At 43.1% G+C, this 72,089-nt stretch overlaps 1 protein-coding gene across 2 annotated transcripts; it reads right to left on the bottom strand.

Annotated features, from left to right (window-relative positions):
• Positions 1-40,566: 40,566 nt before the first annotated feature.
• LOC134416073 (U2 small nuclear ribonucleoprotein B'') lies at positions 40,567-56,980 on the bottom strand. Of its 2 annotated transcripts, none has more exons than XM_063152268.1 (7): positions 56,874-56,980; positions 56,543-56,629; positions 54,639-54,811; positions 52,803-52,943; positions 43,101-43,151; positions 41,481-41,569; positions 40,567-40,964 (listed from the first exon to the last, which is right to left on the bottom strand). In XM_063152268.1, the coding sequence occupies exons 2-7, from the start codon at positions 56,604-56,606 to the stop codon at positions 40,805-40,807; spliced, it is 678 nt and encodes a 225-aa protein (XP_063008338.1). In that variant the 5' UTR covers positions 56,607-56,629; positions 56,874-56,980; the 3' UTR covers positions 40,567-40,804. The 2 variants fall into 2 exon arrangements, with proteins under 2 accessions (XP_063008338.1, XP_063008339.1); XM_063152269.1 differs by having other exon boundaries at positions 56,916-56,972.
• Between the last annotated feature and the right edge of the window lie 15,109 nt (positions 56,981-72,089).

The following is a 72,089-nucleotide window of genomic DNA, read 5'->3' on the forward strand; positions in this document are numbered from 1 at the left end:
TAGAAGAGTGCTCGCTCACTGCCAGGTCTAGTTCTGAGAGACACGGATATCCTGGAGTGAGGCCAGTAGATAGCTACATAAATGAGTAGGGCTTGGAGCATCAGACATGTAAGGAGAGAATAGCAAAAGCTAGAGAAAAGGAGGCTTAGGGGTATCAGTGAGGATATAAAAGCAGGGCAGGACAGAGCATGGTCAGTAAGGAAGGAGCCAGACACTTCTCAGAGTTGCCCAGTGACTGGACAAAGTGACCATAAACTGAAGTCCAGTAAATTCTATATTAAACAGGAAATGGTAAAAAAAAAAATGTTTCATGGCTGACAGAAGTCTAGAAAAGGTTGCTCAGTGGAGCTGTGGAATATCCATCCTTGGAGAGAGACAATACCCAGCTGGACACTGCCATGAAAACCTCTACTCAAATGACCTGGCTTAGAGGGAGGAGGTTGGGCTAAATGGTCTCCTGAGCTGCCTTCCAGCCTCACCTGTTCTGTGTTGCCAGTTGTAATCAGTGAGGAGTTAAAACTCCCATGTTTGACCACCTTCACCTTTCAGGAGCCTTAGCTCCCATGGTGAATGACTATGCCTTTTTCCATCAGTATGTAATGACAAAAAAGCAAAATACTTTCTTTAATGTCCATTCCGCACTCCCACCTTAACAGCCAAATCTGCCTAATAAATATTGCTGGTCTATGATTTTGGGCTTTTCTTTTCCTTCAAGAAAAATAACATTCTTTGTAATGCGTTTTCTCAAAGAAACAGGGCAAAACAGCAATACAGCATGGTCTCACAAGCAGACTGAAAATAGATTTCTATAAAGTAGAGAGTTTCTTAATGGTCCATGTGTAATACCTTATAAAAATAATGAACCAGATAATCTGTATCATGCAAGCACCTTGCACACAACAGTAATTTTCAGTTTTTTATACAGCAGCAATCTAGAGATTGCTGAAAACTTCTGTGGCACTGCTGGGTGGGAAGAACCAGCTCTTCTAGAGCTGCAAAAAAACCAAAAAGTTATACTAATTCCATTTTTCATTCTGCTTTTCCACATGGCTTTTTTTTTCCATTAATCTCTCATTTTATTTCTGCAAAGAGGTAATAGAAAACCTACATTTTTCTTAGATATTAGATAACTTCTGGAGTCTTATTACTGACCATTCTATTGCCCTAAATACATATCCAAGCTAGCAGTCTCACCTGGGCTGCAAAAATCAAGCAAAAAAACATAAACAAAAAAACCCAAAGGGAGGTGTAAGAGAAGAGATTTCTGGAATTCACTAGGACCTTGTTCACCTAAGCTAAAAAAAAGTCAATATGGCACTGTTTTTCATTTCTTCAGGAAAATCCTCCTCAGTTCCTTCCCTTTCTCCTAATTCCTGGGAGAGCTGCCTCCCCCAGACAGGCCCCTCAAACGGATTCCTGCTCGCTTGTTTCTAACATCTGCTAGCTATTTGAAACTGCATCTGTTCATTCTAGTTCATTGGAAAAGGTCTGTTTTTCCAGCATGAAGCAATGCAAGGCAGAGTTACTGTACCTGAGTTAAAGCTTTAATGCACTTAGCTAAGATACGTAAATGGACTGCAGAAAGAACAAAAATAATATATTCTATGACATCTGCTGGCTGCCCTCCTCAGCCAGCTCATGATAAGCAGTCATCACAAACATGTTTACTTTCCTCCTGTCTTCCTGCAAACATTTACCCATTCCGTATTTCTGCTCTATTGCTTTCTGATGGAAAACAATCACCTCTAAGTGAATTGTTGCTCATCAGCGTGCAAAGATATACCTGGAAATCTTTAAATGTTTTATATTCTGATTTTGCATAACCTCCACATGTACCAAAGCTGAAACTTTGCTGGTTTTAGAGACATCAGCTTTAAAAAATGAGCAGATTTTTGAAGAGCTCTTGTTGCATGCTAAGCCATGCAATATTTTGTGCTATTTAAAATATTCTACCGAAAGAAGACTTTAGGAAAATACTTAGAAAGATCATTTACATCATTACTCTTTGGCCATGCTGAAAACAAAAGTGAGCTGACCCTCTCAAAAAATCCAAACTTTAAATATCCAGACAGACTCCACCATACCTGTAAGCCACAAATACACCCAGATACTTAGAGCAATATATTCCATGAAAATGTTCTTAGGAGGAAAAAAACAAGAGTTTAAGTTGTTCCACCTGCCACTGTTAGTGACTTTGTTTGAAATACACTGTCCATCACCCCTTCAAAAGTTTGTGCCAATATACAATTGCAAGTTTCCTCCCTCAGCCTGTAAAATATTTACATTTGATCCCTCTCTGGATTTGACTAATTTGCTGCACTTTAGGTCAGGAATTTTTAAAAGCAAGCCACTCATAGCCCATGTGGAACTTTCTCATTGACACCATACAAATCTAAGTGACATCCAAATGTGAGCTTCGTTCAAGCAAAATGGAAGTGCCAGTGTATTCTGGAGCCACATCACTTTCATAATCCAGACTACATTTGCTCCTCTATTTCATATTAATGTGTTATTCTGCTGTCACATCCCCCAAATTCCACCTTGGCTGCACAAAGCCATGATCAACCCAGTTCTCATTGTGGCAGCAGCAGTTAATGGGTTACTGATATTACTCAAACATATAGATGCAGATTACATTTATCTGCCATATCAATCAACAGGCTTTGTAAGTATAAAGAAAATCTGTCTGGTAAGATGGAATTTATAAAATAAGGGATATATCTCGCACTTTTACTTCCTTTCCAAACCTTCCCACCCACATAAACTCTGATCCAGGAAAAGTCAGCTTTTTTTTTTTCAAAATGAGCTGTTTGTTGCCAAGGTACATATTAATCATTAGCACTTCATTCATGGGTCTATTTACCATCTAAACAGGCAATGGCTTTAAACCATGCCCAAGGGAAATTAGATTTCTAAAAATTAGGATGCATGTGTTAGCATCTAAATTAAGCTGTTAGGTCACAAGAAAAATCTTGGCCAGGGAGAGGATCTGGACCTACCTGAGAGTTTCAGAGAGCATCTGTGTATGTCAGGAAACATGTATCCCTTAACAGGACCACACTGCTGTCAACACTCCACCTAGTAAGGTTTCTTTTGAAGAATGACCTTGCGTCTCTTTAATTATAGCTGTACTATACAATGAGGAAGAAAGGGGAGCACGTATCTCAGAGCTGGCAGTGCAAGTGGAACAGTGCAGTTTTCCTTTATGAAATCCAAGCATGGGCATCACTTTTCCTAAACTAAAAGCCAGGAACACAAGATCAGATTTATTCTTGCATTTCTCTCCGTAACTAAGGGTGAGCTGGGACCAAGTGACAGGAATGTCATTCCAGTTCCACAGCTGCAGCAATGCCTGAAAGCAGAGCTGTTCTTGCTGCCTAGTTCAGTACACCGGTATTCAGCAGATATGTAGGAAAGAGGAAGAGAGGAATATGAGTTGAGGAAAACAGTCTCAGGAGAACTAGTGGCAGAATGAACAATAGGATCAGAGGCTGAACTGAAAAATCTTCCTGTGAGATCAGATGCCCCTGAGAACCCTGAAGCAAAATTTAAAAAGGGAGTTTCCCTGTCAAGAGAAATTAGCATCCTGAGCATTTAATAAAAAACTTTCCTGATTATTGTTTCTTTTGCCCTCACCAAACTGTGAGAATGACCTGTAAAAATCTTAAATAATGTTACTTCTTTTTCCTCATGGCCAGGCTTATCATTCCAACTCTTAGCCTCCACAAATTTATTGTCCTTGATGTGTCTTGGCCTCTGGAACGCTGCAACCTTTGCCAATAAGCCAATAAGAATTACAGAAAAAAGAACGTAGCCTGTTTCTGAAGCAATACATAAGAAGGGAAGATAAGACACTTCATTTGAGGAGCATTTTGGCATTTGCTTTTCTTATAATAGCAACATTTTTTCTCACAGTATCTCCCATCAAACAGTAATAACTCTAACCAAAAACCACAACAAAACACCCTTAAACAAGAAGTCAGGTAGATTCAAAATCCTGCACATTTCATCATCAGAGATAAGTGTGAAAAACCATTGCTGGAGCACAGATTGTTTATGCTGCAACTCAGATATGGATGATTTTGAGATATTTACAGCCACAGCAATATTTGGACTGTAACTCAGTGGGGTAGGATTGTTTTTTACATCTTTACTTCCAATGAAAGTTTCCAGCTGTAGAACTGGAGTTGGTTTCATGGCGGGGAAGGGGTTTATGACTCATTCAATGAAGATAAGGATGACACTAGTTTTCCCTCTTTCTCTCTCATACTTCTTTATCTGCTGCCTCCCTTCATGACTCATTTAACATCAAGTACAGATATAATAAGAAATATAGTTGTGTTTCATATCTGCCTTTAAGGTCATTAGAAAATGGGAAAAATCTGGACTACTAATTAGATTATTTATGTGGTTATACAGAAATTGTGCCCAAATTTCAGTGCTTGCTACATTTGCAATAGTATGACTTGTAAAAACAAGTTCAACTCCAGATTAGGCATAAAAACAGTTGTTGCATAAAACCATGGTTTATTCTTGGAGAAAGCACCAGTATTCTATTCCTTCCATGCTCAGTTTTTCAAAGCTTAATTAGCACTGTTGTCTGTGAGGGAAATGGTAAAAAGCACTATCTTGAATGAAACCTTATTTTTAGGTCTGGTAATGATTGATTTACATTTGTGAACCTTGCCATTTATACTGGCTTGTGGGCCATGCATGAACCTGTCATGAGCCTTCATAGACAGACTTGTCCCTATAGCACCACATAGGAAGATTCAAAAGAGGGGTGTAAGAGTACAAGGGGTCAGAACACACTGTTCCCTTAGGCTGTTTCCTACAGAACTGCTCCTACCCACGTGGAGAGAATGCAGCCCTAACTCATTTAAGGCACTGAGCATGTACCCAACTCCTAGTTTTGCAGCATCTGCTCCTTGTAACACAATGCAGGAGGTCAGCATGACTGAGCAGCAGATCCTTTAAATCCAACCAAGAACAAGAGATACCAAAAGACAACAAGTTAAAAATTACAGAAAATGAAAGGCAGTGGTAGGTATGCCCATAATGCAGTAAAGCAAGCAAAAAAAAAATTACTGTGAAACTTTTAAGCAACCTGTTTCTTTAAACAACCTGTCAGGTTTTGGTCAAACACTAAAAGCCAAGGATGTACCTCTAAACTCCTAATGGAAAAAAAAAAATCAGTCACCTATTTGTTCTCCAAAACAAACTTGAACTTAAATCATGACTGAGGAACTTTCACAATTTGCTTTCTGGGCTGCTATTTCAAGCCAAACTGCATATGCAAAGAAGCAACCCTTTGCCTTCTTTAGCATCTACACTTCCTAGAAAGTTTCATTTCCCACAGGATGTCCCACATCGCTGTAGCTCACAGCAAAGAATGGAAAGTCTCAGCACAAAACCACAGGAACATACAGCCATGCTTTCTTCAATAGTGGGCTATGACAGAAACAAAAATTGTTGCCAGGAAATGGCTCTTCAGGTTGCATTTACTACACTATACACTTCATTTCTCTCTATTATAGAAATATTCTTCAGCCAACCAACCTCTAAGTGTCTTGTTTGCTTGAATCGCTGACAACCAGAGTACTTGCATTAATGTTTACCCTGTTTTTTTTTCATAGCCTAGCCTTTTCACACCATTTCTGCTCTTGCAATTAATCTTGCAAGATTAAATCCGTGAAATTATCAATGACATTTATAACGTTTAAACAAGAAAGAAAAAGTGCCTTGATGCTCTGTGTCTGTTTGTATTTTTGCAGCTTCAATGGAAAATCTAAAACAGGCTTTGTTTGCTAATTACTTTAATTTGCAGCTTGGAGAGAAGAAGGGTTAGCGCCTATCAGATAACCTTTACTCTAAAGATGAAAAGAATCACATGGGAATCAGGGCATCAGGCCCTAGATGAATGGTTTTCCTGCTGTTTATGAATCAGAGAACAGTTCATCCATAAATTCCATTTCCAGAACATAAGGAACGTATGCATGTCCCAGGCTCTACCTGCAAAGGAAAACATTGGCTCACTGTCACTGCCCCTTACTTGCTTTTGAAAAGTAGTTTACTGCAGAAATACCATCAAAATGCAAAGCAAACAATTATTTTCTAGCACCTTCTTCTTTCAGTGACTTGTGCTGCCTGTGTTTCCCATGCTATTTGATTTCTGTATGCTATCATCTAGGAGTCTATGTGGTCTTATTATTCTATTTGGCAGGTGTTATTGATAATAAATATATTATTATGTAATAATATAAATATAAATATAAATATAAATATAAATATAAATATAAATATAAATATAAATATAAATATAAATATAAATATAAATATAAATATAAATATAAATATAAATATAAATATAATATTTTATAGAAATGTATTATTATATTTGGCATATAATGTATGTTATTATTCCTGCTAAACTTGCAAAGCCTCAGGTCTCCAGGCAACTGTTGTTAACCAGTCACATAGTGCCCATACCTGTTTTAGCTAATTAACCCTTTCAATGGAGTGATAAACTAGATTACTAATTGATGCTAAGGCAAGAATAACTGGACTTTACTAATGAATATTAACAAGCTGTCTGCTGCTTGCTTACCAGCCAATGCTATGAGTTTTTTTTCATATTAACATATGTTAATATGTTTCGTATGTTCACAGAGAAAATGCTGAATGTGTTCACTGTAAGTTAATGGGGCACCCTCAATGTCTCTCAAGTCATATGCCAGGTGCTCCAGCCCACCCCAAGGCACAGAGAGAGAGCAGAATGGACAACACTGCTCCTCTACTATGTCCCTCACCCAGGTCACCTAGGTATCTCATTCAGCTCCAGGCTTCATGGTGGGCATTGATAATTTGCGGGCTCTAGATGTGTGCAGAGATCTCAAGTAATGAGGTGCAGCACAAATATCTCTCACTATAAATCAAAGTAAAGAAATAATAAAAACCAATCTAGCAAACTAAGCATGAAGTGAATGCAGAACTGTTCCCTGCTGCAACTTGGAATTTTTTTTCCCACTTTCTTTTAAATCCATAATCCTGAAGTGCAAATATAACCTTGCCAGAGACAGTGAGGGGAGAGGCAGCAGAGTTTAGAGTATGAGGCCCCCTCACACACAACAGGAAGATAGGAATAGTCTAGTACTTTATCGAAAAAAATACCAGTACTTCTGTTTTCAGTACATCAGAGAAGAGAAAATAACTGCATCTCTTTTTTTCATTCCACCTTTTTTAAAGTAGTCAATAGTTTAAATTTAGGATAAGAAGCAAAGAGGGGAAAAAAGGACAAAAATTGAAAGCACGTGCTGCTTTTGGACACAGATGTTATTCCAAGTAAACGCTTTACCTGTGCATCAGATCATGCACTGCCTTCTCAATGCAATACTTGTGTAGCAATTTAAGCTGGCCAGCAGAATACTTCGGTCTGTTACTAGATCTACTGGACTCTTCCCTTCTCTCTGCTTTTCCAGTTCCTGAAAAACCCAATAGAAGGATACTAGCGAGGAACTCAGGTGCCTTACATCTGGTCTCTCTCCCAGCCAGGAACACAAACCCAGGCACTGCCACTCGCTGAGCTGCTGGATAGTTCAGTCTCCTCTGCCACCCAGTGGCTTTGTGCCCATCCTGCAATCTGACCACGGCTTCTCCTCCAGGTAAAACTCGGCAGAGTTAGTAACATATTTTCTCTGGACACAAAAGTCAACTCAGTGGAGTAAAATGACAGCAGAAAGCCAAAACCTCATATTCTTGTATCACAAAAAGCACTTCTGAAGGTTTTCTGATGTTCTTCACCCAAAACAAAGCTTTCCTCCAAACGCATCAAGTGATGAGTTCCACCTCATAATCAATATAAAAATCTAGTTAAAGTCTGAGGGTATAAAAATAGCTTTGAGCATAAGCACCCAGACTCTTCCATATCACTACTGTGTGGTTTTTCAGTAGTGGCAAGCTACAGAAATACTTAACATTTAGGTTTGGTGTTGGTGTTGTCTCAAGGGGTTTTTGTGGTTTGTTTGGCTTTTTGTTGGGTTTGGGTTCTGGGTTTTTTCCATGAGAAATACTGGAAGGTATTGCTTGCATCCAAAAGTTACTTGCAGTCTGTCAGATTCTTGAGCTTTTGGTTTTCTTCCCTACAAGAAAATTGCCAACCAGTAAATAAAGGCAGTACCTTTGTCCCAGGCTTAACTTGTACTGCGTCCTGGCTGTCTGAAGTAAGGCTCTACAGACATATACCGTATCAGTTTTGGTTTTGTTTGATTGTGTTTTAATCTCTTGGACATCTCTCAGATCACCACAGGTCATACCTCTAATATCAGGAAAGTGCCTTTGCAAGTAGAAAAATTACAGCTGTAATTAACCAATTTTTAGCACCACCAGTACCGATGACCCTGATTTACGTAGTTTGTTTGAGAAACATTCCTTGTGGCAGAAAACAGTAATATGACCTGTATTTAATGCATATCTTTTGGGAGCTTTAAACTCGCCATATAAAGATTCCTTTTTAAGTTCCATCCCTTCTATCTCCCCTTCCAAATGAAACCCATCATTCCTGAAATGCTATCGATAAAGCCTTGTATTCTTGACCTTCCACATTATAATTCTGAATGTTTTATGCTAATGAAGTAGCTTCATTCTTACAGATATAAACACACTTTAATAGACCTAGACGGTCCTTGAAAATGGAAGTCAGAAAAAAGGTTCCACTCTAAATTAGCATGTTGCAAATTGTCAATAAGATTAAAATGCATGTGTTGTGCTGAAAATTACCTTACTGCTTCATGAATGAGGAGTCAATCTACCTAAACCTTAAGGATAGCAAAGAGATGGGAGAAACGAAGGCCCAGCAATTTTGTTGAACACAATCTACCCTGGCTCTTAAATCTGCAAGTAACATGAACTGCTACAATGCACAAAGAATGAGGCAGAGCTGGCACATAGAATTGTCTGCCACCATCTAATCCATATGCATATCCCAAGTCAGAAAGAAATTTCACTAGATATTGGTGAATTTTGTAACTATATAAAACAGCTGCTTTTCTACTGCAAAAGCTTTTTTATGACCTTAAAGAAAAAAATGAAGCCATGTCAGGTGCTATACAATTTTTTGTGTCTTCTAAAGTCTGTATTTTCAAGGCAGGTCTACATTCCAGGTATGCAAAGTTACCACCTTGCATTTGCAAACAAATCAAGTTCCAACAGAAGAAACTTAGGTAGCACTAAGTAGTCATAATACACATATAACCTCATGCTCTCCGTGTGTGTAATCTCTATATCCATATTTAGCCGACAAGTTTAGCATACACAATTATTCAAAAATAGTTTCAATTCAGTGTGTGGTCAATTGCTCAATTTTATACAAACATGACACTGTAGTAATGTTCCCATATCTGTGGACACAAAGTGCGAGAGGACTTAATTTCTTTTTCCTATTTTCCATGCATCACCCATTTCTAATTTTAACTACTTTCAGAAGGTACAAGCTATGGGCACTGAATAAAGTCAGCTTGGCTCCAGGAGCAAGAATACTAAAGGCCAAGAATATGGCCCCCCTTGTGCTGATGACACACACTGTTTAGGGGAGTGCTGTTTTAAGAAAACTATTATGTTGAATGTATCCAAGCACCAGAAAATGTCTGATGTTTAACTGATGTTCTCTGGTGTGTTAGAAGCTATAAGAAGACAGCGCCCTTCAGAATAATGACCATAGCTGTTCTGTGTTTCAGAAGTCCTCAGTTTCTTCAGCAAAGGAAGTTTAATACTGTGAGATAAAACCAGCTTAATTGCATCTGTCATTGGGCCAGTATTAAAATGATTTCTGTACTAAGATGAATACATTAGACCCAACCTATTTGTTCAAAGTCTAAATGAAATTAAACAGCTTTTAATTTCTCTTATGGTGAGTACAGATTTGTTTCTGTGAAGATTTTCTTGGCCACTCTAAAACCAGATTAGTGGGTAAGAGAAGCATTTTTGCAATAGAGCCCATTCCTTGATGAGGTCACTTTGTCATGGTAAGCAAATATAGCTTTATATCACCTTTGGTTTTTGTTTACTTTCCCAATGACAGGAAGCAGACATCCCTTTCTGACACCACTGACATCCTCAGCAACCTGCCCACTTCCTGAGTTGTGCCAATGCTCCATAGTTATCTCTCTCTCTCTCTATTCTCCAGGTCATGCCACAGGGACATGATGAGGATTTTTGCAGGTTGGCAAGGACAATTCTCCCAGACATCTTAGTTTTCAAATTCTAAGACAGGTTTATGTGTTCCCCCAGTTCTTGGCCACAGTAGCAAAACCAGAAATCAAATCCACTCACTTAGACCACATAGAAAAATTTGCATCTTCTCTGTAACATGTTAAAAGTAGTTCCTATAGAGACCACATTGGTTTAATTCTATAAAAATAATTTTGTTAAAAGTTTCCTCCACTTTAATCCTGATGCGACCATCTCTTGTTTTCAGCCTTTTTTGCCGTCACAGCCTTTGACTCAGAAAGATCAACTTATACCTTGCCTCATGTATTATCACCCCTATTCTCTCTTCACAATAAATACAGATACGAGCCATCGTCTCTAAATTCTTATCATTCTTTGCATGTCTCTCAAAATTTCAACTTTCTGTCCCCACCAAAAATTTTAAACACAGTTAGTTCTACACACAGCTTCCAAATAGCCATATCTCCACCTTGAAATAACACACAGAGACAAAAAATCCCAACCACATACTGACTTGGTTTTTTAAACCTCTCATTACCCTAATCTTGGCATCCCTTCCACTGACTTCCTTGTTTCCTTCTCCCCCCCCCACCTGATACACTTTTTTTGTTTGTTATTATTTGTTTTGTTTTGTTTTGTTTTGTTTTGATTTGTTTTGTTTTGTTTTGTTTTGTTTTGTTTTGTTTTGTTTTGTTTTGTTTTGTTTTGTTTTGTTTTGTTTGTTGTTGAACTGCTTAAATGCAAGTTCCACTGAAATAATGCAAGTCAACACCTACTTTAAGATTCTGAGTTTTGTTCTGGCCATGGCCAAGTCACTTCAAAACAGGTACTTTTACTGACATTTATCTTGAGTAGTTACAATATATACCTGAGAAAAAGCCTTTTAAGTCTCAGAAAACTATCTGTAAGAGATGTAACAGTTACACTCTGTGACCTGGGCACAGCCCTGTTCCCAAGCTGTTTAAGTGGTACATGCATGTGTATGTGTTTTGCCATGCTTTCTTTTGCCTTCTTAATTCTCAGCTGGTAAGTATTATCAGGTACAAGGAATAATCCATCTTCCCTGAAGACTACTCATATCTTACAGCGTCATCTGATCTCATTTTCTTCCAGTCAACTGAAAGTCAAATCATGCCAAATTTTAGGCAACATTCACGACGTAACTCTCCATTTTCTCCCTTCCTGATTGTTCAACTGGTTAAACAGTCAAAACAATGGTGCTTATGATCTGCGACTCCTAGGCAAGTATATGATTAGGTGGGAGGCAAAAATTATATTAACCTTGATGTAAAAAGAATTAACCCAGGCTTTCAGGTAAGTAAGAATTCTCTGCTGCATAATTATAGTTTTAGCCTCTCTTGCTACAAAAGAGAGAGCACAGAAGCATATCTGGGAAAGGAATTCATGCAAGGAAATTTGTTTTAGATTTCAGAAAAACTAAACTTCAGAAAACTTACACTGCATTTCTTTCAAATGGATCAATTGTCGCAGATATCTTTTTATGAAAATCCTTTCTTAGGATTTTTTCTTCCTGAGAAGCTGAGAGGCTCCAGGAACAAAATGTAAACAATGGTTATCTGCTGTGGAATGCAACAGATGGATCCGTGATTGGTCTCATGTGGATGTTTGGATTTAGTGACCAGTCACGGCAGAGCTGGCTCTCTCTCTCTGTCCAAGCCAGCTGCCTTTGTTATCATTCTTTTCTATTCTATTCTTAGCTTACCTAGCCTTCTGAGATGAAACTTTTCCTTCTATTCATTTAGTGTAGTTATAATGTAATATATATATATCATAAAATAATAAATCAAGCCTTCTGAAATATGGAGTCAGCTCTACGCCTCTTCCCTCATCCTGAAAACCCCTGTGAACACTGTCAAAATCAATGAGGGCATTTTAATTGTTTGTTTACATAAGACTGTACAAGCTGTCAAGACTCATCAGCACTGGATGGAAAGCAACAAGCCACCCTCTCAGCTCCACATTGCTGACATATATTTCTTTGTCTCATGTAACAATGCTGGACAGACCTAGAGGCGAGAGCCCATTTTCCCCTCCTACACACAAGATGTAACTCAGAAAATAAAAATACAATCTCAGAATTTAGCAGTAGCGAGTTTCAATTTCATGTTTTTTTCTCGTGAGAACCATTTAAAATGTTTGTATAGAAAAGGAGACAGTCCACCACTGCCTTCAAATTTAAAGCTTTGTGAAGCTTTATTCACAACCATTGATGTTGCTGTTATTTAAACTCAGATGATTCTTAAAACATTAGGTCCAAGATAAACCACTTACTTTCAACAAAATCTTCTGAGTACATGGCTTCAGTATTTCAACACTTGAAGTGCAGCAGCTACAGTGTACATGGAAAATATCCAAACAGGTACAAGACAAAACTCTTCAGATACCATATTAGATACCTGTAGCTGCAAAAGAAACTTCTTCCCCCAGATGCACTTACTCTATTTCAGCTGAGTCATCTACAGGAGTGGATTTGATTCTGTCATAGGCCTCTTCTATCTAGCATGCTACTGACAAATGATGAATTACACTGAGCAAAAGAGACTCTTCCCTGAAAATGAGTCCAGCATTCTAGAACTAGAGTAATTAATCATGTCAAAGTCAACAGAGAGCAAAAGCTTGTTAAGTCACCAGGATGGGAACAGGCAGCAACAAAGCACAAATCCAGCTCCCAGCCCCAGGAATCCTGTCTCTGTACAAGGCTGCACAGATGGAGGGACAGAATCTAGCCTCCTCCTTCTCCTTCACAAGTCCAAGGGTCAGAACCAGGAACTCACCAAATTCATACACATGTACTTTACCCTCTTGGCTGCTACTCCTATGGTAGCCTCAAGAAATTGAATGGGGAGCAAGAACAAAGGTTCAAATAAACCTTTATCAAATGGAAAAAGGAAGGAAAGGGTACAAGGAGGCATTCCACAGAGCAAGAACCACAGCCTTTCTTATCCAAAGCACCTACCTGCATAATTTCTTAGTTAAATAACTGTCTATTGATTAAGTGTTGCAAGTGGGTTATGTTTGTTAAAAGTCCTGGAGAGTATAAGCGCCAAGTTACCTCTTGGTTTTTCTCAGGGTATTCACTGAGGCAAAATCAGACACTGCCTTAAACTAAAAACACATAAAATAAGAAAATCACAAAAATATAGATTTCTTAGCTAACTGCAACACAGTTTCTCATAAATCATTGAATTTCTCCCTAAATATGATACATCCTATTTTCATCAGGCAGGGACAGGGAGGGCTAGGCAAGGAAAGGCCAGGCCAAGAAAGGGCTAGGCAAGTAAAGGCAGTGAACAGGTATATAAGGAAGTGCAAGACAAGGGAGATGTAGGAAAGACAAGGGAAATCAAAGCTTCTAAGTGCAAGTGGAAGCAAACAGAAGGAGGGAGGCCAATACATGTGACTTTTCAGACAAGTCTTGAGCTGTTCTAATAATAAACCAGGGAAATAGCTTGAACATGACATATTTTTGAGCAGTAGACCCTGACCTTTCTCAGTCCATACACGGCAAGTAACGTCAGCCCTTGCCCTTCCCTGGCACATGGAGCACTGTGACAGCAACTCTGGCTTTAACAGAAACTTTAATGGTAGATCATCTCTTTCTGCCCTTGAATTTACAGCGATTCTCCAATATCATTTCACCTGCCCAAATTCCTTGCAGCTCCTGGGGCAGTGGGAAATTTCTGCTATGGTGGAGGTTCAGCCAGAAAATGATACTGTGTGTCACTAACTGCTGTTAATATATGTAACAACTCTTTATACCCTTAGCATGTAGAAGTAGTTTATCCTTTTTTAATAGAAAGTCTGAACTCACCTGAAACACTGAACCATATTTTAGGTAGTTGAGGTTTTTTTTAAAGAAAAAAAACACAGGCTTTTCATGTGTGGCCTTTGTTGGTATTGCTCACTGAGCCACACCTTTAAGTAATGACATGGGCATCTTCGAGAAACAGTGTTCAATATATTTTACACTCTCTCACGAGACCTTCAGGTTCATGTTTTACCACTGCTGTGTTAAATGCAGTCCAAGCTGACAGTGTCCCTTGCATCTGGTCTTCATTGGTCTGCTTGTGATGCTCATTTCCTCTGGATGCAGAGTTGGGCTTTCTGGGTGAACCATGCCCCTCAAACCAGGAGGCTTTTTTAAACCTTGCACATGATTTTATGAAGACACAAGGTGAGTGAGGGCTTTTTCTCATTTCTGTACTAAGGAATGGAATGCAGGAAGTTCCTGCAATATTGGCATTGAAGTTGGAATGTCCAGTGACATCAGTGTAGCAGTTCTCAGGGATGAATCTTGCTCCCAGCAGTCTGTAGCATGGTAGCATAGGACATGACAGAGCACGGTGTGAGGGACTGAGGTGTAGAAACAGTGAGGTATTTAATGCTGGCAGCTGAGTTTGGTGGTGCTGGTGTTTTCAGAGCCAAAGCAGATTTATTTGGTTCTAGAGCACTGGAACAAGATCCAAATGGTAGAAAGTATTTATTTGTCCTTAGGCTGAAAAATATTGCTGTGCAGCACTTTTCCCCTTGCACCTGCAGTTCATTATGGAAAAGATTTATTGTAGTGAGCAAAAGTTGTTGTGGCTAGTGCAGTGAAAAGCAGAAGGGTTCCTGATAAGATCAGCTTGGAGAGAGCATGACTGCCAGCCAAAACCTTGCTGTGTTCAGGTGCAATGCCACTGCAGGAGGAAAGAGTGAGATGCAAAGCCTTGAGCAGAGGGTGCTGGGAAATGGGAGATGAGGAAGGGTCGGATTAAGGATGGATTTAAACTGGGCTGGGTGTTAGTGGGGGAAGAGATTTGTCATCCAGATTGTCACAATAAAGACCTGTAAAATCCTAGCTCTGCATTGTGTTTAATGTAGTTTTACTTCATATTTATGTCATCACAAAAAGCAAGGAAAGAGTAAATGTGACTGGTTCCCACTATTGCAGTGTGAATGTTTTTAAAAGGCTAGTGTATTTGTGTTCTCTTTTTCCACTCCAAGCTTGCCTTTCCCCCTCCTTTTTCAATATCTGCTGCATTGTGTGTCCCAGGGAGGGCTGAGTTTTTCATCAGGTGTGTTAGGAGCCTTGCCATGCCTGCTCCTCCTAGGACTCTCCTTGTCTTACCTGCCCCCAGCTTGCTTTGCCACGCAAAGCAACATTTTCCTTTCCTTCCCTGCTACCTCTCCCTTGCCTTGCATTACCTTGCATGCCCCACCTTGACCTGCCTACTGCTTTCTTCTCTAGCCTTGCTCTGATTTGCCTTTCTCATCCCTTCTCTTGCCTTTCCTACCCGCCCCCATTTCCTTGCCATTCCTCAGCATCCCTTGCTTTGCCACTCAATACCTAGCTCTCTAGCCCTGTTTGTTATAAGGATATTTTTGAAATTAGTCCCATTGTCTGACTCACAAGAGGATTTATTTTTCAAGGCCCAGAATGGTGTTCCAGGCAGTGGCATGAGGCACAGGGTAGATCTACAGCCATCCAGTAGTGCCTTCTACCATTGTCACGATGTAAGCCTAGGCAGGTTTGCAGTAGCATGATAGAATCTCCTAGGTCTCCCCTATTTATATTTAGACCACTGACTCCCAGACCACATTTGGGCTTCACATTTGGTCTTGACTGTGCAGTGCACATTTCACAGTCTGGGGTTACTTGGGATATAGTATCTGTGGTTAAGTCCACTGCTCAGTCACACGCCCATCGGTATGGTGCATCTCTTCGCTGATGACCTGAGGCATCCTGGGCCCATCAAGCTAGAAAAAACTCTTCCTTGTGCTGCTAGGCCATGTCTACCTCTGGAACTTTAATCTTGGCAGCCTGATCCACCTGTTCATTGTTGCAATGCTCCTCATTAGCCAGACTCTTGGGCACACGATGGACATTCACAGTCAACTTTGCTACCCAGGCAGAAATATCTTGCCACACTGCAGCAGCCTGTCCAGATGTGTTTTCCTCTGTTCTGCAATTGGCCTTTTTCCATGGTGCCAGCCACCCCCACAGAGCGTTTGCTACCATCTACAAGCCAGTGCAGAGATAAATTGTTTAGCACTTGTCTTGCTCAGCAATATCCAAAGATATCTAGGTGGCTTTCAGCTCTACAACCTGACTTGAGCCATCTTGCCCCTTGACGACATGACTTGAAGAGACTGCATTGTCGAGGAATGGAAAATGTCTTCTCTAAGCTCCTTTCTGAGTTTCTGAAGGCAATGAGCATCATAAGAGGAACAGACAAAGCACAGCAAAGCCAGGAAAAAAGCAGTAGAGAAGTCAAGGTGGGGGATGGGTGAACAACTCAATGCAAGGCAATGAGTAGTAAGAAGGACAAGAGATGGTCACGATGGTCAGGAATACAAAAAAGGGATAGTCAGGAATGGCAAGGAAGCACAAGATTGGGTAGAAATGGCAAGGAAAGGCAAAGGAATTGTAGGCCAGGCAATACAAGGCCAAGGAAGAAAACAGTAGGCAGGTCAAGGTCTGATCTGGTTCACTTTGACCTCCTCTGGACAGCTAATAGCCTTGCTATGGCAGGTAGAAAGTGGGAAAAAATAAATATCTACATTTGCAAGAAGAACTTAAAGAAGCATTTTTCTGCTACATATTTTCCCCTCCTCATAAACTCTATAATCTAGATACTAATGCAAAAGCACTTTTCTGATAAAACTCCAGAATGGCCCTGCCAGACTCTTTGTGTTCACCAGTCACATTGAGGCAATTTGAAGCAACTCCAGAAACTGCCAACACCCACTAAGATTTACTCAGGAATTGTATAAGCTTCCAAAGAACTCAGTTTTTTCCTGGTGCCCAAGTTTGTTTAACATACATCAGTGAAAATACAACCTAAATTTGCTCAGCAGCATGTTACACCCTTATACACACACATATCTCAGCACATATCAAAGGATGACCCAGCTTAATAGCCTGAACCATGGAATTAGTAATTTTTCTTCCATTGCTGTTCAAACTATCATTGTGTCTTGGTTTAAGACAGTTTAAAAAGATGAGCACTCTGAAATTAGTGAAACCTCCCCCTTGATTCCAGTCCATCCCTTTCCACCATTAAGGAGTGTCATACAAGTGAAAAAATAAAATAGGTGAAAAAATAACAGTTTACTGATAAACAGAATGCCAACAGTGAAGGAAAAAAGTAAATAACTGCTAGATACAGAACTGCTAAAAACTCATAAATCCCAAAGGTGAAAAGAGATACCCAAAATGCCAGAAATAGCCTTTCCTGAGATGGCACAAGGCAGGGACAGCCTCAGGCTTGTAGGACAAAGGGGCAAGACGCTATCACATCATTCTTGGGAGGGCAGGAGCTTTACAGAGCAGTTCTGGCAGCAGATGTAGTCTTGCCGGCTCCTGTGGGGTCTGCCTGCTGCTTCCTCCTGTTCGCAGGTTCTGCTGCTGTTGCTGCGCTCCGCACTTGTGGCTGTGGGATGAGGGGAAAAGGACCAGTCTGTTGGTGCTGGCATGGGGTGGCCCGGTCCCAGGAACTCTCTGGCTTTTTTGGCTGACAGCGGAGTTTGCAAATTCCCTTTGAAATAGTTTCTAATTCAAAATGCAGTCTTTGTGGACAGCTATGGTTGTGAAGCTGAAGCTGCCATAAAGAGAGGCATTCTGCTCCGTTAGCCTTCTCCTCTGCAGCAGGCAGCCAGTCGATGCAGACTGGCTTGCTGGAGCCCATGGTGACTGGTAGACACCCATAGAACATGCCCCAAGGCAGCTCAAACCTGCTAACTGTCCTCTCTCTGAGAGGGGGAAAAAAACCAAAATGAAAAGAGATCCCAAAAAGGAAAGAAAAACCTCTGTCTAAGCAAAGACCAAATAACCAGTGAAGCAAATACCATGCTGCAAAATGCAGGAAGCTGCCTGGGAGGGCTGATTTTAAAAATGCCTGCGACAGCCCTGTCACACACACAAGGTCTGCAGCTTCAGGGTCTTAAAAAGACAGTAACAATTTTTGGGTACAGATAGATATGGAATAGGATGACATTATTGATTATCCCAGAGCACTTTGAATAACTACTTCCTCCTGCACTTCCCTCTCATGCTTAAAACAAAAGGAAAAAAACCAAACCAAAACCCAAAAACCCCATGTTTTGGACAGAATTCTGTATTAGAAATAAAGGTGGCTGTTCAAGACCTTAAAAATGCATAGCATCTGCTTACAAGTCTACAGCACAAACACACCACAAGATAGTGAAAGCGTATTGAATTTGTTTTTGCATGTCTGTCCCATGCTTGACCCACGTCTGTCTCAGGGAAGGAGGTGGTAATTCCTTAGGGACAGATATTCTGCTGGCTTCTCTCTATTGATTAGGTTTAGTGACATAAGGCTTTTCTGTATGTGCAGCTTTTCCTGTTCAAAAGCACAACACTCTGGCCATTATATCTGACCTTTTGTCCCAAGTTGACAGAAAGATCCAAGCATCTGTCTGCTGCAAAAAGCAGTATAAGGAGGAGAGCCTTGAGCTAGCTAAAAACCGGCTGCAAGCATTAGAGTTACAACCCTGTTCTTCAGAAGCTATTTATTGAGTTTAAACTTAGACCTAATCTACACCAGGTACAGTGTCACATTCACATGACCAAGGAGCTTTCAAGGTATACATCCATAGCTTGGAACAATGTGATATTACATCCATAGCTTGGAACAATGTGATATTGCACTATGTAGATGTAACTAAATCTGTCCTTGCAACACAAAGTGGAACCACCCAGGTGGCCTAAGTTACAGTTGCTGGGATAAGCTTCATGTGAAAAATGCATATTATATGATTGGCTCTTCGCAAATATTAAAATGAACACTATATGTGTTATGTCAGAAAGTTACGCTGCACTAATCTCCTCTAAGTAGTGTAGTAAATACAGTTTTTAGGCTATAACATAATATTAAAATAGAAACTATGTGATGTAAGATACTTTTTGTAACTAGCTCAAGAACTAGATAAGATAATCAAGAAATTCTTTGCATAAAGATAACAGCAACAAGACACTAAGGTCTCAAGAGAAAAACTATTGCTTCCTTATCGGGAAAAGCCAGACTTTGTGGGGATCAAGGCAATTGATTTACAAGATGTGGGGGCAAGTTGACAATAAACAAAAAAATGCCTAGTTTGAAAGGAATGTTTGCATCATGTATGAAATATACGAATATGCAGCAGCTATTGTGTTTAAAAGTTAATCCTTTGTCAGAGAACTGTGTGCTTTTTTGGCAGAGTGCAAAAAAAAGGCCATCCATAATTCTTTGCTTTTATTGTCCCTTATTGTCCTAACTCTGATTGTCCAAATTCTTATTACTCTAATATTTTATTACTATTTGTGTAACTATTTTATTACTAATAAAGCAATTTAAATTTTAAAATTTAAAACAAGTAATTTTAAAACAAGTGATTCGCATTTTTCACACTTCACAATGAAATGATGCAAGCTTGTGAAAGAAGAACCCATTCAGATGTACTAAATGCAAAGACATCACCTCCTGACCAGAGAGTGCAAGGATGAAACTTGAATTTAAATTTAAGATGGCTGTGTTTCTGAAGGTACAAGCTGCAGCATCTGTGCCTTGTTACCTCTGCTTGGGCCATCTGCCATATCAGGTCTGCTTTTCTCAGGTCTTTTGAGGGTCCAGGCATCTCCCACTTCTCCCTTTAGGTACAGTTCTTACACTCCCATTGGTATCATGTAGCACTATCTGTCAGTAAAGTCCTACATTTACAAGGTTGTTCTTGCTTTGAGATACAGCAGTGATCTCTGTGAGCATTTCTCACATTGTGACAGATATTATCGTGACACAATTATTTCAAACATTTGCTGTTGCATCTTTGAAGTCAAACATCCCATGTGCCCCAAAAACTAAGTCCAGGTTTAACATTCAGCATCTCTTTCCACAAAACCCAATAATTTTAGTAAAATGAGTTATATGCTGAGAGGGAATGGCAACATAGTGAGAAGTCAGATTTAGAAAAAGACATGAGAAACAGGTCTAGAACAGAATCGGAAAACAGTTACAGATCTCTCTCTACTTGGGTAAGGTCTATGCATCTCCATGCATTTCTTAACTTCTACACTTGCACTGTCCTGAGAAGGGGCTACAGCTGAAATGAAGAAGTTTTGACAACTCTACATATTTCCCTATATAGTGTAAGGGGAATGACACATTAAATACATTGTAGTGACTGCAGATTCTACTTTTTCTATTGTTTTTCATACTGCTACAGTCTTTTATTCTAAGCTTTCCCCAGGAATGACTAAATGTCCCTTTTAGAACTGTCTTGTCCTTTGAATCACCGGTGATTATTATTTTTAGGAGCAATATAAATTTGAGGATGAGGGTATTTACTGATATCCCTAATGCAGATGGCTTATAGTTTTTCTATTACATCTCCTTGAAGAGTTTTCATAGCACAGCGTGTGGAACATTGTGAAGATCTATTTTTATGTCAAATAAAATACAAGTAAATTAAGGGTTTGCCCGGCATCACCATCAACACATGCTGTACAGTATATTAAACTATCCTGAATCTACATGACCAGTGCTAGAAATTTTACCATTTGTAGCATGAAGTGCTATAATCTGCCTAAAGAACATCCCAGGTTTCAAGCTAGCTGCATTTTGATTACACAAAGCTGTGTTACTCTTTCCAAAGAGAAAACAAGAATGTGTTGTCAGCCACAGCACACCAAGAAGCCATTCATTGGAACAGCAAACTCATATTTTACTCAGACTTTCAAAATCCTTTGGAAGTCTGAAAGAACAAAATGCTTTTTCTCCTATAAAACTTTCTAGTGAAGAATTCTCTGTTCTGCACCAGAACAGAGACCTAACCCCTTTTGTCGCCAATAGTTGCCCCAGTAACCTTCAGAAGTGAGGACAAGTAGGATGCACTCAGCCAGAGTTTAAACTATGGGGAATTATAAAGAGGATTTCCCTCTATCACAGCTGAATACCCAGCCCCTTGGGCTATTGTAAATGCAGAGGAATTTCTCCACTTCTTGTTGTGTTGTGTTGTTTAATTTCCCCAGTTATTTTCCTATTTTATGTATTCTCCCCCCAGTGCTGTGGAATGGTTCCTCCCTCCCCTGGTTTTCCCGCCATTGCTTTCCCGATTGGTTAGTTTCCATGGTTAACCCCTTCCCCCTCCACTGTCAATCCTTTATGTTATGTAATTTCCCCTCCCAGGTTTTACCTTATAAGTAAGTTGTCTCTCCTCCCTGGGCCCAGTCAATCACCCCCCACTCCTCCCAAGCTTCGAGAAACTTCTTCTCTCTGGGGGTCGTGGTTGGCTGGTGTCCCGGGGCCCCTCCTCTGTTTTACGTTTATTGGCTTTATCCTTATGTCAGTTATGTTATGTACCTCCCTACCTATTCATGGATTGGTTTGCCGGGTTTCCCTCCCTTCTCCACCCCCTCCCTTTAAAACCTTGTTGCTCCCCCTGTTCTTTGCCATTTGCCCGGGGTTCTACCATCAGTTGGTTGCCCTCTGCAGTGGGATTCCTCAATAAACCGACGTGTTTCCCGAGCAAGTGGTCGCCTCCTTATTCGTCCACTAAAGCGCAGGCAGTCCGACTCCGAGATCCAGCCCAGCCCGAGGCCAGGACGCCAAGGGGGGCTGGCCTCAGATGCGTGGGGGCGTCGGCCATCTTCACCCCTTCAGCTAGCTGGACTTAGGGCCGCGTACGCCCTAGCGCAGTGTGGCGCCCAACGTGGGGCCTGGAAGTGGACATCTGGACAGTTGACCACGAACCGGACCCCTCGGGGTTGGAATTATAGTTTTCCTTTGGACACTACACTACCTCGGGTAGTAGCAGACCCCGTTCTAGGGGTAGCGCTCCCCGGGGATTGGAGTCCCAACCCTCAGCACCACAAGAGGAGGACTCCAGGGACGGAGACCACCGCCAAGTTTTGTTTCTCGTCGCCACCGGGTTGGTAAGTCCGGGCCCTGCCTTGGGGACTCTCCGGGCTTCCCCCCCTGCCTTTTTATCTTTCCCTAGGAGTACATGCCCTGCCTTGGGGACCTACTCCCTGCCCTCTTTCCCTGAGGTATTTCCTCATCCCCGTGCCTTTTTTGTTTTCTTTTCCCTGCGGCTGCCGGCTTCCCCAGACTTGGGGCCCGGACCCATCCCCCAATCTCTTTCTTCTCCCTCCGGCTGGCCCAGACTTTGGGGCGGTGGGGGGTGCAGGGGCGGTGGTTGGCGAATTGTTGTTTTAGTTCGTGTTATACATTTGGCGGGTGGTTGGACCATCAGAGGATTTCCCCCCTTTCTAGCAGCGGTAATTCCTGTGCTAGAAAGGTGCTATGGGTGCAGGCTTGGGGAAATCCCAAAAGGAGGTTTATTATGTTATTAAAGGTTTATTGCTTGGGAATGGGCAGAAGCCCCCCAAGCCAGCGTTGAACTGTTTGGTTAAATGGATCTTTTCTAAGTTCCCCGAAACCTCCCCGGAACTTGTAAAACAGCCATGATATTGGGCAGCTGTTATAGCCAAATTAGACGAGGCCATAAATTCCGGGGAGGCAAAGTTGGCCACCGTGGCTTATTGGGCGCGCAGAGTGCATGCAGCACTCCGCGCGTTTGGGGAGCTTAAGAAAGGTCCTGCCGGTTCCAGTTTATCCCCTCGTTCCCCTCGTTCTGTTGCCCTTGCCCCTCGAACCTCACCCACGTCCCGTAGGCAGGAGCCCTCGAGGGGGATTTTAAGGGCCGACCAGAGGCAGGGGGTCCATCCTGCCCCTGCTCCCCCTCGACCTGCTCGGCCTCCCCCTTCGAGGAGCCCTGGCCAGGCTCCTTCTCTCTCCTCTTCCTCAGCCCTTGTTCCCAAGTCCCCAGTTCTTAATCCCAAAGTTGTTCGGTTTGCTGAAGATTCCCAAAATGGCTCCCTCGGGGCCCAAGATGGCGGTGGCCATGTGGCCGTTCCCGCCGGGGCCCCTTCTTCTCCTCCTGACCCCTTCCTCCCTAATGCCAACCCTTTCCTTTCCCTTGACCCCACCCATTTCTCAGTTGTCCCCCCTTCATATCCGCCTCCCGTCCCACCCATTTCTCCGCCCTCTGCTCCTCCTCCGGCTCCTCCCCAGGTTCCTCCCCCGGTTCCGCCCTCTGCTCCTCCTTCGGCTCCTCCCCAGGTTCTTCCCCCAGTTCCGCCCCTAGTTGACTCCTCCCCTGCTCCGCCTCTGTACTCTGCTCCGCCTCCAAACTCCATCAAGGAGGCGGAGAAGGTGGGTGTGCCGTGCCCACTCCCTCGCCCTGCCTCATTACCAGACCCCGCCTCAACCTCCTCCAGTTCCGGTTCCCACGCTCCCCCTTCCGGTTCCCACGCTTTGTGTTCCGGGGGGGGGGGGGGTGGAAGACCGGAAGCCGGAGCAGGCGCCTTCATTGGAAGCCGCTCCGGTCACCTACCACCTCAGCGGGGAGGGGACCTCTCAGGCCCACTGGGTGCCACTTGCACAGGCCCAGATCAAGGAACTGTGCAAGGCGCAGAAGGACTACTCCCGGGAGTCCGAGTACTTCCGGGGGATGCTCCGCAATGCCCTTGCGCGGGGAGATCTGGTGCCCGCGGACCTGAGGGCCCTCTTCACCAGCCTTACTAGACCCATGGAGTTCCGGGTCTGGGTGGCGGAATGGAGGAGGGAGATCTTGGAGGCTCTCCCAAGTCTTTGGGGGAGTCCTTCAACATCTCATGATGCGGATGGGCTGGTGATTTCCCAGGAACATCTGCTGGGCGAGGGACAATGGGCAGAGGGGGCAGTCCAAGCTAAGGCTCTGTTTCCATCGCAGCTTGTGGAGACCGCAAAAGCAGCCGAGCGGGCTTTCTACAAGCTGCATGTGGTAACCTCCCAGTGGGAGGATGAGGAGGTGCGGCAAGGGGCACAAGAGCCTTACATGGCCTTTATCGAGCGCCTCTACCGATACGTGGAGGCGCAGGCGACCGGGGACGAAGACAGGGAAAAGATGCTTCGGAGAATGGCCTTCAGCAATGCTAATCTGGAGTGTCGAAGGGCCATCAAGGCCCTCCCTCGAAGTCCCCGGCCCACGGTAGAGGCCATGATAGAGGCCGTGGTTGGCCAGGTCGTTTTAACATCGCGACCAAAAAGGTCATCGGTGGCCTTTGTCGATTGCCCCGAGCCGGACTTCACAGAGCTGGAAGCTGCCCCCGTTGCTGGACCCCCAACACCTGGGTCCGGCAGGAGATCAGCGGCCACCCACCCATGTCATCTCTGCGGAAAAATCGGGCACTGGATGCCTCAGTGCCCGATGCGTCTGGATTACCTGGAGTACCGCAGGAAGCGGGAAAGGGAGGAGAACAAACTTCAAAAAAACTAGACCAGGAGCGCAGCCCCTCCCTGCGCTATGATAAAAGTGCGGCGGGACGAGTGTCATCCAGCGGGGAGGAGGGAGATAAAGGAGAGCCGCCATACTTCATGCTGGACTTGTCTTACTTAGCACCTGATGTGACCTACACCTGTGGTATTCAGCCCACACCTGCGCTTAACACCTTGTCCTCTGCTTCTCCTTACAGGCTGCAGCTCACTAGGGACGTACACCTCCCTAATAGTGATTTAAAGCTGGTGTCTGTCGACCTCCAACATCCGGGTCACTGGAGGAAATTAGGACGTTGCAGGTGGACCGTCGTCGGAGATACAAAGCACACGCCGCGAGACATTTACATCGTCCCGGGTTTGGTGACTACCGACCGGGACCGTTTCGCGGTAGGGTTGTACTGTGTCCGACCCCCTCTCTTCCTCCCCAAAGGACAGGTTATCGCCCAGGCCATTCCAGTTCCAGGAAAGGACCATTGGAAGAAGACTCAGGAGCAAACATCGCCTCCGACAGTGGCCTGGGCGCAGGTAGTGGGGAGGGAGAAGCCCCGCCTAACTTGTCAGCTTTCGTTGGGCGGGGATCGGAAGATCGTGAGGGGTCTATTGGACACAGGGGCAGATGTGACGATCATTCCCTCTCGGGAGTGGCCGTCACATTGGGACTTGCAAAACGCTGCTGGCACGATTCAGGGTGTTGGAGGGCTTCAATTGGCTAAACAATCAAGGGGCGTTGTCCAAATTACGGGGCCAGACGGGCAATTGGCTTCTGTTCGCCCGTTCATATTAGACTATACAGAGCCTCTCTGGGGGAGAGACCTACTTGCCCAATGGGGAGCCAGAATTGACCTTCCGAAGGCTCCTCAGGTTTTTCGGGCAGTGGCCACTGAGGAGCGCCAGACCTGGAAGCTGGATTGGCTGACAGATGTACCAGTACAGGTCTTGCAGTGGCCACTTAATAAACAAAAATTGAAGGCGCTCAACGAGCTCGTTCAGGAGCAGCTACTTAAGGGCAACATTGTGGAGACAATGTCTCCCTGGAATTCTCCAGTTTTCGTCATCAAAAAGCCCAATAAGGATAAGTGGCGGCTCCTGACCGACCTTCGCCAAATTAATGATAAAATTGTAGATATGGGGTCTCTCCAACCAGGGATGCCCTCCCCAGCAATGCTCCCCCAAAATTGGGAATTGGCAGTAATAGACATAAAGGATTGCTTTTTCCAAATTCCCCTTCACCCTGACGATGCTCCGCGTTTTGCATTCACGGTTCCATCCATCAACCGTGAGTCCCCAGCCAAGCGCTATCATTGGCGGGTACTACCACAGGGCATGAAGAACAGCCCTGTGATCTGTCAATGGTATGTCGCTTCGCTGCTGTCTCCAATACGTACAACCCTCGGGGATGTTGTCATCATTCGTCATTACATGGACGACATCCTCGTGTGTGCGCCCGACCACAGTCTGCTTGCCCATACGCTTGACCTGACAACCAATGCGTTGGTTGCTGCAGGATTCGAGCTCCAGCAGGACAAGATTCAGCGGATGCCACCTTGGAAATACCTGGGCCTTGAAATTACCAAGCGGACCATTGTTCCGCAAAAATTGGCTATCAGGACAAAAGTCCAGACCCTAGCGGATGTTCGCCAACTGTGTGGGTCCTTAAATTGGGTGAGACCCTGGCTGGGTATCTCGACCGAAGACCTAGCCCCCCTTTTCAATTTGTTGAGAGGGGGAGAGGGGCTTAGTTCCCCTAGGGTTCTCACCCCGGAGGCACGGGTAGCCTTGGAGAAAATCCAAAAGGCCATTTCGGCCAGGCAGGCCCACCGATATCACCCGGGCCTGCCCTTTAAGTTCATAGTTCTGGGAAAGTTGCCACACCTCCATGGCATCATCCATCAATGGGACATTGAGAGAAGGGACCAAGGGCTGGGTGACCCCCTCTTGATAATAGAGTGGGTGTTCCTCAGTCATCATCGGTCCAAAAGAATGACAAGGCCGCAAGAGTTGGTAGCCGAACTGATCCTCAAGGCGAGATCGAGGATCAGGGAGTTGGCAGGGTGCGACTTTTCATGCATACACATTCCAATTAAATTGGATTCGGGCCAACTCAAATTGAGGACCTTTGAAGAACTGCTGCAAACTAATGAATATCTACAGTTTGCACTTGATAGCTACACCGGGCGCATCGCAGTAGATCGGCCGGCCCACAAATTGTTTAATTCGGAGTTTAAATTATCTCTAAAAAAGGTTCAAAGCCGGGAGCCACTAGATGCCATGACAGTTTTCACGGACGCGTCTGGAGCATCCCACAAGTCAGTTATGACTTGGAAGGATCCTCAGACTCAGCAGTGGGAGGCTGATGTTGCTATTGTGGAGGGTTCTCCACAGATTGCTGAGTTGGACGCAGTCGTCAGGGCATTTCAGAGATTCCCTGAACCTTTCAATCTGGTCACAGATTCTGCGTATGTCGCGGGTGTAGTGTCTCGGGCTGAACAAGCAGTTCTTCAAGAAGTGTCCAACAAAAGATTGTTTGAATTGCTCAATAAGCTCGTGGAGCTAGTCTCCCACTGCGAGCATCCCTTTTATGTTATGCATGTTAGGTCGCATACTGATCTGCCTGGGTTCATAGCGGAGGGCAACCGTCGAGCCGATTCCTTGGCCGCGGCTGCCGTGACGCTGGGCCCTCTCCCAGACGTGTTCGGTCAGGCTAAGATCAGCCACCAACTGTTCCATCAGAATGCGCCTGGCCTGGTTCGGCAATTCAATCTTACGCAGGACCAGGCTAAGGCGATAGTGGCCACATGTCCCCAGTGCCAGAAAGATCAAATGCCCTCTGTGACCTCGGGGGTTAACCTCCGAGGTTTGGCAAGCTGCGAGGTGTGGCAGATGGACGTAACACATGTCCCGTCTTTTGGTCGACTGTGTTACGTCCATGTCTCAGTGGACACTTTCTCCGGGGCTATCTATGCCTCCGCTCACACAGGGGAGAAGGCGGTGGATGTCCAGAAGCATCTGCTTCAGGCATTCGCTGTCTTGGGCATCCCTAGGGCCCTAAAAACAGACAATGGCCCTGCGTATACTTCCAAGGAGCTGCGGAGCTTCCTGCAGCAATGGGGAATAGTGCATAAGACCGGCATCCCCTATTCCCCGACAGGCCAAGCCATGGTGGAAAGGGCCCACCAGAGCCTTAAAAAGATCCTATCTCGACAACAATCGGCAATGAAGGTGGAAACCCCCCACGTCCGACTGGCAAGAGCTTTATACACACTTAATTTCTTAAACTGCTCTTTTGACAGCCAGAATCCTCCGGTGGTCCGGCACTTCGGCAGTCACCAGCAGCTGCAGCCGAAAGCCAGGCCCCCGGTTCTTGTAAAAGATCCGGAGACCTGGCGGACGGAGGGCCCTTTTGACCTGGTGACCTGGGGGAGGGGATATGCTTGCGTGTCCACTCCCTCAGGCCCCAAGTGGATACCATCTAAATGGGTCAGGCCCTTCGTCCCGAAGCAGAGGACAAAGCAGGAGGCGATACCACAGGTCCGGCAGGCTTGTTGGCGACGGCGAAGGAAGTCATACAATAGTCCTTTGTCCTTCTCTCCTGATCTCCTCCCAGTAACTGAGGAGCCCTCCCCTCCTTCTTCACCTCCACCCCTGGATCTTCTTTGTTATGTTGCCTCTCAATCTCCCCCGGCTCCAGAAAGCACCCCCCGCGCATTCTATTTGAATTGGTTATTTGGTGAGGAACCATTCCTATGATTTCGTGATACTTTTCCTTGTCTCTTTTGTTTTAGTTGCACCTCCCCAATGGCCCTGGTATCAACTTCGCTGGCTCCCAACCCTGGTCCACTGATGATGCTTATGTTGACCTGCGGACTCCTGCTGTCACCTTCAGAGCCATGGGTCATCCCCCAGCCAAAGGTCAACGTCTGGCGTGCCTTGGCACAATCGTTAGGACAGGACAGTATATGCCTAGACACCGGCGCAGCAGAGGACCCGATGTCGTCTTGCCTTGTGGGGATCCCTTCCTCTCCAGGCGAGTTCCCTGTTACGTTCCGACATGCCTTTTCCCCAATCCTATCCCAGAGTCTCACCATTCTCCCCAATTTTGACTCGTCCAACGCCTGGAGAGACGGAGTGGTCAGGCTGGATCCTGCACCCTCCGAGCCCACTGAATTACATCTCCTCGGGTCAGCCAACGCCTCCATTTGTTTTCAGTTTGATTATGGCATTACCCCCATTGAGAAGGGTAGTGAGGTGGTCCGCCAGTCCAAGAAGGAGTACCAAGCTAAACAGTGGTGCCGGGCCGTTCTCAAGATCCTTGGCCCCACCACTACTGGACGGACCCCTTACTCCCTTCCAAGAGGCGTGTTCTTAATTTGTGGTGACCGAGCGTGGGCAGGCATCCCCTCTGGCCTGGTCGGAGGGCCGTGCACCTTTGGCCGGCTGACGCTGTTTACTCCTAACATTACCCAAATTATTAATTGGAAAAGAACGAACATCACAGCTGAATTGGACAGAGCCAAAAGAGACCTGAAGGGCCTCACCGAAGACTGTGATGATGAAATTACGCATTGGTCTCACTCAAAATCCGTTGCCTTTACCATTCTGTTGCCTTGGGTATCGGTAGCGAAGGCTCTAGGTGAATTGGGCCGCCTAGAGTGTTGGGTAGCTAAACAAGCAAATCTTACATCAGCTGCGCTTTACGACCTCCTCACAGACGAGGAAATAACAAGGAAGGCGACACTCCAAAATAGAGCAGCGATAGATTTTCTATTGCTGCTCCATCAGCATCGTTGTGAGGAGTTTGAGGGCCTCTGCTGTCTGAACCTGTCCTCTCGAGCTGAGGACGCCAGACACTCCATCAGAAAACTCCAAGACCTTGTACATCAAGTTAAACAAGAGACATCTGATTGGCTGGGGGACCTCTTCAAGGGTTGGGGCCTGAGCGGGTGGGCCACTTCCATTATTGAAAGTGTTATTAAAGTTGTTTTGAGTTTGATTGTCCTTTCAGTTTTCGTTATGGTGATCCGCGGCCTGGTTCAAAGATTGATATTGAAAGCCACCTCGCCGAACGTCAGTCACGCCACCGTGCCCGTCGAGGAGCACGTCGAGCTGGGGGACCTCTCCTCGGAGGCCGGGGAAGCTGTAGAAGAGGAGGGGTCAACCGTGTCGCCCGTTTGCCATCCCTGGGCGGACGAGCCCCAGCTCGAAGAAGGCGAGGATTGGCCGGACCAGCCGCGGGTCCCCGAAGCTTGAGTTTATATGGACTTATACGTTCCTTTATTTTATTTGTTAAGAAACGGGGAGATGTTGTGTTGTGTTGTTTAATTTCCCCAGTTATTTTCCTATTTTATGTATTCTCCCCCCAGTGCTGTGGAATGGTTCCTCCCTCCCCTGGTTTTCCCGCCATTGCTTTCCCGATTGGTTAGTTTCCATGGTTAACCCCTTCCCCCTCCACTGTCAATCCTTTATGTTATGTAATTTCCCCTCCCAGGTTTTACCTTATAAGTAAGTTGTCTCTCCTCCCTGGGCCCAGTCAATCACCCCCCACTCCTCCCAAGCTTCGAGAAACTTCTCTCTGGGGGTCGTGGTTGGCTGGTGTCCCGGGGCCCCTCCTCTGTTTTACGTTTATTGGCTTTATCCTTATGTCAGTTATGTTATGTACCTCCCTACCTATTCATGGATTGGTTTGCCGGGTTTCCCTCCCTTCTCCACCCCCTCCCTTTAAAACCTTGTTGCTCCCCCTGTTCTTTGCCATTTGCCCGGGGTTCTACCATCAGTTGGTTGCCCTCTGCAGTGGGATTCCTCAATAAACCGACGTGTTTCCCGAGCAAGTGGTCGCCTCCTTATTCGTCCACTAAAGCGCAGGCAGTCCGACTCCGAGATCCAGCCCAGCCCGAGGCCAGGACGCCAAGGGGGGCTGGCCTCAGATGCGTGGGGGCGTCGGCCATCTTCACCCCTTCAGCTAGCCGGACTTAGGGCCGCGTACGCCCTAGCGCAACTTCTGACTTCCAGAAAGCCTGCCAGGGAGTTAAGCAATTTTCAGGAAAATAAAACCAAAAAACAACCAATCCCAAAAAAACCCACTGAAAACAGTTGATTTGTAATAGGATACTGACTGGTATGGGCTATATTCCAACACTGCCACTAACAGATGGACTGGCAGCTCTTTGGGCAGCTCTTTGCTCCATAGTGCTGTTACAAGGGTATGCCACATGAGAAGAAAAAACTCTGAATAGAGCTGAGTATTACACCCCCAGACCTAGTCCACCCCTCCTTAAGCAATTTTACACACTCTTCAGTAAAAATACAGTCGTGAAACCAATTTTTTTTTTTTTTCAGAATTTCACATCTGTTTGAAAATTGGAGTTTTCCCATTGGTTTGAAAGACAGGTGTCTGCTAAGAAAGGCAGGAACCTCCCTTGGAATGGAAAATATGACCCTCTTCTCTCCAAATTATTGTAACTGGTGCTGGGCTGGATGCCGCGGTGGCAGTGAATTTCTCCCGCAGTAGCTTCAGCTCAACTGCTCCCCTCCGATCCCAAGAGAGGAGCTGAGCCTAGACCCCTGACCTCCAGACAAAAATGTCACAGCGTCTCTGCTCTTCCCAAGAGAAAAGCTCCCAGCTAAGAGGCTGCAACCAACTGCATCCCTTCTCCCCATGCTGACAATTTATTTTGTCTCTCTTAAGTACTGGTCGTTATTATCTGTTAGGCAACAAGTGGGAGAAAATTCCCTGAGAGAAAGGGGAAAAAAAGAAAAAATCCTAACCTCCAACACAATCATAAAAAAATAAATAAATTCTTCTCTCTTTAACAAATCTTAACACCACTGCCACACTTTGAAGGCCTGACCATGGGTAGTGCTTTGCTGTAGCAGATTTGAAAATAAGCACTACAATATGTTGCCTCCGCTTGAGGTGTGGCGTCTCGGGTCGGGAACAGCTCGGTGGCAGCACCTTTGCCACATGGACCAAGTACACGCACTCACCAATGTGGTGGACGGTAACTGGCGTTTATTAAGGGCGGAACAGGGTAATTTATAACAGGGGCTAACGGTAAGGTAACGGTAGAAGGGGAGGGGTTCTGCCCGACCATAACATCGCGATATCTTAACCTCCCACATTAATACAGACAGGAGAGCTGTCCTTAAGTTGCATTCTGACCACAGTATCATCTAAGCCAAGTTTTACAGTTTTTGTGCTTGCTCCAAACTAAGCATTCTTCTACATTTTAGACTTTTCAGAGACATTCACATCCTTGTTTAAATTATACTGAGAAACTCCAGTATTACATGTATATTCAATATTCAGTACTGTTTCCTAATCAGTCCTGCAGTTTTATACATATATTTTGAGCTTCTGCTTGTCATGGGCTGGCAGTGTAATTTCAGTCTGAGCAGGAAGAACAATCAGTCTCACACTGGATCCTTGTTATTTGTATTGATATAACTCTATTCATCCATCTCAAAGCAGCTTTCATCATCCACCCTGAAAAAAGCAGCCATTTCTAAACTTGAAAGCCATTTTGTTCCACCTCTGGGGCTAATGGCACAGTCATACCAATTCAAGAAAACCAAGTGGAGGTGGGAGACTGTAAGGGAAAAAACCATGCAGACAGATCAGTGTCAGCCAAGAGAAGACAAAGCACCTCCTCGTTGCCAGAGAAGAGGAAAGAAAAACAAACTGCCTTTCAGCTTAAATCAGGTATTTCCAGTAAATAAATATAAGCCAGAAATAATTAAATAGCAAGTTCTTTTTTAAAATCAACACAAGGTCCGAAGTTAACAATTATATTCTCCAGTTATTATTTTCCTTACTAGGTTATTATAAGGCATCCTAAATTTCAAGGTTATGAGAGGTCTCAGATTCATAAAACACAGGCATCTTCTTACAATAGCCTGCTTAAAAAAAGTAGTCTGGGTGAGAGAGAATAGCAGAGCACACATTTCATCCTCTCCAGCAAGCCAACTCAGAAACCTGGTTTGTGGCTATGCAACTGGAACTTGTTAAAGAAAAACGGGGTGGGGAGGGTACAGAAACCCCAATAGTAGAGGCTGTGCAAGCTGCATTTCTTGAGCCTGGGAAAGAAAGAATTCCAGGGGGACACAAAGCACCCTCACAGAAACTACAGGGGTTTATTGAGAAAATGGATCTGGGCTCTTTGCTGAGGTGTTCTGTGAAGGAAAAGGGACATAAATTGAAAAGAAAAAAAAAAAAAAACCTACAAAACCAAACAGATTTTAAAGAAAATAATTTTCACTCTGGGAATAAATTAAGGGACAAATTACCCAGAGTTCTTGGAGGTTTTCAAGACGGGGTAAATCTGTGAGGGCTCTGATGTGGATCTGATGTGGATTTGGGGGGATTTAAGCAAGAGACTCTCAAGGTCCCTCCCAGCTGGGTTGATCCTGTCCCTAACCTGTCCTTCCCAGAGCCAGGTAGAAGCCAGCCACTGGATGTCTCCCTGCACTCATTCAACATTGCTGCTCCCAGTGTACTATGGCAGTGAAAGGCTTTCTTACAAGCTTTTTACTTAAGGTAATGACTTAAGAGTATTACCCTTCTTCAAAGACATCCTTGCTGGAAAGTACACAACAGGTTGTTTTTAAAACTTCTGAATCCCTGTCTAAGGTTGAAAACTTCATATTAAGTTCAGCCAAATAGATGCCATGAGTTAAGAGTGCATTTTGAGGCCACATTAAGAGTGCTACACAACCCTATTTAAATGCAAACCTGACATGTATTCAGGTCTGCATGTATTTCCCCTATGCTGGGATAAAATGAACTGAAACAGACTATGAGATCTTATCTAGTGTACATATTACTGAAACAGGATTGGTGAAACTGCTATGATTTCCACAAAGAAATAGCAAGGACAATAATCACTGTCGTGGAAAAATAAAGATTCTAGAAGATCCAAAGCACCCTTCAATGCCTCCTGGCCTAATATTGACTCTCCTTTCCTCCTGAAAGTCGGTTCCTGTTTATTTCAGCCAGGTACAGCGTGAACACTGAGGGGTCTGAATGGCAAGATGTGTTCTTCTGGAAGTGAGCTTCACCTAAGAATGTGAAATGCAGGAAGCAGATGCAAATTCAGTGACAAAGCTATTGATCTGTAACTGTCAATTTCACATTAATAGTGCTGTCATCTGCAAGTGCTCAGAAGCTCCCTACAGACATCCTGTGCTCCCCTGCCATTTCTCCCTTCTCCACTAACCCCAGATTTCATCATACACATTCAGGATAATTTACCTTTAATGTCAGTGCTGCTAAAATTGCCATACTTCCCTATATTTGTAAAGGGTGGAAACTGAGACTTTCCTCTAAATGCAAGAGTCTCATTTTTTCTTTTGTAGTAATTAGCATTAGCAATGGGAATTTTAAGTTAACCATTCTGAAAAAAATAAAGTGCTGCTTTGATTCAAGTGAATAAATTATAATTGAGACACATAGTGGATCTTCTCTGGAGTAAGAAGACCATGTCAGACTCAACATCTCCACGCTTCTGAGCACACACACCATCCCCTGTGCAAAGAATCTACTCAACATGCCTTCTCAGTGGAGCACTTACACAGTTAGAGATTGCTGTCAGATATGCCATGGACAAAGACGTCGAGAATTGCTTTATTCCTTGTATAACACCGCAGCAGACTAACAGATAAAGTTACAGTGCTCTATGCAACTTTAAAAAATGATCCTACGCAAAAGTCATATAATGAAGCTGTAAGTTTATCTAGCCTATCATACCTGAGTTCAGACTGTAGCACAAGTCATCAGTGTTTATGTGATGACAGTTTTTACACAAGTACCTGTGACATTGTGCAGACAAAAGGTGCTATAAAGCTACACTGCAACCCAGTGACCCAGAGACCATCCAACAGTTGACCATTAGAGACTGAATTCAGGAGACAAGAAGCTTTGCCACTACAGTGTTCCTTCATAGCCAAATGCTTTATGGATATCACAAAGTCAACCCTTATACTACCTTCCTCAGAATTTCAAGTAGCAAAGACAGATTCTGATGCCCCCTTCAAGCTTGCTGAGTTATTTTTCTGTACAGAAAGGTCATTTTGAACAGGGTCTCTAATGGCAGCCAGGGAAAAGGCAAAGAGGAATAAAAGCACACTGCCCACATTCTGTCACAATGGCTGCCAAAGAAGTACTAGCAAGCTGTTTTTCTGTGAGACCCCGAACATTGCCGTTTGTGCAACATCAAAAAGGATAATAGATGTATACCTACTCCCTGGTGTATGCATCCTGCATTGGAAGTATTCTCCTCTTAGTTGTTTTGCTGTCCACATATAGTATCCACGTTTATATAGAGTATCCATAGCTCATACAAGCTGGTTAGAGAGCAAACAGGAGCTGAAACCAGCTATGTCTGCAAGTTTTTTTCATAACTTGAGTTAAGGATTAAGTGCAATGTCAAGGACTACAAACACTGGTCTTATTTCATACCACAGAATGTCCAGTTCTGGCCTGGAGCTCCTGCACTGCACTGTGATTGAAAAGGATGGCATCTTTGTGGAGACATGTATATTTTATGTATATAAAGCTTCATCTTGTGAAGTATAGAGCTGCATCTTCCACATCCAAGTAGAATTGGATATGTTAATATTTGTAACCAATGATATGAAACAATGCTTTGAGAAAAAACTCACATTTTCCACTAGCAATTGCTGAATTTCACCTCATCATTTTTATTCATAGCCACAGGGAAATTTAATGTATTTTGCCTGTTGTTTGCAAACACTGCCACAGGTGCTGTCTTGGTACTCACAGCTTCCAATGTGTATTGAGGTGTAGGGTGCATTCCCACCACACAGCCTGTTTAAAATGGACACATTAAGACCTTACAGCAGCCCTTCAATACCTGAAAGGGGCTTATAAGAAAGATGGGGAGAAACTTTTTGGCAGGGCTTGTTGTGATAGGACAAAACATAGGTGGATTTAGATTATACATAAGGAAGTTTTTTACAATGAGGGCAGTGAAACTCTGGCACAGGTTGCCCAGAGAGGTGGTGGATACCCCATCCCTGGAAACATTCAGGGTCAGGTTGGACAGAATGCTGAGCGACCACCTCTAGTTGAAGACGTCCCGGGTCTTTGCAGCGGGTTTGGACTAGATGGGGACTTTAAGGGTCCCTTCCAATCCAAGTGATTGTTTTCCCCTGGCTTAGAGCCATGGTTTCAGCTTGAAAATAACCTGTACCAACACATACAACAGGTAAGAAGCTCTTTTTGATGCACTGCTAAAGTCCATATTCAGTTGCTGGTGTTTTCACGATTGTTAGATAACTCTTACAACTGTAAGATTTATCCCAGCAAGTCACAGTTGGCTCATCCAAGGGAGGAATTTTTAATAGCCAATACATGGTGTAAGGTTTGGCAGGAAAATTCACACCAAGGTCACACATCTAATCCCATACATAGCTTACTTAGACCACAGAGACTTCAAGCAATACAAAGGCTATCAGCTTTATTAACAAGTAACAAAATGTACGCACATAAAAATTTTCTAAAGAACAAATCCTGTGTGGGACTGTGTCCTCATCCCAAATCACTCCCTATAAATAAAAATGTTCTTGTTTTGAAGAAAGGTTGCTTGTTTCACAAATATCTATTACAGGAAGTGTGTGTTTAGAGAGGGTGCCCAGGTTTCCTCCTGTCAGCTTTCCCTGGTAGAAGCCAAGAGATTGCCTGCTCTCAGTGCTAGTCACAAAAGAAATTATTATATTGAAAAAGAGAGTTAAGAGGAAAAATGTTTTGAGATTACTGAAGATTAAACATTCTTTTATTGCACTTCAAAGGTAAGTGAATATGTTATAATATACACAAAGTACGCCATAGTTGATTCAAAGGACTCTGGAAAAGAAAGAGGTGTTTTGTCTTTTGACTCATTTTGCACAGCTCAGATAATTTGTTCCTGCCTTGAATTCTTAAAATTAATTAGACAATACCTCCTTCTCTCTGAATTTCAAACTCATTTATCTTCCTTTTTTTGTTTGTTTTCTTTTGTATTCCTACAATCCAATACCTGGAATGGTTAGTCATATGTAACCCTTTATCCTTAAACAATTCCTAATCCCACATGAAAAGGATGACTTAGACTGTACACTTAGAGAACTGCTGACTAGAAAATAAATCCCAGTATTTTGCTTGAAAACTTCTGGCAGGGAAAATACTTCCAGAGCATGTTGCTTCCTTCCTGCTATTACCTCATCTGCTTACGTAAATCTGGATTCTGCCGCAGGGAATTATCACACTCTTTTGCTCATCTGCATCAGAGCAGTGTATCCAGTGTATCCCACATAGCTGCCCATTGGAAACAGGAGACAGGGAGCTGCTGCAGAACATCTGCTTCCTGGTAACCAGAGTACTCAGCCAGCAAATGGCCAATTTTAAGTGCCTGAGGGAAGGCAGGCAATCCAACACCACACTCGGATGTGCACACAGCATATTGTGTTCAGCCCGTTGTATTCAGCACTGAGAAAAAAACCCAAAAACAACCAATTGATATTTAATGCTCAAACACCAACCAACACACATGGATTACCCCAAGTGCTGCACAAAAGGATCCTGAGAGAGGTCCACAGGCCGAAAGGTTTATTATAGCAAGGTCTGTAGCTAATGGCATCCATTGATTCCGACAGTGAAAGTTACCTTTTTGGGAGGAAAAAAAACTCTGAAATAAAAGGAGGTTGGACACACAGAGGCCCCCGAACCCTTTATCTTTTAGGCTTCTCTCCAATGTAAGAGGTGTCCCCCTTAGTGGTTTTCCCCATCAAGTTCCCCATCACACATCCCTTCACACAATGTCATTTGCACTGCGTGATGATTCATTGTTCAACTTTGGGCATCAGATCTCCTCATTTAAATGGCAACCTCTTCCAAAGAGAGCCCATCTTACACCAATATTGGGCTTTGAAGGTATAAGGCTGTTTTGGTTCAGAGCAAATTTGGGAGAGAATCTCTAAAGGCGCTCTTCTAGGAAAGCAGATTCAATCGGCCTCTCTCCTTAACCGGTCTGGGAGAAAATACTTCTTTGGAGAAAATGTTTATTAAACAATAAAACTTAAACACTTAAATATTAAATGTTTAAGTTTTATTGTTCTTATTGTTTAAATATTAAACAATAAAAATCTTTGCTGCTCTAAAAGAGATGACAAACTGAAAAAGTCTCCTCCCCGGGCTGCAGTTCAGCTCACTCAGTCTCTTATCAGTCCCTCTGGTGCTGGAAATGTTGTGGGCCAGGCCCAGCCCGGTGGGCCACAGGTGCTAGCTGCTGATGCTCTTCTGGGTGTTCAGTCCAGAGCAGGTTTCAAGAGGTTTAAAGAAAAGGGGAAAAAGAAAAAAAACTACAGTCCAGGGAACTTCTTTGTCTCAGCTAGCTAAAACTAACCAAAAAGCAAAGGAGAGCTCTGTCCCGCTGTCTGTTCATCCACAGACAACACAGTCCAGGAGCAGGAATGTGGAGGAGTGAGTGCAGTGTCTGAAAACAAACTGCGTGCTTCTTCTCTCTCTCTCTCCTTCACTCTCTGGAACAAGTCTTAAAGGTGCAAAACTTATTATTCAGCATAAACAGAACAAGACGATTCGGGATAAAAGCATCATATAGTCAACCCAGGATATGAAAGCAAGGCAAAAACATTGCCAGTGCTTTGGGAGAAGGTCACAGAGCTGTGAGGAAGACTGGATTTTGATTTGCAGATGGAAAGCTGGTGGTGCAACACTAGCTCTATTTGTAGCAGTTCCTTTAGGAGATATTGCTGGAGCAGGCAGCACACAGATGGTCAAGATGTGCTATAGACTATTTTAAATGTGAACAAAGAGTCTGATCCTTAAAGTCACATTTGCAAAATAAGCTGAGATCAGTAGATGTCTCTGTATGACCCTTTGTTTTCACCACAATGTTCCTACATAAAAGTAGGTTATCTTGAAACAGTTAGTCTTCAAGAATTTGTTCTGTGCATTTTCCAGTAACCAAAATAACAGCTTCAGAAGCAATTTCAGCACTGAAAGTTAGAGTCGCTCTTTACACTTTTCACTTAAGTGAAAAATGTCGCCTTACAAAACCCATTTTTTTGGTAAAACTGCATGTGGCATTCTACATAGCCAGTTGACAAGACAAATATATAACAGAGCTAAATAAGCAAAGTAGTTTTCCCTTCACCACTATTTTTTAAACTATTTTGTCCTCAAAGATAAAGCAAATTTACTTACAGTCATCATCAGTACACAGGTTCTTGTTGGTAAGCTTCTCCATAAAAATTCCAGTTGTGAGAGGACACATTAATCTGAGACATAAAAGTAAAATCATCAAATAAACACTTTGTGTCACTTTTCTTTGCTGCAGCACTTGCTGAGTATATGCCAGGTCCAGCAATCCCCACCTTTTATGGAAGAGGCAGACACCTGGACAAACACACCAGGCTAATAGAAAGGGCCTATGGCAACAATCCATCCCACCAGAGGAGCTGTAGGCAGGGGGAAAACCTCAGGACCGACTCATAAAGCTGAATCTCCTCCCAAAACCACCCTGTATTAATATTTTAATCAGCAACTGTATTATTTAAACATTCTAAGCCCTCCTAGAGCTGTCCATAGCCTTAATCATACTTCAAGCAAAGTCTGAGAATGAAAATTAAGTCAGACCCTGGTAAGAAGCAAATGAAATTACATCCTTCTTAATACTCCCGTCCTTAATTTTCACAAATGCTCCCTGACGAGCGCAGTCTTCTGTCAACCAAAAATCCTCAGTTGCAGAGATTCCCCTGTTCCTGCCTACAGAAAGGACCTACTGGGATGATAGCAGATGGATGCAATGTAACAACTGATTAGGGAGCTGTGCAAGGCAGTAAAAAGACTTTTCAAGTCATTAATTAAAATTTAAAATCTAAGAACTCAAGCACTGCATACTTGTACAGGCAAGACCCCTTCCACAGGGAGATGCAGTCAGAGCAAAACACAGAGGTCATTCCAGGACAGCAACCTAGCTGAACTCTGTTGAGGGTTTGAAGGTCCCAGACCTTCAAACAGGGCCACAGGCTGACTTAAAAGGTCCCCTTTACAACAGCACAGCAGTCAGGCTCCAAACCCTTAAAGTGAATAAAGGTGAAAAACAATGGTAGTCATGTGCACACAAACTAGTGGGAGGACATGACAGCATAATTATTATCTATAAATTTATGACTGCAGCAGGAAAAATCCAAGGTTATGATGGAATAACTGCTCTTACAGACACATTGGAATGATTTTCATTTGCAAGTATTAGAATACTTGTGAAAACACACATACACAAAATCACCAAAAAGAATGAAAAAGTACATAAAAGGAGATAGGATGGTAATTGAAATGACTGTGAAAGAGACATAATTTTGCAATGTAATCTGGGAGCAGATGAAACTTCAATTTTCTAAGTCTTGTGCAAATAAAGGTGGCTTATATTGCAGACACAAAACCCTACAACTTTCTAAAGTGATTTTTTTTTTCTGAAATATTTAGAACAGTTACAACTCACAATACTATATCTGATTACTTCACTGCATCCAATGCACTTCATGTCACACAAAACCTATAAAGTTTTTTAGCAAATGAGAAAAAATAAAGTAAATCAAACCTTGAGAAACCCAGAAGCATTAGGTCATGTATTTCAGAAAAGCTTGGCTAAAAATCTGAAACTTTTATGTTTCCTCTCAGGACTTGTTTCTACTGCCAGTCACCAAGACAAAACCAAGTTGAATCGCATTACTGCCAAACTATAATCAATTTCTAACTGTACCTGGGGAGAAAAACCACTAATGATAAGCTGTATTTCCTAAGTGAAAAACAGTTGTCTCCTTGATAATGAGGTTGAATGTTGTATTTATTCTGTATTTATGCTGGCATTCAGCATCCCTGATCATACTTTTGCTCTGGAAAGAAAGCTATTTTTAGCACTCACTTCTGAGAAATAAGGCTCACCTTAAAAGCTCCTAAACTGAATAAAGCCCTGCAAGGCTAATCAATAATGAGACAGACTTGAGGAAAAAATATGGCTCGAAAACAGCATATTTATATTTTATTTTATAAAAATTAGTATTTCAACAGAAAAAGTTACTATCCGGGTGATCTGTGAAAATTTTACATGTGCCCTGGTCATTGTGGCAATTCTATTTGAGTCTTATGTTTTCTGCAGAGAACAGCAAACATCAAACATGGTAGCTGACATGAGTATCAGTGTTTTTAAAAAAAACACCTGTCCACAGAAGTCCTTTATAGGATCATATAGCTATTTCTTTGCATAAGTGATTTTCATGGCATGAGATGGAGTGATCTTGAATCCTTGGAGAGCGTCTCGAGCAGCCCCTGCTTGGTTCTCATTTTCAAACTCCACAAATGCGATGTCATGGCGCCCTGGCACTAAGCGTACTTCTTTGAATCCGGGAAACCTTTAAAATAAAGTGAGAGTCAAAAAATACTCCTTACCTCAATAATACAGCTCTCTTCAGTAGCTTCTTATCAGAAGCATCTACTAGTGCAATAGTTATTGCTAATGGAAGATTTAAATTGAAGGGTTTTACATGTTCGATCCTTAGAACTATGTCTCAATTAAGAAATATTATGTGGAAGCAGTTTAATTAGAGCTGCACACATACAGAAGCAATCTAACTAGCTTTAAAACGGCTCCTGCTGTCCTACAGACTTTAGTATTACAGTCACCAGCTTGAATCCAATGCAAATTGATAGCAGATAAACCACACAATCAAAACCAGCTACGAAAAAGATCAGATTTGCTTTCTGAACCAAGTCATCAGAACCAACATCTGTAACCTTGGCAGTAAGGCTAACAGATAAAATACCTTCAGAAGAAACCCTCATTGCTAAGAAGTGAGCTTGTTAACTGAGAAAAATCACGCAGGTTACAGAAGAATTCAAAGGAGAAATAATTTCTATTCAAAACTTACTGATTAAATAACATGGACAGCATCATCTCATTTGTTTCCTCAGGCAAATTATTCAGGAAAAGGATATAGTTTGGTGGGTTATCAGGCACCTGCAACAACAGAAGATCAAAGCTCAGAAGACTATACATAGTTGCATACAGTTCCTTTGCATCTGTCTGCATGATTATTTGAACTAAGACTCACATTCCTTTAGTTCTGCTCATAACATTCTATCTGGGCTTCACCACACCTTTATCAATATGCAGACAGAGCCCCTTCATTCTTTTACACACATATATTAATTTGGAGAGGTTCTTACTTCCACGAAAATCACAATACCATACTGTCTTAGATGTCACATTTAAACTCAACTAGTCAAGAGCTGACACTGCAGTACTCTCTGCACCCAGGTGCCACAGCAGTGGTTGCAGTGCTATTCAAGACACCTGTAAGGCAGTGGTAGAATGTATGAAGGACTCACATCCTTCCAGAAAGCAGAGGGTAGCCAAGCCCTGTTTACCTGCAGTACAAACAAAATACTGAGTATCTCTGGGCAATCAAAACTCACAAAATTCACATGGTTTTATTACAGAGCTCAATTAAAATGTAATTAGAAACCCCTTTAGATTTAGAGCTTTAGTCTTGTAACAGATTAGCCTGCTAATATGAATTTGTAGCCACTCACCACAGACAAGGCTGAGTAGTCATCTGCTGATACTGAAATCTTCAAGTCATCAAGTAAACTATAAATAAACTGGACACCCCAACTTCAAACATCTTCAAAGCAGTGACAAATAAAAAGCCTCAGCAGAACAATCTCCTTCTACTGATGGAAATATTCTAGGTAGTGCCATTAGGAAATAAACTTCTGATGTTCAAAAAAATACCCAAACACTCAGTGCTGTGCTTTGAGGCAAACTGACATGCACATATTGTGCCTGAAAATCCAGGGAGCAGGACCTTTTCCCCTGTTGATTATGTATGCAGTGGCAGTACTCAAGAAAGATGCAGGGCAGGGCAGACCAAGATATTCTTCTATGGTACTTGCTCTCCTGTAAATCCTGGCTCTTTACCACTTTCACTTCTAACATGAATCATTTAGAAGGTCACTGAGCAGACAAGATGAATGAAGTGTAGGGAGCTGTTCCTACATCTCCACACAATCCTTTGGAAAGTAAGACACTTGTGAGAAAAAGGAAGAAGTGAGCAGAGAACCCTCAAACTCCTGAAATAAGGCTTCTAGGCAGATATTTTGGCATCCCATGTTGTCCTCCTTTTCTTTATCTGCTGCCAGAAAAAAGTAAGCTAAAGGGAACCTATGAGCAATGGAAAAAAAAAAATTAAGAATCCTTCAACTGATACTAAGCACAGTCCAAATTTAAGAATCCAGTATGATTTTGTAATAGTGCTGTTTTCTGTATAGTAATAAGAAACTGCAGATTTTCATTTCCTGTCAACCAGATATAGTAAAAAGGGATTTGTTTTGTTTGTTTACTGTCATGTAGCTGTTAGACAAATATCTCATAGGACAAAAATAAAGCTGTAAAATAAATCCTCACATTTCCATGTGTAACAAACTATTATTCATAGAGAATAATTATAAACATTAGTGCTTTTAGTGATAAAAATAAAAAGCATTACCTGATTCTGTGGTGTAGTCCCTGAGGCACTGGCTGAATTCTGTGTTGCTCCCTAGCAAGTAAGTACAAAATAGTTTTACAAAGGTGTTCCATTAGAAATAACCAAGCACATATCACCATGTTTCTCTACAATTCAAGACATATGTTAAAGGTTTTTTTGAGCTGCAATCCAAGAACATTTGGGTGCCTATGAGACACTTCTCAAAGGGAACAAATCCCGTGAATTTTGCTTGGCTCCAAAACCAGGCAAGCAAAAGAAATAACATCAGTACTACCTGATCAATCTAATGGCTGAGTCAAGTATTTCTCCACATTACAGAATTTTACTTAGTAGACAGGAGAAAGTAGTTTTGAAAATGAAGGCCTAGACAAGTATCCTGGTTTCACCTGGGATAGAATTAATTTTCTTCTTAGTACAGTGTAGTTTGAATTTATTATGAGAGTAACACTGATAACGAACTGATGTTTTGGTTGTTGATAACGAGTGATTGTTTGTATCAAGGACTTTCCAGTTTCACATGCTCTGCTAGTGAGTAGGCGCACAAGAAGCCAGGAGGGAGCCAGGAAAGCTGACCAAAACTGTCCAAAGGCACATTCCATAGTACAGAATATCATGTCCAATATATAAACTCGGGGGATCCGGTCAGGTGTTTTGATGTTTTCTGCTATACTCCAGCACAAAAGCTTCTAAGTGTTGTTACTTTAGACAAACCAACCCTTAGTGGAGATAAATTCCAACCTAATTCCTGTTAATCTAACATGGAACATGTAATATCTAACATAAATGAATTCTCTTGTTCTCATTTACTATTCTTCTGTCCTTATTAGGCAACATGGAATTAAACCACTAAAGAGAAGAGCTGGTTGAGCACTTGAAGCTGTTGGAAAAGAAATGAAATTTAGCAAAATATTTAATTATAGTGAGTTGTGTGTGAACTGGTTTGTTAAAAAAGCAGTTTTGTAGCCGTTGAAAAGTGTGTTGAGTTTTGTGTGTAACCTAGCAGGTAGTCTTAGGGATTTAATAAATAATTAAACTAGTGCAAGAAAGTAAGAATGCTAACCTGTCTAGAGGCAGCATACAATGCTCTTAGAATAAGATAAGCAGAGGATTAATGATCTTGTTTGTGAACCAACGAATGTATCACAAGGGGTCTGTGACCAGGCAAGGGGAACGGGGAACTGTTTCTTGGAGGCTAGGCAAGGGGAACGGGGAAACTGTTCCTTGGAGACTTTGTTGTGAATCGCATGTATAAGAGGGAAGCACCCATACGTGAATTTGGGGGCTCGGACTTTAGGGACGTGAGTCCCCCAGTTCCCCGGGCCCTTAATAAAGCACCCACAAAACTTATCCGAGTTTTGTGTCATTTATCAATCAGGCAACAGTTTTCTGGCGACCGCGGCAGGACTCCAAGGGCTGCTGGGGCGGTTCGCGTCCCGATCCACTCCAAGCCGGCACCGAGCACTTCTCGGGGAGTAATCGGTCGTACCCGACCCCCCGCGCCTGTTGGAAAACTGCCAAGGTAAGCCCAAAGGTGCTTTATATTGGAAAAAGGTGATAATTGGATTTGGATTTGGTGGTTGGTAAAAAAGCCTAGGCTCCGGCCATAAGACGTCTAAGGACGCAGGACCGGAACTCGCCTCCTGTTTGTTTTAGGGAAGGACGGCGAGAAGGTATATTGGTTTAAGGTATATTGGTTTATTGGGATTAATAGTGGAATTAAAGGTTGTAATATGATGTCTTTTAAAACTTTTAAAACCTTAGTGCAAGCCAATGGTAAAATACCTGGAAATACACCATTAGGTTGTATATTGAAACGGTGGAAAACTGAGGAGTATTATCAAGAATTGGATAAAAGCAAAATGATAGATTATTGTAATCATTGGTGGCCTGAATATGAGATTGGGGAAGCGGGATGGCCGGTGAATGGTACACTGGAATTGGGGATAATGGAATCTTTGATGCAATTTTTAAGGAGGAATGAGAAATGGGATGAAATACCATATTTGGATTTGTTTTTCGTTTTATATCGGAAAGAGGAATGGCAAAAGGAATGTGGTATCTTGGTTTTAGAAGTGAATGATGAAAGGGAGTGTGTGGGATGTAAAGAAAGAAAGGAGCGTAATTTGTATCCTTCAGTCGAGGAAGATTTGTCTTATTGTATAGCACCTCCGAGGGTTCCGGTTGCTCCTAATGTGCCCCCTGCTCCCCCTGCGGATATAGCTATAAAAACAGGATCTAGTGAGAGTGATAGTGATGGTGGTGATGGTGAAAAGAATGAGAGTGTTAAAAGAACTCCGTTAGCAGGGCGGACTCGCAAGGGAAGGAAGGGGCAGAAGGGGCCACAGTTAATTGCGCTGTTGAGGGAAGCTGTGGGACCACAGGGAGAAAGGATACATATAAAGGTGCCTTTCTCCCCCGGGATTTGGTAATATGGAAGCAATCAGCGGGGAGTTATCGGGAGGTTCCTGAAAGGGTGGCAAGGGTGGTTAAAATGATAATAAAGACTCAGGATCCGGACTGGAATGATTTACAGATATTATTAGATACTATAACGGATTCCACAAAAAAGGAAATGGTTATTAGAGCCACTAGAGAAAAGGCTGGAGGTAGCGTGGAAGGTATACAACAACAGGGAGAAAGAAACTGCAAAAAGACAACAAGCTAGTATTCTGGCTGTAATGCAACAGACAGGGGCAGGAGGAAGACCCATTAGGGGTCGAGGTCGGGGAGGAGCTAATCGCGGACAAAGGGGGTTGGCAAGAGGTCGGGGAGGATTTGGGTTTGCACCTAACATGGGGAGGTTGGATCCAAACCAGTGTGCGTTTTGCCGACAATTGGGACACTGGAAAAATGAATGCCCGGTTAGAGGAGGTATGGGCATGGGAAACATGGGATTAAGGACAGCCCCAATGGGGAATGCCCCTGTGGGAGGACTCACGGGAGGACCAGCAGAAGTCGCTCAAGCACTAGTTTTGGGAAACTATCAGAATCAAAGCTGACTAGAAAAGGATTTAAGGGTAGTTTTAGAAATAGATGGAAAGGATCAAGAATTTATGGTAGACACTGGAGCTACTTATTCTGTACTCAACAGACGATTGGGACCTTTGAGTGACACAACGGTACAGGTGGTGGGGGCAACAGGGAAGCTAGAGGAACAACCATTTTTACAACCTTTAAATCTTAGGTTTGCGGGAAGGAATTAGATCACCAATTTTTGTATATGCCAAACTGCCCCACACCCCTTCTTGGCAGAGATCTGTTGTCCCGACTTAATGTGAAAATAATATTTGAAGGGGGAAGGGTGAAATTGGAAATACCTGAGGAACAAATAGCAGGCATTTTTGTGATCAAGGAAGTGGATGCCTCTCCTATTCCAGAAGAAATTGAGCAGGCTGTAGTACCCTGGGTATGGGACTCAGGGGTCCCCGGAAAATCTAAAGCTGCGCAGCCAGTAAAGGTGGAACTAAAGGAAGGGGCCCGACCAGTGAGGATAAAGCAATACCCCTTGAAGCTTGAGGCAAGGAGGGGAGTAGCCCCGTTAATTAAACAATTTTTGGCTCAAGGAATATTACAGGAATGTGAATCAGAGTATAATACTCCAATTTTTCCAGTAAAGAAACCTAATGGTAAGTACCGTTTGGTACAGGACTTAAGGGCTATTAATGAAATAGTGAAAGACATACATCCAGTTGTTGCTAATCCTTATACCTTGTTAACATCTGTATCGGAGGAGTTTAAATGGTTCTCAGTGATTGACCTTAAAGATGCCTTCTTCTGCATCCCACTGGCAGTAGAGAGTAGGAAATATTTTGCCTTCGAGTGGGAGAGTCCTGATTTTGGGAGAAAGAAGCAGCTTATGTGGACGAGACTCCCACAGGGATTTAAATGCTCCCCTACTATTTTTGGAAACCAACCGGCCAAGGAGCTGGAGGAATGGAAGATAACCCAGGTAACAATATCCCCACCCTTGTATGTAGTCCTGCAGTACGTGGATGACATTTTTCTGGCTACTAAGGAAAGGGAAATGTGCGTGGAATTAACAATTAAATTACTCAACATGCTTGGCCAAGCAGGGTATCGGGTTTCTAAGGAAAAAGCTCAATTGGTCAAAAATAGCGTTATTTACCTCGGTTGTGAGATCACACAAGGGCAGAGACGTTTGGGAGTAAACCGAATAGAGGCAATATGTGCTATTCCTTTGCCTCGTAACCATCAGGAATTGAGATCTTTTCTAGGAATGGTGGGATGGTGTCGACTGTGGATCATGAATTTCGGTCTCCTAGCCAAGCCACTATATGAGGCCTTGAAGCAGCATCGGTTGGAGTGGACGACACAGCAAAAGAAGGCCTTCCAGGAATTGAAGCAGGCACTAAAGGAGGCCCCAGCCCTAGGACTCCCTGACGTGACCAAGGAATTCCAGTTGTACGTGAATGAGAGGCAAAAACTGGCATTGGGGGTCCTCACCCAGAAGGTGAGATCCTGGAAGAGGCCAGTGGGATACTTCTCTAAACAACTGGATTCGGTAAGTTCCGGGTGGCCCTCGTGTTTACGAGCCGTGGCGGCAACAATAATTCTTATTCAAGAGGCCCGGAAATTGACTTTGGGGGCAAAAATGAAAGTGTTTGTTCCCCATATGGTCATGGCCATTTTGGAGCAAAAGGGGGGTGACTGGCTATCATCCAGTCGAATGTTGCAATACCAGGCCATCCTGAGAGAAGAGGATGATATTGAAATAAGGCCTACTAATCATGTTAATCCAGCAGAGTTTTTACGCAGTGACCAGGAAGCTGGGGGACTGGTGCATGATTGCGTAGAGGTAATTGAACAAGTATATGCCAGCAGACCCGACCTAAAGGATGAACCATTGGAAGAACCTGAATGGGAACTATACACTGATGGATCCAGTTTTGTCGAGAATGGGACTTGCTATGCCGGGTATGCAGTGGTAACATTGGATCAGGTAATAGAGGCAAAGGCTGTGTTACCTGGAACTTCGGCCCAGAAGGCAGAGGTGATTGGACTCACCAGAGCCCTGTATTTGAGCAAGGACAAAAGAGTTAATATCTGGACAGATTCTAAATATGCCTTTGGTGTGGTTCATGCACATGGGGCATTATGGAAGGAAAGGGGGCTTTTGAATTCACAGGGAACCAACATCAAGCACCGGGAAGAAGTGCTACAGCTACTGGATGCGGTACACAGTCCCAAAGCATTTGCAGTAATGCATGTTAGAGGACATCAGACTGCGGAAGGAGACGTTTACAGAGGAAATCGATTTGCTGATGTTACAGCTCGGCAAGTGGCACGGGAAGTATGGACTCAAATGGCATTGGTACCGGTAAGAACAAATCCGGCTACCCCATACCTGAATCAGGAGCCCAAATATTCAATAGAAGATGGAAAACTAATAAACTTGCTAGGGGCACAGAAGAATCAACTTGGATGGTACGTTACACCAATGGGACAAATAGTGGTACCTACCCGCATAATGAAATTTACTTTGGAATCAGAACATAATAAATGTCATTGGGGGGCAGAAGTATTGGTAAAATTTTTGAAGAATGAGATAATCTCTAATCAGATGTTAACAATGGCAAAAAGAGTTAATGCAATGTGCCCAGTATGTTTGAAAAATAATCCAGTAGTTAGGAGACAAATACAAATGGGAAAGTTGCAAGTCGGGCCACAACCAGGAGATTACTGGCAAGTTGATTCTTCTGAATTGCCTAGGGCACAGGGATACAGATACTTGTTAGTGTACGTATGTATGTTCTCAGGGTGGCCGGAAGCTTTTCCATGTAGAACTAATCAGGCTAAGGAGGTGGTAAAAACCTTGTTAAAAAAAATAATACCAAGATTTGGAGTACCTTTAGGATTGTCATCAGATAGGGGTCCGCATTTTATAGCCGGGGTAGTGCAGGAATTAGCACGAATGTTAGATATAACCTGGAATTTGCATACCCCCTGGAGACCTCAGTCTAGTGGGCAGGTGGAAAGCATGAATCAAACCCTGAAAGGACAAATCAAAAAGATTTGCCAGGAAGCTAAACTGCACTGGCCTCAAGCTTTGCCTTTGGCCCTACTGAGGATTCAAATTAAACCAAGGGAAAAGGTAGGCGTAAGTCCATATGAGATATTATATGGCAAACCATATAATGCAACTGTATTAAAAGGGGAGGTACATGTGAGTGGGGACCAGGCGATTGCAGAGTATGTTATGTCACTTAATAAGATCTTGAATTCTTTAAGAAATACGAAACAGTGGAATAGACCGCTCACGCTAGAGAATTCTGTCCACGACATCCAGCCTGGGGACCAGGTGTACGTCAAGAAGTGGATCACGGATCCGCTACGGGAATCATGGAGCGGGCCCCACCAGGTGATGATGACGACCTATATGGCGGTGAAGGTCCAGGGGATGGATGCTTGGATCCATTACACCAGGGTAAAGAAGGCACCGTTCCAATGGGAAACCCAGATAGTGTCTCCAACCCGGATGATCTTCCGCGCAAAGCCGCCTTCTTAATTATATTACTGCTAGTGATCATGAGACTATTACCCGTTCAAGGATCTACTCTAGTACAGGTTGAAGAAACAAAGGTTACAGTCATGGAAGGGATGGATGTTCAATTAACTTGTGTTATCTTTGACAGCCAGAGAGTTGAGGCCAGTGAAGTTATTGCAATATGGCAACAGGGGGCTGAAAGAAGCCGAGGCAAGATAGGAGTCGGTTGGGATCAGGATAAACAACAAGGAAACACGGTACTGAATCTTACCAAGGTAACCACAAACGATACGGGAGAATATACATGTTTGGTCAAAATACGGGATAGTTTTGATTACAAAAGAGTGAGTATGAGGGTTTTGCCATGGACAGGGGATCGTGCTGAAAACATAAAGGTTAATCCAGTATCAATGGCAGTGGACATGTGGGATGGGCCACCTCTCAGAATAAATTGTTCCTTCCTAGTAAGATCAAGATATCAAAGGAACCTTTGGGTCAAATGGTGGAAGCAAAATAGGGAACTGACCTGGGACAGAATAGAGGACGGGACCAATTGGTGGGGAAAGGAAGGCAAAGGTTGTGGGTGGTCGAGTGTCACTAATCCGAGAATAGGAAATGCATGGTGGAGGCATGACAGAATGATGTTATCCTTACAGAGACACGGTAGGAGTAGACGGGAGGTTAATGATACAATAGAACGAAATACTGAGCAGGAAAATTTAGTGGTAGGATTAATCAGAGATTTTGGGATCATGCAGAATGTGACTAAAATAACAGCTTGCCTGCCATTGCCACAGGCTGCAGGTGAACCAATTCCCTGGGGAATAATACCAGTAACCAAAATGCTTGAAACATTCAAGAATGTTTCATGGTCCTGCCAGTCAGTTCCCAAACCAGTAGATGTATGGAGGGATTTGTGTATGACCACTCGGGCTATGACTAGAGAGGAATGTGAAAAGAAATCCAATCATTATGGTTGGATTCAAAATACCAGGAGGTGTTTAATTGCAACCCCAATAGATGAGCCATGCAATACAGTACGAATACGAACGAAATCCCAACAAAACGAGATGAGTTGTCAGAATTTCACACAGAATTTTGACACCTGGAATAGTTGGAAGACATTATGGGGACCTAGTGTTTTGGAACACTATAATTACCTTGGGGAAGTACAATGGTGCATCCAATGGTCAGGAGTAAAGAATCAGTCACATTATAGGGCCCTTATCACGTCTACATCTTCCTGAGAGTTCAGACCGCAGAAAGAGGATTGGAATTGTACTGAGGTTTTTACATGTGATACACCGGAAGACCGAATCGGATTGGTACCGGTGAAAATGGCATTAAAGTGGGGATGCGAGTGTAGGGGGTATGATCACACGGTTAGCAGAGAGTCCAGGGATGGACCTATAGATTGCAGATATACTACTGTGCATAGCCCTGGAAATCTAGTCTGGGTGTTGGGACACGGACAGTGGACCACACATTTACCTCTAGATGGATCAGTAACACAAATCACCCTAGGGGTTCCCACATTGTGTCCATACTGGAAACAGAATAGATTGATCCAAAGGAAAGGACTCAGAAAGAGGGAAGAATCCCTAGAGGAGCAGTGGCATGAACCTGGCTCAGGAGTGCAATTTGGATGGATATTAGAGTCATTATTCCCTCCGGTAGCGACATATCGAAACAGGGAAATGCTCAACAATTTGTTAGGACAGACAGAAAGGTTGGCAGCAGCTACTAAGAAGGGATTTAAGGATCTAAATTTGCAATTGCAAGCTACATCAAGAATGACCCTACAAAACAGAATGGCATTGGATTTGCTACTGTTAAAGGAACATGGAGTTTGTGGTTACCTGAGTAGGAGAATAGATCATTGCTGTGTACACATTCCAAATGTTACACTTGAAGTTGAGAAAGATATTTCTCAACTGGCAGAAGTGGAAACAAAAACCAAGGAAATTGAAAGGGAAGCACAGCATAATTGGATAGGAGCAGTATTTGATTCTTTGGGGCTTCACCTGTCTGGCTGGATTACGTCTGCTATACAATATGTACTAATGTTTTTAGTATTTTTAGTGACTATATGGATTGTATATAGATGCCTCTTAGGTGTGATCGAAAAGGAAAAGAGGCGATCTCTCCGGTTGCTGAAGGCGATGACCCGTGGGCGGCAGAATGAAGAACATTCCCCACCTCGTTATGAAGATGTTACTGTCAATACTGTTGATTGAGCATCCTTGCAGCAGGACTGAAGGATGCTCAAAAGGGGGGAAATGTTGGAAAAGAAATGAAATTTAGCAAAATATTTAATTATAGTGAGTTGTGTGTGAACTGGTTTGTTAAAAAGCAGTTTTGTAGCCGTTGAAAAGTGTGTTGAGTTTTGTGTGTAACCTAGCAGGTAGTCTTAGGGATTTAATAAATAATTAAACTAGTGCAAGAAAGTAAGAATGCTAACCTGTCTAGAGGCAGCATACAATGCTCTTAGAATAAGATAAGCAGAGGATTAATGATCTTGTTTGTGAACCAAGGAATGTATCACAAGGGGTCTGTGACCAGGCAAGGGGAACGGGGAACTGTTTCTTGGAGGCTAGGCAAGGGGAACGGGGAAACTGTTCCTTGGAGACTTTGTTGTGAATCGCATGTATAAGAGGGAAGCACCCATACGTGAATTTGGGGGCTCGGACTTTAGGGACGTGAGTCCCCCAGTTCCCCGGGCCCTTAATAAAGCACCCACAAAACTTATCCAAGTTTTGTGTCATTTATCAATCGGGCAACTAAGCCAGTACTAAAGATAAGCCCATTCTCCTTTTTTTTCCTTTTCTTAAGAGGCTAGTTTCTATTTTGGTTTGTTGTACATTTGCCCTCCATCTTTATTTTCATCTGATAATAACCAAGGAGGATAAAAAAAGGAACAGCAAGGCTACATAACCAGCTCCCTCTCCTTCAACTTCTAGTAAATGCTCAAGAGCTCTAGATAACCCACAGACCCCAATTTAGGGAGTTGAAAAGCAACAAAAGACAATATCAAGTCTTAAAAGAATTATTTAGAATAGCTTTTGTGTGTTTTTTTTTTTTTTTTTTTTTTTTTATGGAGGTGTTTTTTTTTTTTTTGTTTGCTTGGTTTGTTTGTTTGTCTGTTTGGGGTTTTGTGGTTTTTTGGGTTTTTTCTTCTGAACAGAGAAGCAGCTTACCTGGATAACCTTTTTATTTGGTGCATTTGCTGACTGTTCCAGAGTTTTAGCTTTTTTCTTTTCCTTTCTTTTTTCCTTATCAGCAAAAGTCCCACGCATTTTAGAGATGATATCGGAGTCTGTTTTTGCATACTGAATACGCTTTTTAAAAGAAAAAAGAAAAACAGAGTATATTCTACAGGTAATAATGCAGAACATTTTGCACCACTTACATTAACTGTGTGTTTACACTTTTTTTTTGCAGAACCTTTTTATACTAGTAACATTGTTAAAAAGTGTAGGTACACTTAGAAAGTAACTAATTCTCATAGTTTTTTCTGAACACAATTACAGAAGTCTAAGAAAAAACCCTAATATGCAAATTACTAATTTTAGTTCATTGAAATCAGAACTCTATTTTATCTAACAACAACTTTTTAACATCTGTCAAGGCAGCACCTACAGAGAGATACAGTTGAGCTACACAGAGAACAACTGAGAAAATCGGCACTAGCTTCTATTAAAACTGTGAGTTTTCAGTCCCATTTTAAAGGAAGTTAAATTTTAAAGTGATTTCTCAGATTTCTGCAGAAACGTAAATTCAGCAAAACCCAAACTTCCTAAACAGAAAAGGCAAGTATTCACCTCAATCCCAACAGGACTGCATAAATGCTGCTGTTCTTTTGACAAAGGCCTCCTACAGCTGAAGGTTAAGCAAATGCAGGTATAACTATACCAGTGTGCAACATTATTATTTATGCATACAATCTTATTGTTTTTCCTATCAGAGACTACCTCAATACAAAACTACACAACAGCTTAAGATTATCTTAATGCTTTTGTTTAGCGCTTAGAGTATACGTGCTGCAGGCAATGTTCAAAGATGGAAGTACATTTGAAAGCTTATGAAGCCTCAATCCTTTTACTTCTTATTGAGTTCTACTGAGCACAAAACTCCTTAAGGATAAATGGCGGACTGAGTTTGCAAAATTCTGTGTTAAGGATTTAATTAGAGAATCTGAAGGTGTTAAGGCAAATAAATAGCTTGCGGCTCAGCAGCACAACTGTCACTGCTCAAAGCCATAAGCTGAGAGCCAGTAGAATTGTACCCATCTATTGCTGAAGTCATGGTCCATTTGCGTGTATTGTTACACCTTACCAACAGCCGCAGAATTAAGAGGTGCTTAACTGTCCAAGCAGACAAGAACAAAGCAGGTCAACTGTGCTGCTCTGCATACCATGAAGCACATTACTAAATCATGTTCTATCAACCAGCACTGTATTTACTGAAGTACTGAACTTTACTAAAGTTATTCTGAAGTACAGCTACTTGGTTTGGTGATCTACTGTCAAGCAGAACTAGCCATCAATTTAAAAAAGAAAAAATCAATGGTCACATCTGGAAAGCAAACGGGAGATCTTCACCCTTCTCACTGTTACCTCAAAAAGGAAGCATCACATTCTAGCTATACATTACCAATCTAAGAGTAGTTAATGTTACTCTACATAAAGTAATTGAAAACTAATCTAATTGCAATAATATTTCAGAATTCATTTAATTGGTTCAATGGAAGACATGATGAGTAAAATGAAAGTATTTAAGATCTTAAAAACTTTAATCCAGCATAGAAAAACAAAAAGTCCCCCATGTTAAGTTCAAAGTGTGTGCGTTGTAACTGCAGTCTCTTCAGCATCCCTCCAGCTTGCACAAATGTAGATACTCATCAGGATGTGACCGGAGCAATCCTTTGGTAACAACTACATAGGAGAGGTCATTCCCAAGGTGCAAGTACCAAAAACACTGTATCACACCATCAGGGTATTTTTCTTCTGTACAAAGGTAACAAAATAGCTTACCATTGGTTTCCCATAAAACGGAAAGCCTTGTAGCTGTCTCAAAGCATTGGTAGATGATCCAAGTTCTTTAAATATAACAAATGCCTGTCCTCTCATCTTCATAGTTTTTAAAGCCACAATGTCGACCACATGACCAAACTGTGAGAACAACGCATACAGGGACCTCTTCAGCTCTGGGGACCAAGGGAGAAAACAGATTATAACAGGTTATGTGCAAACTTCCACTTCTACCGAGTCTGCTGTCCTATGGGAACAATGTTTTTTAGAAGCTTTAGCTCACACAGCGAGTACATGAGTTTGTCAAAACTGTTACATCATTACAAGTTTATTTGTCCAGGTTTTGTAAACTAGTGTGCAACATTCCGTTTCATACCTCAAGGATTCAGGTAGTGAAGAAGTTGTAATGCCATCCATTCTACCATTCCAAGGGAATCACAATTACATAAAGGTATGCAAAAACGTATTTTCATACAGGTATATGCACACACAAGTATGATGCGTAACAGCCATCTCGGACTGATCAGAAAATCAAAACTGAAACAAGTAGCAGTAAAGAGATATGATGCAAAACAAGAATGCAGAAAAATAGGCTAAAAGGCTAAAAAAAGTTGGAAATTTTGGTTGTAACCATTTAATCAATTTTCTCACCCATATTCTGGATCCAAATTATTTTTGTATGAGACTACTGCAGCTTATGGATTTATTTTAATTATCTACCATTACCTGAATACATGCCAAATTAAACCTTAGTACTATCCAAATCAAGCTAAATAAATAATAGGTACTGTGTAATCATTCTAACACAAAACCCTTACATTTTAACTATTTTAGCAATATAAGAATGCTGTCTCTTCTTTATTGATATGGAGACTAGGTAATATCAGTCCACTGTCATTTTCTCCACCTGCTCCTGACTAACTATATTAACTACACTTTTTTTTATTAAAAAAAGGTGTTCTATCAAAACACTTTCCCTAAAAATTACTTTAAGACCTGTATTAAAACAGAAAGTAATTTGTAATCTTAACAGGTAGTCTAAGACCCTACGAGATTTAACAAGACCAAGTGCAAGGTGCTAAACCTGGGTCAGGGCAACCCCCAGTATCAACCCAGGCTGAGGGATGGACAGATGGAGAGCAGCACTGAGAAAGACTTGGGGTGATGGTGGAGAAGGGGCTGGACGTGCGTACTCACAGCCCAGAAACCAACCATGTCCTGGGCTGCATCCAAAGCAGAGTGGGCAGCACCCTATGAGGGAAGGGATTCTGCCCCGTTCGGGTGAGACCCCACCTGCAGAGCTGCATCCAGATCTGGGGTGCGCAGCACAGGAAGGACATGGAGCTGTGGGTGCAAGGCCAGGAGACCACCAAGTTGATTAGAGGGATGGAGCACCTCTCCTATGAGGAAAGGCTGAGAGATCTGGGGCTGTTCAGCCTGGAAAAGAGAAGACTTAGGAGTGATCTTTGGCCTTCCAGTACCTGAAGGGAGCCTACAAGATGGAGAAGGACTATATACAAGGGCTTGGAGCGACAGGACAAGGGGTAATGACTTCAAACTGAGAGGAGGCTTAGATGTAATACTGGGAAAATATCCTTTACTGTCAGGGTGGTGAGGCACTGGAACAGGCTTCCCAGAGAGGCTGTGGACTCCCCATCGCTAAAAGCGTTCAAGACTGGGCTGTAGGGAGATCTCAGCAACCTGATCTAGTGGGAGGTGAATTTGTTTGCTTTAGCTACTGTTTCATTACAAGAAAGCGTTTGCCCAGAGCTTGGATAATGATCTCCTGCTCAGCACTTCAGAGACCTCCGGGAGCTCCTAAAAGCCCCTTTGTAACACAAGTGCCGTGTGCAAGTGAATGACCAGGCTTCACTGGACAACCAGAAGCGATCGGCAGCCATTTGTACCTTCCTTCTTGATCTTGTCATTGATATTGTTGATGTAGATGGTGTGGTTCGGCCTGATGTCCATTCTCGGCGGCACCCGCGAAATGCCTGCGGGCAGAGCACACAGGAGAAGCGTTAGCGAACCCCCGGCCGCGACAGCTGCCAACGCCGGCGACACCTCACAACCCCGAGCAGCGGCACCGCGAGTGGGGGGCGGCTTGTCTGTCTATGTCTGCCCGCCCGCAGGCCACACACCCGCCCCGCTCCGGCCCTTTCCGGGCGGAAGAGGGCTGCGACGGCAGGACAGGAACTCCAGAGAAGAAGCCCCGAGCCAGCCCCTTCTTGCTCTCACCTGGATCTCAGATCCTGGACCCCGGGTCCCAGAGCCCCTCACCTCCCTTCCCCTGTCCGGCCTCCGCTCTCGATGGCGGCCTACGCTTCCCGCCCTGCCGGGACGCAGCGCAGGCGGCAGAGCCACTCCCAGAGCAGTCGATGCGCCGAATGCCGATAGCGCCGATGGGGAGCGGCGGGTTGCGCGCGGCCCGAGAGCGGCGGGATGAAAGTGTTGTACGGGAAAAACGCCAATCGCTTGTTTTTAAAATTTTAAAAGTTTAGTAGTAATAAAATGGTTATAAAAATAGTAATACAATTAGAGTAATAATAATTTGGACAATTTGAATTGGGACAATATGAGACAATAGAGACAAAGAGTTACGGACGTCCGGGTACGTTTTTCTGGGCAGCACAAGCCCGAAAAAGGACGCACGTTAACAGAGGATTAACCTTTAAAAACAATAGCTTGTTGCATATTCATACACCTCATACATGATGCATAAATTCCACTCAAATACAGGATTCTCTCTGGTCATCGTCAACTTCTTCCTCATAAGCCAAACGGCGTCATCCTCTGCTGCGAGGCGGGAAGAAGTTAGTTTCTTTTGATAGTGGAGCAATAAATTCCCTTTCTCTGAAAGATTTAAGTGTGCTGTGACTGCTATCTCAGTGCGAGTCCTTTCTTCAGAAAAAAAAGTATCCTACATAGAATAGTTTCTATTTTAACATTTTGTTATAACCTAAAACTATGTTTATCACACTACTTCAAAGAATTAATACAGCATTCCTTTCTAACACAACACATATAATATTCATTTTATATGTGAAAAACGCCAATCACTTGGTTTTAAAATTTTTAAAAGTTTAATAGTAATAAAATAGTTATAAAAATAGTAACACAATTAGAGTAATAAGAATTTGGACAAATTGAATTAAGACAATATGAAACAATAAAAACAAAGAGTTACGGACGTCCGGGTACCTTTTTCTGGGCATCAGGAGCCCGGAAAAAGGACACCCGTTAACAAAGGATTAACCCTTAAGAACAATAGCCTGTTGCATATTCATACACTTCATACATGATGCATAAATTCCATTCAAACACAGGATTCTGTCTGGTCAGTGTCAACTTCTTCCTTCTAATCCGAACAGCGCCTCCAAGCCGGGAAGAAGTTTGTTTCTTCTGATAAGAAGGCAATAAATTCCCTTTCTCTGAAAGATCTAGGTGTCCTGTGGCTGCTATCTCGCTGCAAGCCCTTTCTGTTAAACAAAGCATCCTACATAGCATCATTTCTATTTTAACAATTTTTAGAACCTAAAACTATATTTAACACAGTACTTAGGAAAATTAATACAGCATTATTTTCTAACACAACACATATAATATTCATTTTAATATTTGCGAAAAGCCAATCATAAAATACATGCATTTTTCACAATCCCCACTCTTATTCTTTGTAAATCATTTGGCTTGAGCAATATTTTTTTATCTACTTGCATCTTCTGGACTATGCTGGCAAAATAAAACAGGGGATTACACAAGTAAGTAATATAAAAACAGTTGTAACACAAAATGAAAATATCTTAATTTCTTCTAATACATCACCCCACCAGCTAGATTTTAACATTGCTCTCTAATTTTTGGACTGGTACCTGGGTTATTATATGCATATATATTTTTTTCTTTGATTTCTTTTGCTTTTGCTAAAATGACTTTTCTGTGGTCATCAATTTTCAACAATCTGATATATTGAACTTTCTACAAACACCCCCTTCTTTGGCCAATAAATAGTCTAAAGCCAACCTATTCTGATACCCTACAGTTTTTGTTTGGCTTAGCTGACTTAATATTAACTCTAATGCCTGGGCAGCCTTATTTGCTACCATTTCTGTGACTGCTTGTGTTGGAAAAGAAATGAAATTTAGCAAAATATTTAATTATAGTGAGTTGTGTGTGAACTGGTTTGTTAAAAAGCAGTTTTGTAGCCGTTGAAAAGTGTGTTGAGTTTTGTGTGTAACCTAGCAGGTAGTCTTAGGGATTTAATAAATAATTAAACTAGTGCAAGAAAGTAAGAATGCTAACCTGTCTAGAGGCAGCATACAATGCTCTTAGAATAAGATAAGCAGAGGATTAATGATCTTGTTTGTGAACCAAGGAATGTATCACAAGGGGTCTGTGACCAGGCAAGGGGAACGGGGAAACTGTTCCTTGGAGACTTTGTTGTGAATCGCATGTATAAGAGGGAAGCACCCATACGTGAATTTGGGGGCTGGGATTTTGGGTCGTGAGTCCCCCAGTTCCCCGGGCCCTTAATAAAGCACCCACAAAACTTATCCGAGTTTTGTGTCATTTATCAATCGGGCAACAGTTTTCTGGCGACCGCGGCAGGACTCCAAGGGCTGCTGGGGCGGTTCGCGTCCCGATCCACTCCAAGCCGGCACCGAGCACTTCTCAGGGAGTAATCGGTCGTGCCCGACCCCCCGCACCTGTTGGAAAACTGCCAAGGTAAGCCCAAAGGTGCTTTATATTGGAAAAAGGTGATAATTGGATTTGGATTTGGTGGTTGGTAAAAAAGCCTAGGCTCCGGCCATAAGACGTCTAAGGACGCAGGACCGGAACTCGCCTCCTGTTTGTTTTAGGGAAGGACAGCGAGAAGGTATATTGGTTTAAGGTATATTGGTTTATTGGGATTAATAGTGGAATTAAAGGTTGTAATATGATGTCTTTTAAAACTTTTAAAACCTTAGTGCAAGCCAATGGTAAAATACCTGGAAATACACCATTAGGTTGTATATTGAAATGGTGGAAAAGTGAAGGGTATTATCAAGAATTGGATAAAAGTAAAATGATAGATTATTGTAATCATTGGTGGCCTGAATATGAGATTGGGGAAGCGGGATGGCCGGTGAACAGTACACTGGAATTGGGGATAATGGAATCTTTGATGCAATTTTTAAGGAGGAATGAGAAATGGGATGAAATACCATATTTGGATTTGTTTTTCGTTTTATATCGGAAAGAGGAATGGCAAAAGGAATGTGGTATTTTGGTTTTAAAAGTGAATGATGAAAGGGAGTGTGTGGGATGTAAAGAAAGAAAGGAGCGTAATTTGTATCCTTCAGTCGAGGAAGATTTGTCTTATTGTATAGCACCTCCGAGGGTTCCGGTTGCTCCTAATGTGCCCCCTGCTCCCCCTGCGGATATTGCTATAAAAACGGGATCTAGTGAGAATGATAGTGATGGTGGTGATGGTGAAAAGAATGAGAGTGTTAAAAGAACTCCGTTAGCAGGGCGGACTCGCAAGGGAAGGAAGGGGCAGAAGGGGCCACAGTTAATTGCGCCGTTAAGGGAAGCAGTGGGACCACAGGGAGAAAGGATTCTTATAAAGGTGCCTTTCTCCCCCGGGGATTTGGTAATATGGAAGCAATCAGCGGGGAGTTATCGGGAGGATCCTGAAAGGGTGGCAAGGGTGGTTAAAATGGTAATAAAGACTCAGGATCCGGACTGGAATGATTTACAGATATTATTAGATACTATAACATGGGGAGGTTGGATCCAAACCAGTGTGCGTTTTGCTGACAGTTGGGACACTGGAAAAATGAATGCCTGGTTAGAGGAGGTATGGGCATGGGAAACATGGGATTAAGGACAGGTCCAATGGGGAATGCTCCTGTGGGAGGATTCACGGGAGGACCAGCAGAAGTTGCTCAAGCACTAGTTTTGGGAAACTATCAGAATCAAAGCTGACTAGAAAAGGATTTAAGGGTAGTTTTAGAAATAGATGGAAAGGATCAAGAATTTATGGTAGACACTGGAGCTACTTATTCTGTACTCAATAGACGATTGGGACCTTTGAGTGACACAACGGTACAGGTGGTGGGGGCAACAGGGAAGCTAGAGGAACAACCATTTTTACAACCTTTAAATCTTAGGTTTGGGTGGAAGGAATTAGATCACCAATTTTTGTATATGCCAAACTGCCCCACACCCCTTCTTCAGAGATCTGTTGTCCCGACTTAATGTGGAAATAATATTTGAAGGGGGAAGGGTGAAATTGGAAATACCTGAGGAACAAATAGCAGGCATTTTTGTGATCAAGGAAGTGGATGCCTCTCCTATTCCAGAAGAAATTGAGCAGGCTGTAGTACCCTGGGTATGGGACTCAGGGGTCCCCGGAAAATCTAAAGCTGCGCAGCCAGTAAAAGTAGAACTAAAGGAAGGGGCCCGACCAGTGAGGATAAAGCAATACCCCTTGAAGCTTGAGGCAAGGAGGGGAGTAGCCCCGTTAATTAAACAATTTTTGGCTCAAGGGATATTACAGGAATGTGAATCGGAGTATAATACTCCAATTTTTCCAGTAAAGAAACCTAATGGTAAGTACCGTTTGGTACAGGACTTAAGGGCTATTAATGAAATAGTGAAAGACATACATCCAGTTGTTGCTAATCCTTATACTTTGTTAACATCTGTATCAGAGGAGTTTAAATGGTTCTCAGTGATTGACCTTAAAGATGCCTTCTTCTGCATCCCACTGGCAGTAGAGAGTAGGAAATATTTTGCCTTCGAGTGGGAGAGTCCTGATTTTGGGAGAAAGAAGCAGCTTATGTGGACGAGACTCCCACAGGGATTTAAATGCTCCCCTACTATTTTTGGAAACCAACTGGCCAAGGAGCTGGAGGAATGGAAGATAACCCAGGTAACAATATCCCCACCCTTGTATGTAGTCCTGCAGTACGTGGATGACATTTTTCTGGCTACTAAGGAAAGGGAAATGTGCGTGGAATTAACAATTAAATTACTCAACATGCTTGGCCAAGCAGGGTATCGGGTTTCTAAGGAAAAAGCTCAATTGGTCAAAAATAGCGTTATTTACCTCGGTTGTGAGATCACACAAGGGCAGAGACGTTTGGGAGTAAACCGAATAGAGGCAATATGTGCTATTCCTTTGCCTCGTAACCATCAGGAATTGAGATCTTTTCTAGGAATGGTGGGATGGTGTCGACTGTGGATCATGAATTTCGGTCTCCTAGCCAAGCCACTGTATGAGGCCTTGAAGCAGCATCGGTTGGAGTGGACGACACAGCAAAAGAAGGCCTTCCAGGAATTGAAGCAGGCACTAAAGGAGGCCCCAGCCCTAGGACTCCCTGACGTGACCAAGGAATTCCAGTTGTACGTGAATGAGAGGCAAAAACTGGCATTGGGGGTCCTCACCCAGAAGGTGGGATCCTGGAAGAGGCCAGTGGGATACTTTTCTAAACAACTGGATTCGGTAAGTTCCGGGTGGCCCTCGTGTTTACGAGCCGTGGCGGCAACAATAATTCTTATTCAAGAGGCCCGGAAATTGAATTTGGGGGCAAAAATGAAAGTGTTTGTTCCCCATATGGTCATGGCCGTTTTGGAGCAAAAGGGGGGTGACTGGCTATCATCCAGTCGAATGTTGCAATACCAGGCCATCCTGAGGGAACAGGATGATATTGAAATAAGGACTACTAATCATGTTAATCCAGCAGAGTTTTTACGCAGTGACCAGGAAGCTGGGGGACTGGTGCATGATTGCGTAGAGGTAATTGAACAAGTATATGCCAGCAGACCCGACCTAAAGGATGAATGATTGCGTAGAGGTAATTGAACAAGTATATGCCAGCAGACCCGACCTAAAGGATGAACCATTGGAAGAACCTGAATGGGAACTATACACTGATGGATCCAGTTTTGTCGAGAATGGGACTCGCTATGCCGGGTATGCAGTGGTAACATTGGATCAGGTAATAGAGGCAAAGGCTTTGTTACCTGGAACTTCGGCCCAGAAGGCAGAGGTGATTGGACTCACCAGAGCCCTGTATTTGAGCAAGGACAAAAGAGTTAATATCTGGACAGATTCTAAATATGCCTTTGGTGTGGTTCATGCACATGGGGCATTATGGAAGGAAAGGGGGCTTTTGAATTCACAGGGAACCAACATCAAGCACCGGGAAGAAGTGCTACAGCTACTGGATGCGGTACACAGTCCCAAAGCATTTGCAGTAATGCATGGGACATCAGACTGCGGAAGGAGACGTTTACAGAGGAAATCGATTTGCTGATGTTACAGCTCGGCAAGTGGCACGGGAAGTATGGACTCAAATGGCATTGGTACCGGTAAGAACAAATCCGGCTACCCCATACCTGAATCAGGAGCCCAAATATTCAATAGAAGATGGAAAACTAATAAACTTGCTAGGGGCACAGAAGAATCAACTTGGGTGGTACGTTACACCAATGGGACAAATAGTGGTACCTACCCTCATAATGAAATTTACTTTGGAATCAGAACATAATAAATGTCATTGGGGGGCAGAAGTATTGGTAAAATTTTTGAAGAATGAGATAATCTCTAATCAGATGTTAACAATGGCAAAAAGAGTTAATGCAATGTGCCCAGTATGTTTGAAAAATAATCCAGTAGTTAGGAGACAAATACAAATGGGAAAGTTGCAAGTCGGGCCACAACCAGGAGATTACTGGCAAGTTGATTTTTCTGAATTGCCTAGGGCACAGGGATACAGATACTTGTTAGTGTACGTATGTACGTTCTCAGGGTGGCCGGAAGCTTTTCCATGTAGAACTAATCAGGCTAAGGAGGTGGTAAAAACCTTGTTAAAAGAAATAATACCAAGATTTGGAGTACCTTTAGGATTGTCATCAGATAGGGGTCCACATTTTATAGCCGGGCGTAGTGGCGCGCGCCTGTAATCCTAGCTATGGGGAGGCTGAACCCTGACGGATTGCTTGAGTCCCGGGTTCGGGGCTGACGTGTGAGCTATGTGGGGCGCTGGAGTGGGCATCCCATCCCAAAAGTCGGTATCTATGTGGTGACCCGGGCGTAGGGCACCTGACTGATGACGAGGCAGCCGGCCGAGGTGTCAGAGATGGAGCGGTGAAGCTCCCGTGGCGGTCAGCGGAAAGGACCGCATCTGTGAATAGCCACACCAGCAGGCCTTGGGCAAGATAGGAGTTGGTTGGGATCAGGATAAGCAACAAGGAAACACGGTACTGAATCTTACCAAGGTAACCACAAACGATACGGGAGAATATACATGTTTGGTCAAAATACGGGATAGTTTTGATTACAAAAGAGTGAGTATGAGGGTTTTTGCCATGGACAGGGGATCGTGCTGAAAACATAAAGGTTAATCCAGTATCAATGGCAGTGGACATGTGGGATGGGCCACCTCTCAGAATAAATTGTTCCTTCCTAGTAAGATCAAGATATCAAAGGAACCTTTGGGTCAAATGGTGGAAGCAAAATAGGGACCTGGGACAGAATAGAGGACGGGACCAGTTGGTGGGGGAAGGAAGGCAAAGGTTGTGGGTGGTCGAGTGTCACTAATCCTAGAATAGGAAATGCATGGTGGAGGCATGACAGAATGATGTTATCCTTACAGAGACACGGTAGGAGTAGACGGGAGGTTAATGATACAATAGAACGAAATACTGAGCAGGAAAATTTAGTGGTAGGATTAATCAGAGATTTTGGGATCATGCAGAATGTGACTAAAATAACAGCTTGCCTGCCATTGCCACAGGCTGCAGGTGAACCAATTCCCTGGGGAATAATACCAGTAACCAAAATGCCTGAAACATTCAAGAATGTTTCATGGTCCTGCCAGTCAGTTCCCAAACCAGTAGATGTATGGAGGGATTTGTGTATGACCACTCGGGCTATGACTAGAGAGGAATGTGAAAAGAAATCCAATCATTATGGTTGGATTCAAAATACCAGGAGGTGTTTAATTGCAACCCCAATAGATGAGCCATGCAATACAGTACAAATAAGAACGAAATCCCAACAAAACGAGATGAGTTGTCAGAATGTCACACAGAATTTTGACACCTGGAATAGTTGGAAGACATTATGGGGACCTAGTGTTTTGGAACACTATAATTACCTTGGGGAAGTACAATGGTGCATCCAATGGTCAGGAGTAAAGAATCAGTCACATTATAGGGCCCTTATCATGTCTACATCTTCCCGAGAGTTCAGACCGCAGAAAGAGGATTGGAATTGTACTGAGGTTTTTACATGTGATACACCGGAAGACCGAATCGGATTGGTACCGGTGAAAATGGCATTAAAGTGGGGATGCGAGTGTAGGGGGTATGATCACACGGTTAGCAGAGAGTCCATGGATGGACCTATAGATTGCAGATATACTACTGTGCATAGCCCTGGAAATCTAGTCTGGGTGTTGGGACACGGACAGTGGACCACACATTTACCTCTAGATGGATCAGTAACACAAATCACCCTAGGGGTTCCCACATTGTGTCCATACTGGAAACAGAATAGATTGATCCAAAGGAAAGGACTCAGAAAGAGGGAAGAATCCCTAGAGGAGCAGTGGCATGAACCTGGCTCAGGAGTGCAATTTGGATGGATATTGGAGTCATTATTCCCTCCGGTAGCGACATATCGAAACAGGGAAATGCTCAACAATTTGTTAGGACAGACAGAAAGGTTGGCAGCAGCTACTAAGAAGGGATTTAAGGATCTAAATTTGCAATTGCAAGCTACATCAAGAATGACCCTACAAAACAGAATGGCATTGGATTTGCTACTGTTAAAGGAACATGGAGTTTGTGGTTACCTGAGTAGGAGAATAGATCATTGCTGTGTACACATTCCAAATGTTACACTTGAAGTTGAGAAAGATATTTCTCAACTGGCAGAAGTGGAAACAAAAACCAAGGAAATTGAAAGGGAAGCACAGCATAATTGGATAGGAGCAGTATTTGATTCTTTGGGGCTTCACCTGTCTGGCTGGATTACGTCTGCTATACAGTATGTACTAATGTTTTTAGTATTTCTAGTGACTATATGGATTGTATAGAGATGCCTCTTAGGTGTGATCGAAAAGGAAAAGAGGCGATCTCTCCGGTTGCTGAAGGCGATGACCCGTGGGCGGCAGAATGAAGAACATTCCCCACCTCGTTATGAAGATGTTACTGTCAATACTGTTGATTGAGCATCCTTGCAGCAGGACTGAAGGATGCTCAAAAGGGGGGAAATGTTGGAAAAGAAATGAAATTTAGCAAAATATTTAATTATAGTGAGTTGTGTGTGAACTGGTTTGTTAAAAAGCAGTTTTGTAGCCGTTGAAAAGTGTGTTGAGTTTTGTGTGTAACCTAGCAGGTAGTCTTAGGGATTTAATAAATAATTAAACTAGTGCAAGAAAGTAAGAATGCTAACCTGTCTAGAGGCAGCATACAATGCTCTTAGAATAAGATAAGCAGAGGATTAATGATCTTGTTTGTGAACCAAGGAATGTATCACAAGGGGTCTGTGACCAGGCAAGGGGAACGGGGAAACTGTTCCTTGGAGACTTTGTTGTGAATCGCATGTATAAGAGAGAAGCACCCATACGTGAATTTGGGGGCTGGGATTTTGGGTCGTGAGTCCCCCAGTTCCCCGGGCCCTTAATAAAGCACCCACAAAACTTATCCGAGTTTTGTGTCATTTATCAATCGGGCAACACTTGGAGTCTTGTAATACAATTCAACAGATAATTTGGAGTCAATACAGAGTTAGATTGCTGTGCTGGTTTTAGCTTTTCGTTTATTATTTGTTCTTTACGAAATCTTGAACCGTATCTTCAAGATTGAATTTAAAACAAATCCATCTCTCTCCTTTTGGACATTCAGTTCTAAATCTATTACCACTTTTTCTTAAGTTTCTTGTAATCTAATAATTTACTCTATTTTGCCTACAAGTTCTAAATTTGGATGGATTATAACAGTGGCTGTTGACATAGGTGTGTGTAATAAAAGAGGAACTTTGGTTTCTTTCTATATGATGCTCTATGTAGCATTTGTGACACGATCTTGCTGGTATCCCGAAAGGGAAAAGACAACAAATGAGTGCCAGAAACAGGAATAACAGAGGTCCAGTATGGCTTATACTCCCACCTCCCATGCCTGTGAGGTTGCAACCCACAGCAGGTTTATTTGATCTTCTCGGTGGTGAAACACAGAGGCCAGTCTGGTCTTGCCCTCTATTTTCTTGTCACTTTCTCTTAACTAATTTCTAGGCAAATTGTTTTTGACACTCTTTAACTGTGGTCTCTTAGTGTTCCTCAGGTATCTCTCATTCAACAGGCACTAATAATTCCCATCCACAAAACCAAGTCAGTACTTTTACACTTTTTGCAATAAGAGCATAAATTTTGCGAATCACAACACTAATTACTCTCACAATTTAAGCATTTACTTATAACCCTGCTAGCATGTCCAGTATTGGAATGCATCAAATAAATTTTACTAATGGAAATGGCAATTTCCCTTCTCCCCTGTACAATTCTCAGGCTAAGGTCAGAATACAAAAGAAACTAGTCTTGATCTTTCTATCTGAAGTTTTACTCCCCCAAGGAGATGTTTTGTTCAGGCAGTGCTCGAAACCAGTGATATAAGCATTATCTTATTTCTTAATTCAGTACATTTCTTGGATCATTTGGGTTTTCTCAAACTATTACCACTCAGTCCTCATTGGAAAGTCAGTTCGGCATCACCCGGTTTAAAGGTGATAGTCCATTCCTCAGGTTTCTTCACAAGTCCTTTGATTCTGCTGGCATGAATCCACCCTCTTTCCATGATTCTGATCCTTGCTTCAGTAGTACCTGGAGGGGACATCTTAATAGCATAGTAATAAAAGAAAGATAATACTGCATTAACTGTTATAGGTTAGTTGCGGTGGGGAATGAATCACCGACTAAGAAGTCCAAATAACATGAAATTTATTAATTGATAGAGCAAGCGATAATAGGCAAAGTCAGCGCCCTGGGCGTGCTGGGCGACAGGAGAGTCTCCGCTCTAACACTGCCACACTCTCCTGATTTTCCGTGGAGTTCTTATACAGTCCTTCTTCCGGGTTGATGTGTAGTACTCTGCGTATTCTTCTTTTGTGTTTAGGTGGTCATAGGCCACCTCCCAGGGTCTGAAGATGAAGGTTGGTAATTTTTCTTTGTCTGATTCCTGGAATTTTTAGGTTCAATCTGCCGAGTTCCTGGAATCCTAGGTTTACTGAGCGAATAAGCTGATACTGTGTTATCAATCATAGCAAACCCCCCACCCATATTAACAGTTTACTAAACAGATAAACAAATGTTTGTGAAAACTATTGTCTTTTGGTTTCATCTTCCTTATCCTTTAAAGTCTGGAAATTTACTTAAACAAACTGGAGGTGTTGCAACAGTCTTACTGGAATTACTTTGTCAGCTTTGATGAACAAACTTAAAGTTTTAACCCATTACAATTCCCCCCTTTTTCTTTTTAATAATGTTGTTCATCAGATCGTTTCAGTTCTTGTTTTGCTAGCTCCTAAACAGCATCAAATGTGCAACTTCTAAACGTCTTTTTACTATGGCAATTGACCTATAAAATGCATGGCCCAAAAGTGGGCCCGAGTAGTGTATCTACTGCTCCCTCTTCTTCTGGGAGCCAAGGTTCTTCTATCATTCAACTGTCCTTGTTCTAAATACAATTAACAATTAAAACACAAGGCAAAATAAACAAAAGCAGTAAAAATCAAACCCAATATTTGTTATGAACAAAAATTCTGTTAATTTTTTTTGCGAGAAAAGGTTACAAAAAGACAGCCAGATCACTTTCGCTGTCGAAGTTCTGCGTGTTTTGTTATTGTAATCACGGGTCGTTGTGGCTAATCGCTCCTTTTGTATTAGCAGAGCCTTGCCCGAGGCTAAGTTGTACTTTTCCCCAGAATAGTGAAGAGACCTGAGAGGGTGGGGGGGGCTATGCAAAGTGACTCCAAGGACCAGCGTGCTGTGTGGGACCCCTATTCCAAATGCACGGAGAAAACCCCAAAAACAACGAGCCACCTAAGAGTTGGGAGATTGGAGTGATGTCTGGATGAGAGGAGCGGAGTGCTGGGCCCGCAGAGATGCTGAAAACCTTCGTTGTTCCTCACCCTGTCTTCGAGAGCCCCCGGGCCAGGTCTGGGAGGAAGCGAGACAGACCAAATCAATATTGGATGGGATCACCGCGCCCTAAAGGCTCGCACGAGGACCTGATTCCCCAGCTCTGCCCCTAGTAGACAAAGCTGCGCATATCCTGCTCCTCTGAGTCGCCCTGGGAGAGACAACGGGAGACTGCAGCCCCGCTGAGCTGCCCAATCCTGAGCTGATCACTTTTAATAAAGGCATTAAAAAGGAGAAGAAGTCTCCTGGCCCTGTTTATTTCAGCTGGGGCGCTCGTCCGGAATAGCCACGCCGCAAGAGGACGTCAAGACTGGCCATCTTGGACCACAAGGACAGCTGGCTACCAGGACCAGAGGGATCGGCTCAGGAGCAGCAACGCAGAGGAGCACCAGAGGAGCACCGGAGCACCGGACTGGTGAGGAATCTGGTGGCGGGAGTGGGAGACGTGCGCATGTGTGTGTGAGTGAGACGAGGGCCAGCAGCCGGACCTTCAAAGCGAGAGCGGACCCCTTAGTACTGCGTTTTCAGCCTTTCGTGAGAAAGCTGGCCGGGAACAGGGGGCGGTGCTTGGAATTAGCGTGAGTGAGTCGTCTCCTAAGGGGGAAAAAGGGGCTTCCCCCCCGCCGGGTGTGCGGAGGGAATAGTTGTATGAGTGGCACGCACCTAAAGTAAGTCCTGACAGAGGGAAGTCAGGCAGATTTGTAAGTCCCGAAAAGGTTTCGGGTAGGATTTGTAGGACCCGAGAAGGATACGGGTAGGATTTGTAAGTCCCGAGAAGGATACGGGTAAGATTTGTAAGTCCCGAGAAGGATTCAAATAGCTCACAAGCCCTGCAGGCAAAGTAAGTCCTGACAAAGGAGTCAGGCACAAACCCCAGCAAAGGAGGCTGCGGTTTGCTTTTAAGTCCATACGGTGAAGCCTAAAAATTGGCAGTTAGGCAAACTAAAAATCAGGCAGTTGTTTTTCCTGACTGAGGGAGTCAGGCACGACCCGGATTCTTAGGCCGAGGTTTCGTGTGTTCAAGTCCCGATAGATGTAAGACCTGACGTTGGGAAAGTTGGGCAATCAAGAGATCGGGCAGTTGTTTCAGTATAAAGTCCTGAGCATCAGGCAGAAATTTGAAGTTCAGTGTAGGAGGCTGAAGCTCCTCAAACAAGGTTTTTTTGAAATTCCCGGTCAGTAGAGGCACCTTTGGGACTTTTTACTATTGAGACCTGAAAAATGGGAGGGTGTAATAGTAAAAAGGCCGGCAAGAGACTGAGGGATATATCTCCCAGTAGTCCCTTAGGAGAACTGTTAGAGAAATGGGATTCTATAGAGGCCATGGAGGGATTAGATGAAGTGAAAATGATCCATTATTGTGTAGAAGTCTGGCCAGAATTAGAGGTGCAAGGGGGATGGCCTTGGTGTGGGACAAAGGGTAAGTGGATGTGCCAACAATTAAATAAGTATCTGACAGCTCGAGGTGATACTGATCCTGAGCAATTACTGTATGTATCTTGCTGGGTAAAGATCGCTGTTGGGGATGAAGGGATGCGAATTTGTAAGATACAGAGGAAGAAAGAGGGAAATTAAGGAGGGGATAACAGGAATAGTAAAAGATGGGACCCCCTGGATTATTTGCCTCCTTCTGCCCCTCCACCTTATAATCCTCTTCTTCAAGCACCTCAAATGGCAGGTCCGGTTCTTCCCCCGGCTGCCATCTCATTACCACCTGCTCAAATTCCTCCTTCTACCTCTTCAGCTTCCACTATGATAAACCCAGTATCTCCTCCAGCAACCACTCCCTCACAACCCCCTCCAGCCCCTCCAGTTCCTTCTGCATTACCACAAGTGCCTACTCCACCTGCTGCATTCTCCACCCCTTCTCCAGCTCCACTTAATATCCACTCGGGCTCTTTTCCCCCTCCTATTGCTGTCCCTTTACCTCCTCCTAGTTGGGACACAAATGCCTCCTCGCCCAATAAAACAGCTATCAGCAAATACACCTGTTGATGGGCAGAACGTTCAGGGTAACCCAGATATCCCTCAAAGTAGTTTGGCATCTGAAGATGGGCTGTACTGTAGCACCAGATCCAAGACCTCCAAGGCGGAGAGACTGTTTCCCCTCAGAGAGGTTCCTATGGGAGGAGCAGCGGGAGGTGTTGGCTTTGTGAATGCTCCCCTAACTGCTTCTGAGGTGAGAGGATTCAAGAAAGATTGGGGCATTTAGTTGAGGACCCAGTGGGCATAGCCAACCAAGTGGATTAATTTCTAGGTCCAAATATCTACACTTGGGGGGAGATTAATTCCATCCTGAGTATATTATTTTCCCCAGAAGAGGTCCAGATGATTAGGGCGGCTGGCATAAGAATTTAAGAGAAAGAGAACCATCCAGGACCCCAGGTGCCAACAGGTGAACATAAATTGCCACTAACGGATCCCAGCTGCAACCCTAACCAGGAGGAGGGGAGGAAGGCCATGAGGGAATATAGGTCTTTGATAATACGGGGGATCAAAGAGTCAGTTCCCAAAGGAACTAACACCCAATTGGCATTTGAGGGTACACAAGAGAAAGATGAAGCTCCTGCTGCCTGGCTTAACCGCCTAAAGCGGAACTTCCAGTTGTACTCTAGAATAGACCCAGACACCCTATAAGGTCAAATGCTACTAAAAGTCCAATTTGTTACCAAATCTTGGCCTGATATAAGGAGAAAATTGGAAAAGATGGAAGATTGGCAAGAGAAGGACATTAATGAGTTATTAAGAGAGGCATTGAAGGTGTATTTAAGGAGGGAGGATGAAAAAGCAAAAGCTAAGGCTAGGATTATGGTTGCTGTAGCTAGGGAAGGTGCAGGGGCAAGCAATTCTATACCACAATCCAAGGTAACCAGAGAATGGGCGAATCCACCACCAGGAGGAGGCAGAGACAGGCCAGTACTGACAGGTGCACGAAGGATTGAGAGACCTCAAGTCCCTTTGAGAGAACGACAGTGCTATTATATTACTGCGCCTGAGTGGGTCGCAGCTGGTGAGAGAGAGACGGTGAATCTTGTTTCTTGAATCAGAAGGCTTGATTTATTGATATATAATATATAATACATTAAGACTATACTAATAGAATATAGAGAGAGGTTTGCAGAGCTGCTAGGCTAGGCTAAGAATAGATAGAGAGAATCTATAACAAAGTTGTGTTCAAGGACTCAGTCCCCTAGCTTGCGCTGCTGATTGGCCCTTAATTATAAACATAGAAAATGAGCCAATCAAGGTGTCCCTGTTACATTCC

This window comes from Melospiza melodia, chromosome 3 (genome assembly GCF_035770615.1).
Source record: "Melospiza melodia melodia isolate bMelMel2 chromosome 3, bMelMel2.pri, whole genome shotgun sequence".
Classification (NCBI taxonomy): domain Eukaryota; kingdom Metazoa; phylum Chordata; class Aves; order Passeriformes; family Passerellidae; genus Melospiza; species Melospiza melodia.

Excerpts from the sequence above, each read along its gene's own strand:
- LOC134416073 (XM_063152268.1), bottom strand. The coding sequence starts at position 56,606 with ATGGACATCAGGCCGAACCACACCATCTACATCAACAATATCAATGAC. Across the intron at positions 54,812-56,542 it reads TGACAAGATCAAGAAGGAAG|AGCTGAAGAGGTCCCTGTAT; the intron begins GTACAAATGGCT and ends CTTGGTCCCCAG. Across the intron at positions 43,152-52,802 it reads CAAATAAAAAGGTTATCCAG|GGAGCAACACAGAATTCAGC; the intron begins GTAAGCTGCTTC and ends CTTACTTGCTAG.